At 37.0% G+C, this 72089-nt stretch overlaps 1 long non-coding RNA gene across 2 annotated transcripts; it reads right to left on the bottom strand.

Moving 5' to 3' along the window:
• Positions 1 to 34187: 34187 nt before the first annotated feature.
• Positions 34188 to 47475, bottom strand: LOC114012015 (uncharacterized). Of its 2 annotated transcripts, none has more exons than XR_008748232.1 (3): positions 47362 to 47475; positions 44126 to 44280; positions 34188 to 35679 (listed from the first exon to the last, which is right to left on the bottom strand). It is a non-coding gene; the product is annotated as an uncharacterized LOC114012015 (long non-coding RNA). The 2 variants fall into 2 exon arrangements; XR_003554191.2 differs by lacking the exon at positions 34188 to 35679 and adding an exon at positions 41746 to 41934.
• Positions 47476 to 72089: the final 24614 nt, after the last annotated feature.

Below are 72089 nucleotides of genomic sequence, written 5' to 3'. Positions count from 1 at the left end.
ATGGTCAGGAATTAGGGCTTCTTCCCCCAAAAGGTGGTAGGATCAATAGCCTATCTACACCAATGCACGCAGCATGGGCAACAAACAGGAGGAGCTGGAAGCCATTGTGCAGCAGGAAAACTATGACAGTTGCCATCATGGAAATATGGTGAGATGACTTGCAAAACTGGAGTGCTGCAATGGATGGCTGTAAACTCTTCACAAGGGATAGGCAGGGAAGGAGAGGCAGTGACAATAGAGATCAGTATTTATTATGGCTGAGAATCAGAGGGAAGGCCAATAAGCCATGTCTTGGTGGGAGTCTGTCATACACCACACAGCCAGTATGAAGAGTCAGACGAAATATTATATAATGCCAGAAGTCTCACAATCACTAGCTATTACTCTCTTGGGGGACTTCAATTCACCATATGTCTGCTGGAAATACAATACAGCGAAGAGGAAACAGCCTAGGAAGTTCCTGGAGCATGTTAACTTTCTCACACAGCTGGTGAGGAGCCAACTAGGGAAGGTGCCTGGCTGGGCCTGTTGTTTGCTGACAGAGAAGTACTTGTGAGTGATGTGATGGTTGTAGGCTGTCTTGGGCATAGTGATCATGAAATGACAGTGTTTTCAATTCTTGGAGAAGTAAGGAGCGGTGTCAGCGGAACTGCTACCTTGGACTTCCAGAGGGCAGACTTTGGCCTGTTTAGGAGCCTGGCTGATAGACACCCTTGGGAGGTGGCTCTGAAGGTCAAAGGAGTCCAGGAAGGCTGGACACTCTTCAAGAAGGAATTATTAAGGGCACAGGAGCAGGCGGTCCCCATGTGCCGGAAGACAAGTTGGCAGGGAAGACCAGTCTCGCTGAACAGAGCATGTCTAAAGAAGGGTATTGAAGGTTAAGAAGGATCTAGAGCACAAGTCTTGTGAGGAGCAGCTGAGGGAACTGGGGTTGTTTAGACTAGAGAAAAGGAGGCTCAGGGGAGACCTTACTGCTCTCTACAACTGCCTGAAGAGAGGTTGTAGCAAGATGGTTGTCAGTCTCTTCTCCGAAGTAACAAGTGATAGGATAAGAGGAAATGTCCTCAAGTCGTGCCAGGGGAAATTTAGATTGGATGTTAGGAAAAATTTGTTCCCAAAAGGGGTTGTCAAGCAGTGGAACAGGTTCTTCAGGGAAGTGGTGGAGTCACCATACCTGGAAGTATTTCAGAGGCATGTAGATGTGTCACTTAGGGACATGGTTTAGTGGTGGACTTGACAGTGCTAGGTTAACAGTTAGACTTGATGATCTTAAAAGTATTTTCTATGATTCTGTGATTCTAGAAGAAAATTATCACAGGCATTCCACAGAAACAGCAAACTGGACAGCAGTAACTCTAAAAATTACTTTTTCCATACCTGTGCAGTATGAAGAAATCAACTCATTATTGAGGCATGCATGCAAAAAAGCATCAGGTCTTGAGGCAGGAAAATAAAAGCACTTTGGTGTGTGATCTAAATGTGACTATTTTTAGAAAATTGCATATGATTCTGAGCAAAGCATTACAAAGAAGATATTAACAGGCATACAGGAGAGTGCTCAAAGAAAAGATGCAAATATTTTTAAGTGAGTGAAGTTGTAATTATGCCTGTATGGTAATTTTTATTGAACTATAGAATTTATTCTGGTTTTACACATTTATATGGTCATTTATGTTAGAGGATACAATAAATATATGAAAACATAGACATATAAAGATCTAGACTATTTAAGATAAAGAACAAATAAGTAAAAGTACAACAAAAAGCACATTTTAGATGACATTATTTTAATTTAAAGTTATTATATCCAGACAGGAAATCTATAAAAATGTGGTTAAAGCCCTCTTTCTGTCCTACAGTTTCCTTTGACTATTTGCAGAGTATTAATAAAATATATATATAAAAAATGATGTTACACATGCAATTAATTTTATATACAATTATATTTTTCATGTTATAAATTGCCAGAGAGGCATGTTTTACTTTATATCAGATTTATTATGCATTTCTTGTGATGTTTGAAAAATGACTTAAATTTATTACAGCTTCCTTCTAAGTATTTAAAAATATTTAGGAAGATCAATTTGGATTGCTTCATCATGTAGATTTATAAGGACAGAATAAAAAAAATTATAAAAGCCAAGCTAGGTTAAACATCTGAAAGAAAAAACTACCAAAACATCCTAGCATTTCAATAAGTGACTCTCTTACATGGGATTTATTTGAACGTTTCCATCTTTTGAAACACATAAATCAAAAATGAATAGCATGTTATGAATATCCCAATGTGATAAGTCATAAATTGCCAGGGAGATAGACGGCATTATTCAATAGTTTTTTTTTCCTGTATCTAATTTGTAAAATTGATGTTATTATCAATATAGTCTGAGCAAGTGGGGTTAGGGGATGTTAGAACCATATGTGATCTATCACCGCCACTCCCCTGCAGCCTGGTGAAGTGCTTTGCTGAAACAGGTCTTAATGCTTGCAGCCTTGTTAACCTGCAGGGTAAGAGCCCTGAGAGGATCAAGATCATTTCTGAACTCAGCCAACAGCTGAATTTTTAAAAAGTGACTGCCAGACAGAGAGATTTGAAATTGTGGATTTGTTTCGATAATATTTTAACTGACAATCATTTTTCCTAAGCTACGACTCTATACTCTTAATTTCTCTGAATAGACTACTTTTAGTAGCTCTGTCAGTATGACACTCCTTTTTTATATACAAAAGCAAAACACAGTGAAGGAAGACCAAGTGCTGTCTGAAGTTAAGTTTTTCATAGCCATGTGAAAATGCAGATTTGTCTTCATTAAATACTATAATTCAGAGGTTTTTATTATAATAAGTTTATGATTTTTTTAAATGATAAATGGTTTCTTTATTTTTCTTTTCCTTAGAAGAAATCCTGGAATAAAAAGTGTTATGATTGATGGACAGACTGAAACTTGCTATTTTAAATCTATAGCCAAGAAACAGGTCAAAATAAAAATACAAGTACACTGGCAGCCTGGCTTCACAACAGACATTACTGATGGCACCTCTCTGACTCATATAACATTTATGATCATAGTTTATGGGAGGTTAGCCATTTGTGGGAACTCAATGATAATAAAATTATTTAGCAGTTTTATAGCTCACTGTTTTCAGAGCAGTGTGGTGATGTTAAATAAAGATGCCCAAAAATTCTTTTTGCAGTAGATGATTAGACTGTATTATTTCCATTGTATAGACACAAAGATCAGATGAGGTGCCCAAGACAGAAATAATGGTAGAGACAGAGGCAGGATTAGGAGACAAGACTAAAAGTGTGGATTTACTTAGCCATGAAGTTTCTCATTTCATAATGTTTGCTTATGAGACCTTTACCATTGTTCCTAAACCCAGATGAGTATTTTAAGAACAAAACTGAAGTAAAAGTTATTCATATGTGTTCTGCTTAATATAGGGAGAGACTTCAAAGTCTTAATAATCGCATCTTTCTACGTCTAATTTCAATAGTGGGGTATAATTCAACAGAATCACTTTAAGTGGTCTTCAGAGTGGCTGACAGCTTCAGCCCCTGTATGGAGCATTTCCAATCAAATGCAGCATTAGTTCATTAAAATTTGCTGTCATTTATGTTGTGCAAAACACAGAAGCAGCTTGTCTTTGTAGAAGTGTAATTGTGATATGCATTAGAAACACGACAACAAATCTATTTCTTTGAAATTAAATATCTATGGAAGATATAAGCCACAGAAGGTGATTTTTAATTCAAGTCATTAATATGCCATCAGTTATTAAGGAGGAAAGGAGGTTTACTCTGTGTTTTAAATCACCTCAGAGTTTGGGGGTATGCATTATTCTTATATTGTTTTAAGAACTGGAACTTGCTGCTTTTGTCCACAGGTCACACACTGTCATTTCCAAGCTGATACCAAGTAAGACGTAGAAAGAGATGGCAACACACTGCACAGTTTGCAGCTGAATTACCTTGTCGTCATATAAGCTTTGCTTTAACACTAAGGAAACAATTTAGGGAGAGTGAAACAGAGCTTCAAAGAGTTCTTAGAAACCCCAGCAAAGCTATTTGTACCGAGTTCTCCAACAACCGCGCTTTGCAAGTTCTTCTGTAGATGGTTGGCCTGTTTCCTCATCACTGATACAGATCAAGCCTTTTCCTGTCTCTGTAGATTGTTTGTTCTCAGATGTCTTCTTTCAATAGCACTAAAATAAATTGCATGTATGACATTTATATCTCTCCTACTGATTTAATCTCCCTGTTACTCTCTTTGAATAGAACCGAGAAGGGGAAAGGTGCCCTCAAATTAATGTGTTTTCCAGTGCTCCTTTTTATAATGTTTATTTGGCCATAAACTTTGTATTATGAATGATTTTTTTTTTTTTTTTTTTAATTTGACGATGATGACAATGTATTTTTTACTTTTTGGCCTAATTTTTGCAGTGAATTTACTGCTCATTAAAATTGCTGAGTTAGTCACTTAGAGACTGAATTACACTAATTCACTCACAGGCTCCAGCAAGCTGTAGTGTAGAACAAAATATTCAAGTCATTAATAATCCCCCATCCCCTTCTCCATCCTCTTTGATTAAGCGATTCCTCTCAGAAGATAATACAGACTGAGGTTATCCAGTGTTTCTGCAGGTGTCATGACTGTGGAAACCATCCATAGTGGGAGCTGCCTGAAAGGGAAACTCCACCGGCATGAGGCTGAGCAGGAAGACAGGGAAGAGGGGGATACATGGTACGGTCCTGTCACCAAAAAGTACTTTACACATGGCCCTGGACTGTTCTGTATCTCCTAGTGTCTATCAACTTACTCCATGGAAATGAGGGGATAGGAGAAAGAGAAGGAAGGGCAAGAGACAGGTAAACGAACTGACTGAGCCTAGGATGCCTAGGAAGGCTTTAGATGTACAGCTGAGTTAGCATTAAGGTATACTGTGATATAGTAAATGTGTCCCCCACAGGCTTTCCTCTCAGCAGTGCTGTATCTGTGCATGGCGGCTGATGATTTAAAACAGATGGTCCCCTCTGCCTGGGGAGATTGTCCTTGTCTGGTACTGCACCAACCCCTGAAGATGCAGCAAGACTGTCAGCAGGAGGAGTGACTGGGAAGGCACATGGGTGGCTATGAGCCATGCCCCAGTGGACGTGCTATACCCCAGACAGTTTGTACTTCTGTGGTCACCGCCAAAGGCATATCCTTTGAGCTGGTTCTTTGCAGTTATACAATTTTATTAGCCTTTCCTTTCTATAAGGGAGATGGAAGGATGTAGAAGAAATTCAAATATAATCTGCTTCAGTGTTTGCACATACTGTAGCTGGCTGAAGAAACAAAAGGAAAAAAAGAATTAAAATATATTACCTGATAATAGAAAGTGTCTTGTGGTAATCAAACACTTTATTCACAGTAGTATATTAAGATTACAGGGTGAATCCTCTTTGTCAGATGTAGAAAAACACTGAGGAGTTCCCTCTTTTAACTGCAAAAATTGTTCAGTTGTTAACAGAGAACTGTTAATGAATAATAAATCAAGGTCCATGCTTACTTATATATCCAAAGTATGCTTCTGTTTAAGAGAATATCTTTCATCAAAACTGTTTTTTAATGAGAAAAGTCCCTCAAAGGTTTAATGTAGAATACTACATTAAAATGTACTTGCACACAGCAAAGTATTAATAATGCATAAACTGTATTTTACAGTTTCATGATAATTATTATAGGTGCATGTTTTTAACTTAGATTTCAGTTTTTCATATACTTAGCCCCATTTTAAATATAGATGTCAAAATATGATTAAGAGAGGCATTTTTTCCCCAAACATTTTCATGCTGAGCACAGCAGTTAAAGTAATTGCTTCTCTCTCCGAGAAGAAACATGTGGGTTCTTAAATTCTAAAGTAATAGACACCTTCTCTGGACTGAAATAATATGGCTTTCCCTAGGAGGGAAAATTGCTGTGCCATGGAGAAGGTTAATCTCCTCTGAAAGCTGTTCCAGTTTGGAATTCCAATGATTTTCATGGACAAAATTATCCTTGAGAAGCAATATAGCATGGGGAAGAGAGGACAGTATGCAGAATGATGCCCTTCACCTTTTAGCAATCGCCCTATCAGTAATTCTGCTGTAGTTTGCAGCTTCCCTGTTCAGGTATTATTGAGTATGGAAAGATTTATATAGATGTTGATGGTGGATGTTTGGGATGCATGTAAGGGTCTGAGTACACATCCCAGATAAGGTTTTGGCTTGCTAAGTTACCTCTGTGCCAACACGATATCACAAACAGCTCGTGAGCTGTGTGGGGTTTCAGTGTCAGCATTGGAACAACTGTATTACGGTCAAGTCTGCGGACAGGTAGTTTGGCAAGATTCAGAGATAACCGCACAGGGTAGGCATGCTGCTAAACATGTGCACAGTTCTCCAGAGCTAATAAAAAGTATAACATAGGGTTAACCTAAATTAGTCCACATCCCGGGTGTCTTAAATGAGGATGTAGGCAGAAACATGATCCCATTTGGAACCCTCAACTCCAACCGTTCAGGAGGAGATACATGTCTATGTATTTATTTTTTTTATTCAGCAACCGAACAGCGAACACTTTTTTATTTGGAAATGTTACTGAAAGAAATAAAAATTAAGTGACAGCCCCAGTTTACTTGGTGATTAGAAAAGTTGCTCAGCAAAATATGCAGGTGAAACTTGCTCCTTTGCCTGAGACTGTGCTAAACTACATCTGCTTTAAGGAGGAGCATACCCATGAGAGTCTACGATACCCAGGGTATTTTCAGCCTCTTTTTTTGTTAAAGATGTGCCACTGCATAAGATGAAATTGTACATCTGTTGGATGAAAACAGGAGCAACATTAGGACAGGACAGAGCCATTTGGCCTTACAGTCATAATACTTACTGTAAGATTCTTTGTCTTGATCTTTTTTACTAGGTCTGTATCAGTACATTATTCAAACCAGAGGAAGAAGTGAATACCATTATTACTGGATAAAAGAGGGAACCTAGGGGGCCTGAGAGCTAGAGGCTACTCCATTTCCTTGCTCTGAGTAACCAACAGAGTGTTGGGTAGTCCCCTTTTGGGAGTTGCAAGAGGGCTTATAGTGCCTCAGACAGAATGACACTCTTCTGCACTAACTCGATGGCTTCTGGACTAGAACACAGAAGTCATACATCAGCATCTCTTAAATATGTTGGGGGAATGCAGACTTCTCTGAACAAAACCCACAAGAACTTACAGTAGAACTTTAGCAATTGGAATGAATGACAAAGAAGTAGTATATATCGGAGAATGTAAATGGAAAACAAAATGGATACCACATTCAGTGTAAGCTATATGACAGCTATATTTATCTAAAAGCCTTCTTTTAGAAAGCCTAACAAAATAAATGAAACTGTCTGGAATGCACCTGCAAAAATAGTACCTGCAGGACAGTAAAGGAGTGAGGAGACAAAAAATTTAAAAGCCCAGTATTGCAGTGTAATTATTTACTTATTTGTGGTTTGGGGAATCTTGTTTATGCTCGATTACCTGTTTGCATCATTATGCAGACACTGTTTTGTTGCCTGTTTTGACACATTTTGGTTGTAACATTTTTAGTTACTTTAGAGGAGTTCAGTAAATTAAGTGCTCTTTAATATGGGAATGTAGCTCATATATTTATTGTGTTTTAAAAAACAGAGCAATTTGTGGCATATGTTTGTATCACTATAAAAGAATTGAGCAAAGCAAGATTAATGCAAATGAGGCATTATTGTGCTCAGAGGCATCTACTACTAACAATGTTCTGTGTAATGAAGAATGAATGTTGTGCATGATTAAACTAGTCATATACAAACAATAGCTCAAAGGAACAAATGAACAAATTTTAGAATGTGATTTTCTTCTACCACACTCTCCCATTCCCCCCCAGTAAAGACAGAAAGAACACGAGGAAATGAAGAGAAGAGCAGGTCCAAACAGAACCAAGACTATGCACTTCACTGCTAAAAGCAGACCTGTTCAAGGTGAAAATGTCCCCAGAACTGGGCTTCTATGAAGTTTAGGGATGACTTGGAGCTGGTGTACCAATTCAGCCTAATAACCATTAAGCAAACAGAGACCTGCCACCAAAATCTGAAGTATTCTTCCCAGTTTTCGTGTTTCACATTTTGTTGTGTAAACCAAAGCTGGTTTCTATATGCTCCCCTTATAATAAATAGAGAAAAAAGCACTTCCAGAAGGCAGATCGCCTCAATGATCTTAGGTGCTCTATGGAAGTGCCTCTTTATCTCTGCAAACTGTAGGAGAATTTGACAATTACCTTAGACTGGAATGACTAGCCTTTTGCTATTTGAATGAGGTGAGATTAATCCCTTGGGTTTTGATACCAAGTGAAATCTGCTATATAAATGACTGAACAGATAATGTCTGGTCTTGTAATGACCTCAGTATGTACTGGTTCTTCTGTGAATAAGGATTGGATTAAATTGGACATGTAAGGAGTAGGGCCAAGACAGCATCTCGGTGTTGGTCTCAAATTTCTGGATTATTCAGTTCTAGGAATTTAAATGCCAGAGCTTCCAACTGTTGGTCTATATCCCAGATAGTGAGTGTTAAAGCAATTTTCCCCATTCTGACAGCCTTGTAAAATTATATCTAAATGCTAAAACTGTATATAAATTCCAGTGGCGTCAGTACCATTTAAATATTGCACTTCAATGGTCTTGTGAACAAAAATATTTACCAAATTAAGATTTATTTGGATTAGGGTTTAAAAATTCTATTTTAATTTTGTGAGTTGAAAGATTAAGGATTTCATGATTTTTCTTCTGTATTTTAAGTATTGCTCATTTTCACTTCATTTGTTCCCAGAAGTAGAATCAATTGTTCAATTACATTTAGGAAATTTTACTTAGAGCAACACTAATGTTAATGATTTGTTTCTTCTACATGTATGGAAAAAAAATATTCTTCTGACTTTCTGCAGCAACCTGGACTCTGGCTATTCAATAAGCTTTTCCCTTATTCACTGGATATAAAAAGCTGTGATGCTTTCTTTTGCTCAAAGTCTGTGAGTGGGAACCCTGCCCTAAAGTCCTTCTCTGATTTTACCAAAGAGATTCAAGGCAGACAGACACTTCTGGACATCTTAAAGATAAAATGAACCAAGTTTGAGCTCCGACACTATTCTGTTTATAGAGGAGCTGCCCTCTATTTATTGCATGGGTTGTTTATATTAATGCCTTAGTTTGATTTAGGAGTTCATCCGAGAAACAAATCTCTCAGTTGTTCCAATTTTTCTGTACTTTTGCTGTCATTGTAGAGAGGTACTGGAGTGCATGAGCTGGATGCCTTTCTGATGAAACTAAATCTAAAGACACATGCCAGGAGCACATGCAGAATCCTACAGCCTTTAATGGGCATTCAGACTGCAGCTAATCCTAAGTACCCTCCTCTCCCCCCTGCCCCAAAACACGTCCAGAATGCACATTGACTCCTCAGCACTGTTTCTCTACAGGGTTTCACTAGAGGTCTTCTCTATGCACTGCACAGCCTGCTTCGGCAGACATAGCTTCAGTCATTTCATGTTTCTTCCCTTGCTTACCTTTTAATGGTACTAATGAATTTTGAAAGACTCATGTTTCTTAGTCAAAAATATTTAGCTTTGTTTTGTTAATGTTACAGACTGATTTTTATGTTCCCTCCTCTCCACACCTTATTTCTTAATTCTCTTATCACTTAGCCATCATTAAATTCAAAGAAAAGAACATAATTCTCTATGATTATAATCCAAACATGCATTGGCAATTCTTTCAGTAAAAATATTCTGTATCTTCTCTTCCATTTGATATGACATGGATAGTGTTAAAAAACATCCCACTTTGCACTGCCTTTAGATAGTTACATATGAATAAATTATGTTCAAAACACTCTGATAACAGGACTTAATCTAATCAAAGCCCAGAGCAGTTAAAAAATCTCCATCTGTACTCCATATTATTTTCCATATGTATTGCAGCATATAGACTACTATTAGTGTATATAAGGACATATATTATTATTGTTGTTCTAATTCTGAAGGTTAAACCTAAAATATTATGGGAAACTGGATTTTTTTATGATGTTATCTTTGACACAAAATTCTTTCTGCTTCATACGTACTTATTATTTACCTCATCATTACTGTACAAAATTACACAAATATTTATTCTGGTTTAGTTTTTCTATACCCACACACAACTCTGGTATTTGATTTCCATCAGTGTTCAAGGAAATAAATGCTTTTTCACTTATAGGAAAGCTTATTTAAAATTCAGACACTAGATACACTGTTCTAAGAAGCCAATGAAGTTTTTCATGCACTCGATATATAATGAAATAATGACCTAAACAATGCGTTGAGTACATCCTTTTCTTTTCAGATGTGTGCAGACAGGAATCTTAATTTTCAGTCAATAAAACATAATGGTCTGATGCTGATTCCAGCTCTAAAGGAGCTTTGTTGTTCCAAAAATGTCCTTATCCAACTGGCTGGCTGCTTCTCCATGAGAAATGCGGAGATCCAATTGTATTTCAAGGACTGCCCATACTATCTTTCACTCAGGTTTAGCTCAAGGGGAAAAATCTGGGAACTGTTTGAAGACTGGCTCTGAATGGTAAGAAGGCACGTTATGTGGGAAGGTCTGTATTATAAGGAAGTGGATAGAGATATAAAGAATGGCATATACATTAAATTTTAAAGTATGAGTGGTAAACGGAACAGCAAGGTTGTAGTCTAGCACTTTTGACGCATAGGTGGAGGAAATGTTTTTGTGTTTAAGTCATTTTGGAAACCAGGTTGTGTCACCTGAATATTAACAAACTGTGCACTCTGGGGCTGGCAGATATAGCCCAGGTTCTCCACTGAGTGTTTTAAGCAGAGTGCTTTAGTCTAGTCAAAACATATATTTGTATTCATTAACTCCACAGAGGATTAAAGATTAATCATATCAGCATTAGAAACTGTGGAGATAGTTGATAATGGTGTTTTAGTTATTTCTTTTAAAAACATTTTGTTTACAGTTGAACATGAGCCCATGTTCATATCTAAACAACCTCTGTAATTGAAATATTCCTAGAATTAATATGGAAATTTAATGGTCTTAACAGTGCTAGCAGGAAAGAGAACTCTATTAATTTGGCTTTAATTAAAGATTACAAATAGTTCTCTGTGTTCAACATGATGAGTTCTCTTCAGAGGATATGACATTCTGAAGATAAAATAAACTAATAGACCTCTTACAGCACTTTCAGCAAGACAACAGAATGAAAATTTTCAGCATCAGAATCCATACACGCAAATCCTAAGGGTAGAATGCACTGGCAGTTATTGACCTTTGAAAAATCTGATACAGCAAATGTTTTCCATGCAATAGTGCACCCAGGAGACACAGAGTAAACGTGTTGAAACATGAACTATGATTTCAAATTTACTACTACAAAAGAAAGGAAAATCTTTAGGCCAGATCCTTCCTTGATGGAAGAAGTTTCAGTTGTATTCATTCGGTTTGACTGAATTCAGTTATGCTGGTTTCTAGCAGTCTTTGTCCATACACATTGGAATTCCAGCCATATGACTGTCTCTATTAGATGTCATTGTGGACTGTTTTATTACCAGCATTTTGTTGAAGGCAAGCAGAAGACCAGGAAAATGCCCATGTCTTCCTTTCAGATACTACCAGATGATTTCCCTATATCATTATTTCTCTGCTAGTAAACCTGTTGTTTGGAGTTAGAGGTAGCACCATCATTGTCATCTCTCCTAATGTCTAGCCAATGTTAGCTGAAGCTCAGTCAGGTGATGCTGGCAGAAGTGAAGACATATTTTTGAGAACTTCCTTCCTTCATTTACTATTTATGATTCCCACTTTCAAGCTGATTGAAGTTTTGAAATCTGTATGAAGACCCTGAGCTTATTTGCATGCTTAGTTAGCCATTGCAGACAGAAAATCAACAAAAAATATTTTCTTTTTGTCACTAGTCAGAAGTAGCAATAGAGATTAGTGTACTAATACACTCTGTGCACAATAACATGTTCTTTCTCTTGAACTGATCAGTCTGCTGTTTTCTGTGCTGTCAGAATTAGAAAGAGCGTTCAGCTTTACCTCTTACTGCAACAATGTCCTACCCAAGCCTGACAAGGAATTTGCTGCATCAGATTATTTACTGTAAGATAAAGATAGCATATCATAATAGATTTGTCTTACATGCAAAGATATTCAGAGTGAAGGAAATCCTCATTTTTAGGGAAAGACAAAACAAAACCAAACCCACTTTCTGCTTAGTTTTTCTTTAGATCAAATGAATCCTAATTTTAGTAGAATTACTGGGCATTAATTACATGCCATCTACTGCCTCTGATTTATGGTTCCCCCCCCCCCCCCCCCCTTTTTTATGTTTTATATTGTCTGTCTGTCTTGAAAAGTAAAGAGCAAAGCAGTATAAAAAAACTGTGGCTTCATTTTGTTCTGTGTGATACAAGATTTTTTAATATATTTTTTTTTGGTGGAGTGTGCGTCTTTGATTTGTACTTTTGAATGCTAGGATCTACTACAGCCCCAGGTTTTTCAAGAAGCACAGAATCTCACAGACTTTGACCTGAAGGAAAGGAATGGGTTTGTCTGTATCAGGAAGTTGTTGTGCTTTAAAGAAGCATTAGTGAGAGGGAGGAATTATATGAGCATACATTATCTTAATATTAATAGAGTAGCTTCTACACTAGAACCTTTATTGTCATGAAGTCTTACCCTAAATGGAATAATTGCACCAATTCTGTATTTAACTGCAAACTGGACACTCTGCAAAGCCTCCTTCTACAAAACCACTTCTCTTTTAATGAAGAAAATTTAAACGCTTGACATACTTGAAGCACAATTAGCTTCCCTGAAGTTATTAAACCTGATAATTGGATTAAATCACTTTATCAAATCAAGTAGTAGATTGTTTCGACACTAACAGTGCTTTCCGGGCCAGTGTAGGAGCAGTAAAATGGCACAGCATCCCTTATAAACATGGAGATTAACAACAAAGTATCCAAAGTAAAAGCATAAAAACTCTACACATGAAAGAAAGAGCCAAAATTTTGCTTGTAGAGCTAAAACCAGACTGAGAGGGAAGAGAGAGAATAATACCAAAAACATATGAAGTTAGGCTCACTGTTCTTCAGATCTTCTGGGTTGTAGAAGTCATTCAAAATTTGTAACTGAAATCTAGCATAAACCCCTGCTTTAATAAGCAGATATTAATGAAAGTAAAAACATATAAAGTTTTGTTTATTTGCTTGTTCTAAGCTTGATTAGACTTACTTTCTTCCATGGTGTGTAGCATTTTCTTAATTTTAGTGTTAGAATTAGCCTTATAAAAAAAACAAACCCAACAAACAAAAAACCAAAAAACCCCTACCAAAACCACCAAGGCACTGGATTTCCTTTGCTAAAACCGCTGTACACTGATGTAGCTAGGTTTAGAGTGTTGTTTTAACCCTTCTCTGATCATCTAAAGACAAAGAAACTAATTTCTCACCTTGTTTTCTCTTCTACAGGGATATAAATTAAAATATGTAATATAAAAGAAAATATACATTTATGCTGCAGCAGGCGCTCTGCTTTTCTACTATGGAAGGAAACATTCCTACATATGGAGCTCAACAGTTTGTGCTGTGATGTGGTCATGCGTATGTGCCTGTACGCATACACAGAGACACAGAACTAAAAAAAAAATACAATTAAATAATAAAGATACAGAAAAGAAATAAGATAAAAAATCTTATGGATACTATCATGTGTGAGAAGATATTGAACAAACTGGGACTTTCCAGCTTTGAAAATAAATTACTTAAAGGGTAACACAAGAGGGATCTATAACACAATGGATTCAGTGGAGCAGGTTGTAATGAGTTTGCATGGTGGGTTTTGGTAATGGGGACTGCAGGAGTGGTTTCTGTGAGAAGCTGCCAGAAGTGTCCCCTGTGTCCAATGGAGCCAATGCCAGCCAGCTCCAAGACAGACCCACCAGTGGCCAAGGCTGTGGTATCAGTGATAGTGGTAATGCCTCTGTGATAAAATATTTAAGAAGGGGGTAAAAAAATGCTGCAGAACAGCAGCTGGAAGAGAGTGGGAATATGTGAGAGCAACAACTCTGCAGATGCCAAGGTCAGTGACAAAGGAGGAGGAGGAGGTGCTTCAGGCACCAGAGGAGACATTTCCCTGCAGTCCATGGTGAAGGCCATGGTGAGGCAGGCTGTCCTCCTGCAGCCCGTGGAGGTTAATGGTGGAGCAGATATCCACCTGCAGCCTGTGGAGGACCCCATGCTGGTGCATGTGGATGTGCCTAAAGGAGGCTGTGACCCTGTAGGGGACCCACACTGGAGCAGTCTTCCTGAAGGACTGCACCCTGTGGGAAAGACACATGGAAAGGACCCACGCTGGAGCAGTTTGTGAAGAACTGTAGCCTATGGGAAGGACCCACACTAGAGAAGTTCATAGAGGACTGTCTCCCACGGGAGGAACCCCCTCTGAAGCAGGGGAAGAGTGTGAGGAGCCTCCCTCTGAGGCGGAAGGGGTGGCAGAGACAGCTGACCAAACCCCCATTCCCCGACCCCCTGTGCTGCTGTGGGGGAGGAGGCAGAGAAAAATGGGGGTGAAGTTGAGCTTGAGAAGAAGGGAGAAGTGGGGAAAAGATGTTTTAACTCTTGGGTTTATTTCTCATTATCTTACTCCAATTTTATTAGTAATACATTAAATTAGTTTTTCCCCGAGTTGAACCTGTTTTCCCCTGCTGGTAACTGGTGAATGATCCCTCTCTGTCCCTACCTCAACAGATGAGCCTTTCATCATATTTTTCTCCCTCTGTCCAGCTGAGGAGAGTGATAGAGTGGCTTTGGTGGTCACCTAGTGTCCAGCAAAGGTCAGCCCACCACACAGGTGAATAGGGATGGAACAATCAATGTTTGTCATAAGAGGCAAAGAAGAACACAATGAAATTGTAAGGTACCACTCTAGAACAAATTAGGCATACAGTGCATATACATTGCAGAATGCGCTGCCACAGGATGCTGCAGAATGTGTTCAGGAAGGAACTGCACAGCTTCATGAAAGACAAGTTGGATGCAGCCTCTTGCTTCAGAAGTCAGATTTCAGATTTCAGAAAGCTGAGAACATATATCCAGTAAATAACTTCTTGTGCTCTCTCCTTAAACATTGACTATCACCACTGTCAGAAATAACCCATTGGCACAGGTGGAGGACCTTTGTTAAACTAAATAAATAAATAAATAAATAAATAAATAAATAAATAAACTAAAAAAACAAAGCAAAACAAAACAAAAAAAAAAAACCCAAAAACCACCAAAACCAAAAAACAACCAGAAAAGAAAATGTATGAAAGATTTAGGGAACACACACGCTATACCTAATCTAACAAATTAAATAGTGCCTGGGACTATTTTCCAATGTTTTGTGCCAACCAGCACAAAGCAGCATAGGTCTGTTGTATTAAACTCTCAGCATAAAAAGACAGTGGCCAAATCCAAACTGTTTATTCAGAAATGTTCCTGGTTGGTGTTAAATCCCAAACAATGTCCAGGAATTGTGTTGCACAGTACCACTTGGCTGAGGCCAGAAGCATGCCACGTACTGTTCAAACAATTTAATGGCGGGTATAATTGTATGCTATTATCTAAGAATTGTTTAATATCCTGCTATAGACATAACCTTCTTGTACTCTACATACGCCACTAAAAAGACAGCAGAGATAAATATAGCAGGAAGGTGAATTCCATTCTTCATTAATGTACAACAGTTCATTTATATTTTTAGTATAATCCTAGTACAAAGAAGAGAACTGTTGATAGAACTAAAAATAATTGCTGAAGATTTTATATCTTTTCTAAACATTCCTTTCCCATGCTTTCTCACATTTAGCACTAAGCTCTGTTACGAACAGTAAAGCAACAGAAAGCAGAGCAAGATCTTTAACAGTGTTGGTTTAAATCCAATTAATATTTTCACAGAGTGGTCAGGGTTGGAAGGGACCTCTGGAGATCATCTCGGCCAACCCCCTGCTAAAGCAGCTTCACCCAGGGCAGGTGGCACAGAGTCACATCCAGGTGGGTTTTGAACGTCTCCAGGGAAGGAGACTCCCCAGCCTCTCTGGGCAGCCTGTTCCAGGGCTCTGTCACCAACAAGGTAAAGAAGTTTTTCCTCACATTCAGGTGGAAATTTCTGTGCTGCAGTTGGTGCCTGCTGCCCCTAGTCCTGTTGCTGGGCACTGCTGAAAAAAGCCTGGCCCTGTCCTCTTGACACTTGCCCTTAAGATATTCATAGACACTAACAAGACCCCCTCCCAGTCTTCTCTCCTCCAGGCTCAACAGCCCCAGCTCTCTCAGACTTCCCTCATAAATTAGCAATGACAATAACTTCCTCCTGAAGTCAGCAATGACAGTGCACAAACTTGTGTTGCACAAAAGCATAAGTGCTAAAATTATATAGATAAAGCACAACATATTTAATTCCATGGTTACCAAGATTTTTGGGCTTTTCCAAACAATGTGCTCCAAAACTAAATCTTGGGACAGTAATGTTACCCCAGATAAACCCTGGACAAGGCAAATCATAGCATGAGAATCACCCTCAGGGCACCGCATATTTATCATACCCACTGAAACATGGAATAACAAAATAAAACCTAACCCAATTACATGAAAATGAAATAAAGTTTCAGTTTTAAAAATTTGCTTTGGCCTTCTCTTTGTATCCTTATCAATCCACTAATCTAAAAGTGGCTGGTTCTACACAGACCAAATTACTCTAATTGCACAATTACAGCATTAAGACTATTCCATTTACCCAGCAAATTGATTGGTTAAACATACCTAAGTACTTTATTATAATATAGAATTTCATAAGGAAATAAAACCAATGTTGATGTTCAGGCCTGTTGAGAAGAAAATGCAGGGCCAGGGTTTTAGCTAATGCAGATTGGTAAGGATCCTCTGATTTAAACGGGCTTCATCGATACACACTGGCTGAAGCATACAGCCATACTTAGCAGTATATTTTGCCTGATACTTCTTCTTCAGTATAAGCACACTTCATCTACTCATGACGTTTGTGTTACTGTGTCTAAAATGGACTAATTTCTAAATGCATACTGCTTACAGGAAAGGTTTTATACGTATGGCTGTCAATTTGCGCAACCCTATTGAAATTACAACTAAATCATTCCAGTTAGCAAACTATTAAAGATTTAGTTGCTTTGTCATGAAGTTAACAAGAATAGATTAAAATGTAAACCTCAAACTTGCAAAACATTTAAACAATCATATTGACATTAGTGCAGGATAAAGTTAATCTTGGCAGTAGATGAATGATGCTTTAATAGTATGTGTCTTTCCAGATTCAGTAAATGTTGCAGAACGATACCAAGCAATGTGTTTTGCAGTCAGATCATTAATATATTTGCTCTGTATTTTTGAGAGGAGGAGGAGGGCCATATTAGCTCATGTTTCTTCTGTGTCTTGGACTGCAAATTAATCCTCTGATTTTAGGGTTGCTGTTTCTTTACTACTAAAACTCTGTATAAAGAATAATGTTGCTTAAGTAGGGAAAATAGAATTAATTTTGTTCTTTGTAGTGTAGTGAACCAAAATTCAGGAAGACTCTAATGTGAGATCTCTCTTGTGACATTATTGCAATATTGGTTGATATTGTGGTGGTTATTATTCCATGACATTGATAGTCTTCATAATTAATCCTATAATGGGAATTAAATTACCTTAAAACAGTTGGGTAGTTTTAGATGTCTTAGGGTACTGTGGCTCTTGAAAGGCATCTATCTTATGCAGGTTCCATGTCATATTTGCAGGCCCTATACAGAAGTACAGATATAAAAATATCTGAAATAGTACTAGATGACCATGTTGACATGGTCGACTATCATCTATAATGTAAATTATAACCCAATATAAATGTTGTGAGGACTTAAAAAGATTAGAATTCCATACTTGGCCATCTAAAGTGGCAAGTGTTTGAGGAATTTTATTTGCCTTCAAAGAAAGTAACAATGTCATTATGTAAACCTAGCTTTAGGACCTCGATATAAAGGCATCCTATGGTTTTGTTTTGTTTTGAAATAACAGATGTTATATACAAAGTTCAGGAAATAAGTAAAGCATAAATAATTTTCGAAATGAAAATTCATCTATTTCTCAAAATGGAAGTAGCATTACTATAAAATATGTTTATAAAGACTATGAGATTTCCAGGCCAGCACTGGGAAATTAAACACTGCCAAAAAAAACCCAAGTCAGCCTGGACCCAAAGTTACCACAGAGTGTCATGCAGTACTGTAACATTATCTTTTGCTTTCATTAAAAACCTATTTTGATACATCAAAGACATTTCTATAGCAAGAAAGACAAAGAATTCTGAGGATTAGTCATTATGCGTGGAATTCAGTTAAACCCCAAGACTCCAAATCTTCAGGTGTTGTGAGGGAGACGGGTGTCAAAGCTTCCCCTACAGCCTGTGGAAACCTAATCAAAACAGTCAGTGAAACCTGGAGTGGGTTCACGGATGGCACACAAGAAATTTTATTCAATTGCCCACAACCAAGAGGTGGATTATGTACCCAGGAGCATCTGTAATCATGGCAACTGAGTTCTATCCTTCTTGTGCTACATTCCGTTACAATTTATGGAGACCTTGTCAGTGGAGCCTGAGAAGGGATTTATCTCCTGCTATTGTAAACATCCAAGACTGGGCTCAGTTACCTACACAAAAAGATCTTGTGCTATTTGAGAAATAGCTTATGCAGCCATCCAAGATGTCCATACAAAACTGACTCATAGGAAATTAGTGCCTTTCTGGTGCAACAATTAGAGGCCTTTTTTGGACCCTTTCTGTTCATCTCAAAGACGGTGAAGGTTTATGGTTAAGTAACTGAATTACATCTTACATGTTGAAATTCAGGTGAGATGAATTACTCTGCTGATGCTTTCAGCTCTTTCTCCTTCAAGTATAGAGAAGTAAGATGGGGTTCAATTGCTAAAACATATGCATCTAGCACCATTTTAATGATCTTGTGCATCATCACATATTTACTGAGCACCCACATAGGGCTGGCTGTTATAGCACAATAACTGCAGGAGATCCATATCCTCTGGAACAAGAATAAAAATTCAAGTCAGTTACACTAGGATATTTCAAACACTATTATATGCCCCTGTTTAAGCAACTGAATCCTATCTGCATGTCTGTAGACATCCAAGCCTAGGTGTCAAATTCTCAGACTGAATTCCATCCTGTCCTGTGTACTGTTCTTCACAACAATAGTGCAACAGCATCAAAAAGTGAGTAAAGTTGTTTATGGCTGATAAAGTAACAGTTACAACTACTTGTGCACTTGTTAATGGTCTTTGATATAAGCGCAGGAGAACAACTTCCAAAAACTATGAAATCCTTGACCAAACCCTGAAACCTATGACACTAAGAACTCATCTCAACAAAGATTAAGCAAAATGTCATGACTGTGCCAAGACTTTATTTTTCTAATTTCTGCTTTCACAGAATCACAGAGTGGTCAGGGTTGGAAGGGACCTCTGGAGATCATCTAGTCCAACCCCCTGCTAAAGCAGCTTCACCTAGGGCAGGTGGCACAGAGTCACATCCAGGTGGGTTTTGAACGTCTCCAGGGAAGGAGACTCCCCAGCCTCTCTGGGCAGCCTGTTCCAGGGCTCTGTCACCATCAAGGTAAAGAAGTTTTTCCTCACATTCAGGTGGAAATTTCTGTGCTGCTGTTTGTGACCGTTGCCCCTTGTCTTATCACTGGGCACCACTGAAAAGAGCCTGGCCCCGTCCTCTTGACACTCGCCCTTAAGGTATTTGTAGAAATTGATCAGATCCCCTCCCAGTCTTCTCCAGGCTCAACAACCCCAGCTCTCTCAGACTTCCCTCACAAGGGAGATGCTCCAGTCCCCTGGTCATCCTTGTAGCCCTCTGCTGAACCCTCTCCAGTAGTTCCTTGTCTCTCTTGAACTGGGGAGCCCAGGGCTGGACACAGCTCTCCAGATGTGGCCTCACCAGGGCAGAGCAGAGGGCGAGGATCACCTCCCTCGACCTGCTGGCCACGCTCCTCCTAAAGCACCCCAGGATGATCCCATTTGCCTTCTTGGCCACCAGGACACACTGCTGGCTCGTGGGCAGCTTGCTGTCCCCCAGAACTCCCAGGTGCTTCTCCTCAGAGCTGCCTTGCAGCAGGTCAGCTCCCAGCCTGTACTGGTGCATGGGGCTGTTCCTCCCCAGGTGCAGGACCCTACGCTTCCTTTTATTGGTCTTCATTAGGTTCCTTTCCATGCTTAAACCATGAACTGTGATAGGTTGTTGAGTTTACACAGTGATTGTATAGGACTATTCTGAAAGATATTATTTGAAAAAATATTTACCTACTCAGCACCACAGTTTCAATATTTATATAAGAGTAACTGTACCAAATGTTTAATGTACACCTAATGTATAATAACAGCTTTATCCTACTTGTCTAAACTTCTCTAAGTGTTTAAGGTAGATCTTGTTTTAGGCACCTGGAGAGTGATCAAGCTTACCTTAATGCAAACATTCTAGGCAGGATTCAGTTACTTACAAGGAACACGCATATTTAATATATAAAATGCATACTATCAATAAAAATTTCAGGAGTAGTCTTTGATAAAAGATTGTAGTCAAGATTTTAGGAAGAAGATCATGACTTTGAGGAAGTAGGGCAGCAAATTTCACAAATTCCTTGAGCTGTCTTTTGATATGTATCCTTCTTCCTGCCTTATCACACATACGTAGAGAAGCATTGTCTACTGGCCTGTGCCGGTTTATATCATAATATCCCAGGTCTCTTGACGTCTGGGACATGAAGCTGCAAAGAGGTTACATTTTCTTTATTCCTTTTTCTCATCTACTCTGGAAATGGATATTTTCTCTGTATGTACATGTCTGTAGTGGGTTACTTTGGCTGGATGCCAGGTACTCACCAAACCACTCTATCACTCCCCTCCTCAGAAGATCAGGGAGGGAGAAAATCAGGTGGGAAAAAAACCTTGTGGGTCAACATAAAGGCAGTTTAATGAATCAATAGCAAAAGTCACTTGATGTGGAAGGGCAGGAAAACAAAAGATGTTATTCTGTATTTCCCATCAGCAGGCGATGCCTGGCCACTTCCTGGGTAGTGGGGCTACAGTACGTGTAGCAGTCGCTCCAGGAGACAAATGTCATAAATAAAAAATGCCCCCCTTCCTCCTTTCTCTTAGTGTTATATCTGAGCAGATGTCATATGGTATGGAATATCCCTTTGGCCACTTTGGGTCAGCTGTCCTGGCTATGTCCCCTCCCAAGGTCTTGCCCACCCCAGCCTGCTGGTGAGGGGGCAATGCTGGAGACACAGCCCTGATGCCGCGCCAGCGCCGCTCAGCAGCAGCCAAAGCACCGGCGTGTTCTCACCGCCTTTCCAGCTACCAGTACAAGCGCAGCACTGTGGGGGCTGCTATGGGGCTCAGCCAGGCCCAATACAACATCATAAGCCACCATCTATATATGCACATGGTGGTAGACAACGTCCAGTCCAAGTCCCATCTAGCTTTTAGTAAGAGATTAAAGAAGAGGTTCAGCTGCACACCGACAGCAGTGGAGCACTCAGGGGTTGGATTCTGACTCTGCACTTTATCAACACTAAACTTTTTAACAGCCTCATTAGCTTCATGGAGAGTAATGCGCTCACAGGGTTTGCAGGACAAGGCTGATGACTAGCAAACATGTTCAATGAATAATTAGAGACAGGAATAAACATTAACAATCAAACTTGCATTTCTGCTTTTTAACACACAAAGATTGAAAGAATTAGAATTTAAAGAGTTAATATGACCTATCACAGAGATAGATACAACTGCTGATTTGGGATTCTGATATGATTAATTACAGTGTAATTTTAAAAAATAGTATATTTATATAAAAGATATTGTTTAATATATCATTCTATATACAATAATACACTCAGTATATTATAAATTCACTTGTGTGTTGTTTAAAACAATAAAATCAGGATTACTTATGGTTGCTTGGAAAGCATATCCAGGTAAATATATTTTATTGAAAGAAAACCTCGATTTGTGAAGGAAAATTATTAAGCATCAATTTATCTTCTCTGGTTAATTATTTTTCCTGACCTATTTTATATTTTTAATCAATTATTCTATTTAATTCATAAGCTTCAATACATTCAAGTTTATTAAAAATTTTCCTTAACTCAATGTTTACATTAATTTTACTTACTTTAAATCAAGTAGAGGTGAGAGGTGCTACTTCCTGGATATGAATTAGATTAATTTCTAGGTCCTTGATAGAGAAATCTAAAGTTTAGGCTTGTTTCCTATCCTACTTTCCCCATAGGTCTTACAGGAAGAAAGTATGCATCAGACTTAAATAACATATTTTTAATCAAAATGAGAAGTTTGGGATTCTCCAGGTTTCTTTTCAGAACTTACCCTTATAGTCTCATATCAGACAAAACTCAGTGAACCTTCTAGCCTCACAGACATCAAAGCTGAACCTCTCGTTTAGTCCTATATTGGACAAGATTTCATCCAAAGGCTGAGAGATTGGAAACATATGGATAGGAATATTTATTTCTGAAATTTTAACTAATTAGTATGGATTTGTCCCAAGGCTTGACATGAGTTAAATTTAGCATAAGTATGAGAAAAAAATTTATGGCAGTATAGAATATATGCAACACAAAGAGAGATACTAACATCACACAGGGAAAGAAAAAATGACTATTTAGTGTGCTAAACTAAAAATGGTGGGAGAGAAAGGAATTACTTGATTCTTATCACTTGGAAGAGCTTTCTAAGAGATTTCTTTCTCATTCCCCCCACCCCGCCACCGAAGTCTCTTGTGCCTGTTTTCCATTTTTTTCTCTCCTGATAATGTACAGATACGTACTGTAGGAGCGTATAGATCTGAAGTGAGTAATTTGAAGTGCTTTTAAAAAGAATGAAAAAAAAAAAAAAAGATAAAATGAATAGTTCTATTCCCCCTCCTGCATTTTACTTCCTAAAGAATTTTCCTGCAAATTAAACAATGTATGGACTGCTGAGCAGGCAGTATAACAACTGTGTTTTAGTGAATAACAGCAGGAAAAATTCTGAAAAAATGTGTTTGCACTCAAACAGCAGTTTTCTTCAATAGAATGAGAAACCTTTTTGACGTCTGACTCTAACAATCTCTGATGCTTCTGTTTGATGAATTAAGTTATCCATGCTTTTGTCACCTGAAAGTTAGATGATTGTTTTTTCTTACTTAGGGAAACAATTAAACAATGCAGAATACAATTGTTTCAAATTCTATGGAATAAAAAGAGCTGTATCCAATGGCAATTTATCTTATTCTAAAATAAATTCGTAGTTTGCTAAAGACGAATCCTCCTCTGGAGGTGACTTGCTGCCTCTCTGTTGACTACAAAATATATATAGTAAAGAAACTTGATAGATGCTTGAGGTTATAAATGAACCCCATCATCACATATTACAATTTTTAGTTCAATGCCTTCTGTTTCTTTCTATATAAATACGATGAGATTAGACTTAGAAGTTTATCCCTAAATATCTAAAATCAAGGAAGATTAGTTCTTTCTAAATATAGACATTTTTAGCAATATGGTTTTATCTGTGAAGTTTCAAATGACGTAGGACATCCTTCCTCTCAACATTGCCTGATTACATTATTTAAATAACTGAGGTTAATATTGCAGTCAAAATGCAAAAGGATTGGACTATCTAAAGTACTTTCAAAGTGAGTCCCTCAGCTTTGAAAATGGGTAGCCTATTTTAAACAGCATAGGTCTGCTGAAATTCAAGATATACTGCAAATTCAGTCTGTTGGTTATTGCACTTAGTAAGGACATGACTGTTTAGCGACGCTTACTTTTACAAGTCTATTGTACAGCAGTTGTACTATCTTGTTTGATGTTTGTTACCCCTTCTTTGACTTCCATTGCAGTATCTCTCGGAGTGCCCAGGGCTACTGATGTGTGCCTTTATATGTGTGCTAATTTAATGAAAAGAAACAAAATTAAAAAAAAAAATCAAAATGTTAATTTTCAGCTTCAGTGCTCTGATTTTCATCAAAGCCAAATTTCATCTGAAAATGAATAAGTACATAATTGGACTGTGAGGTGCAGTTGGTTAGGGAAGTTTGTCAGTTTAGTTCCTCCTCATTACTTTCTGCAACAGGGATCCAGAATGCAGTGTTGGAAAAGTTTCATTTAATATATTGTTCAACAGATAATGCTGAGAAAGCTCTTTTAATCTTTGTTATGCATTTTATAAGGATTTCCTTACTTAGTCCAGGTGAGCACATAGGCACAAATTTAACTATAGACATAAAGGTCCTTTTAAATCCATTGAAAGCACAGTTATTTTTTGCCACACATAGTTTCAAACTATCTTCATATTTACATCTGTGTCTCACAGGGGTTATAAAAAGAAAATTTCTGGACAAGAAGAGGTGAGTAAATATTTTTGCTCTGACAAAACCATCAAATTCTCTTTGCTACTTCCCCTTCTAGAAATAAATTCTGGCAGACTACTAGCTATTTACTTCCAAATTAATTCATGGAACTATATAAAGGTATTTCCTCATTTCTTTTTTAGGTGGTCTTCTCCTTTCTACTAATTGGCCATTTGGTCTAAACTCTAGAAATTTAGATTTATTATTTATATTATTCTGTTTTTATAATGGATGACATTTCTGTGCAGTTTCTACTCGATAAGTTTACTATAAAATACAATTTATATAATTGTGGTTTTTTCTTATTTTATATTATTTATCCACGACTAGGAAGAAAATATTGTATAGCTAAATAAATATCTTCTAAGAAAAATAGCATTCCTGGATTGTCCTTTGTTTGAATTTCACATTTCTATCTTGCCAATTTAGCAACATTGCATTTCTAGTCCCCTCGCACAAATTTCAGGACATCACAAAGATCACATTGTCTGTCTGGGACCTGAAATTCCTTCTTCTTCTATGTCTAAGCAGAACAGAATGGAGAAGAAGAAGTACCATGAAGTGAAGAAAATCACACTGGAGAAGTTTAAAAAATTTGCTGTATCACCAAACAAATTCAGAAAGGATGCGGTTCCCTACAGTGCGTCAGGAACTTGTAGATCTGATTTAAATTCTTTGAAAGATTTTTGCTGAGAATTTCAGGTAAAATCTACATGAACTCATTGCAACTTCCTGAAACAGAAATCTGTAGAACAAACCTGCAGAATAACTTTGTTCATTCTTTTACTGATGTTATGTTAAAAATACTATGGTCAATTTATTTATCTTGGGTTTAATATTCCAAACGCCAGGACTATTATGAATGGAGCACATCTAGGTTACAGTTTACTTCCTCTTGATGCAGACTTCTACAACTAGAGGAGATTATTCTTATGATTAAAGTTTTGAAAAACAAAAACAAAGCAAAAAAGTCTAAATTGTGCACCTCAGCACATCAGCAAAAGAGAAGCATACTGTAGGAACTAGACGAGAGGCAATTCAGAAACATCAGCCTGAGAAAAATTAGTTTCAGGAAAGCATGAAGGAAGTTAAAAGCCAAATCCCTGTGAAAAATCTGTCATTCACAAGCTGAAAAATAGTACCTTCTTCTCTCTCTCTTTTTTTTTTTTTTTTTTTTTAAAAAAGGCCTTAGAATAACAGACTTGTAAGCTCAACAAAAGGAGAGGCAAAAGGAATTTGACTTATCAAGCTAACGGGTGGACTGTGGACCAAGACGGATTACTGAAGCTGTAATCAGCACAGTTTACCCCCAGTTTAGCCTCAGGAGCTGCTGAGAAGAAAGAAAAAGATATAAAAAATGATATGAACTCATCAGAAGTTACGTAGATTTAGCTCAAGTCTTCAAGTTCTTATCAGAAGGGAGACATGTCTGAAAGTTACCTGCAAGTTTTAAGGGCATCACAGAAGACACCTCAGAACTTCATAATCACTTTATTAAACTTGACTTGAGACAGATGTTATCATTTATTTTGTAAGAAGCTGGATGTGGGTTTAGGACTCCAGGCATGAACAAAAAACTTGGTCCTCCATTTTGATTAGAACAGTTTGCATAACAGCATTATTGGACAGTGATGGAATTTTATTTCAAAGTCAATTTGTAGCGAAGACATAATAGCTGCATATTGCTGTAAAGGGAAACAGAATTAGTAGTACAAAAATATAAAATAACTGTTCTTTGAGATCCATTTACTTAAGGAAAACAACATTTTTAGCACAATCAAACACTGTGACAGCTTACCTCAAGAAGTTGTGGAGTGTCTGTTCTTGGAGATAGGCAAAATCCAACTGCACAAGATCTTGGGCAACCTGCACAATTTTGGTTGAGCAGGGGATGTTGGGACTAGATTATCTCCAAAGGCCCTTTCCCACTTCAAACGTTCTTCTAAATCTTATCTTCTAAAGTCTCTTAAGTACTTTTCTCCTTTGGGATTACAACTAAAATGAGTAGGTTAATGATAGAGTTTATTTTTCCCCTTGCTTTAGATATGCAGATTATAGTCCCTGAAACACATGGAAGAGCTTCAGTGGGAAGAATAAATTTTAAAAAAATAATACTGGAAGATCCATTCCGGAGTATGCTGTAGCCAGAGCATTAATATATACTACAGAAGGATCAGAACTGGTTCATGCAAGTCCAGAACTCCAGGCAAGTCAGATGTGGGTACTTGCACACAGGTCTCCCACATTCCATTTAGATATAGGGGATTGGAAATATTGTCTCCTGGTGTGTAATACGGAATCATAGAATCACAGAACAGTTAAAACAGGAAGGGATCTCTTGAAATTATGCAGCCCAACTACGCTGCTCAACCAAAAACCTAGGACCACGTCCCACTGGATTTTGAAAGTCTCCAGGGATGGGGACTCCACAGCGTCTCTGGGAAAACTGTGCTGGTGTTTGACCACCCTCACAGTAAAAAGTGGTTTCTTGTGTTTGGAATTTCCTGAGTTTTATTTTTTGCCCATTTCATCCTGTCCTGTCAATAGGCACTGCTGAGAAGAGTATGGATATCTTCTTCATTTCTTCCTTTCAGCTACTAATACACGCTAAGATCTCCTTGATCCTTCTCCAGAATGAGCAGTTCCAGCATTGTCGGCCTCTCCCATTCAGAAAGGTTCTCCAGTTGGAAGATGCAGGTCATAAAGTGACTGCTGAAAATCCTTTCTGAATCTAGACCAGGTTGGGTGGAATAAGTATTTTAAAAATCCATTTGGATTTAGGCATCAAACTGTCTCAGAACTTGGTGGGCGTGTAGTGGAACAAGATAACTTCGGAATTCCTCAGCAGCCACTGGACAAAAATCTTAGTGCCTTAAATTTGGGATTTAACCACCTTAAAAAAGCCATCCTTTATGTCTTTTTGTAATCACAGCCCAGAAGTAACCACTGTTGTTTGAAAATTGTATTCAGAATCTTTAATCTCTCTGTTAAATATACACAGATCTTCAGTATCATACTGCATTACTAATCCCTCTAAAATAATTATGTATCATTTACCACATTATTTCACACCTCTAAATATGATTAATTTTTTTATGTCATCAGCCATTATTTTACAAAGAGAAAAAAATTACCTTAAAGAAAATTGGTATCAGTAGATATAAGACAATAAATACAAATGCCAGTCCATTTCTGATCAGCATGAAACCCTGATAACAGCATGCAAACTCTAGTATTGATTTCACAAACGTGGCTATTGAAGATGGGACTGGCAGAGCATGTGTCAAAAGTATGTAAATGAATTGATGTTTAATCTACCTATGCCTAAGAAAAACAATCATCTCCTACAGAAGGATTGCTTTTATGTAAGTATTGTTAGCTGATGAAATCCCAGCACTCTAACAAGGATTTATAATTTGATAAAAATTGCTGGTGACTGGATCTGCATTTTCTTCAAACTGCTGCCCTGCTTCTTGCTAAGTGCACTGCTGACATGTTTGATATTGGACTTGAACTTGAAAATTACTATCCCAGTAGATGTTTATTAGATTTAGCTGGCTGAAGTAAACCTAGACACAGTGCCTGCAGTACAATGTAAAAACAGATCTTATTTATGTGTGCCGGGAAATGTTGCACATTTCTTCCTGGAAAAAAGGGAAAATCAGAAATAACAAGAACAAAAACACCCACAGAGCAAGGTATTATCCATGCTATTAGAGGACCGGAAAAAATTGACCTATGTTAGACTAATGTAATGTCATCTCTGAAAACATTACAATACTGTGTAATGCAATTTATTTTTATATAATCAGTTTAATACACATTATTGGGAAAAAGCTTGACAGAAAGCAGCATTTATAAATTCAATACATGCCATGAGCTGTAGCAGAAGAATCTCAGTATGGAGGTCTAATTTTTCATGTGAAAATATTGCATACATTTTAGTAGGAACTCAATGCATATGGTTCATTTGAAATTATTTTAAAGAAAACCTTTGAAGTTAATGGAAGTAGTAATTTTTCATGGAAGAGACTCCCAGAAATATTTAAAATCTGATAATATATGCTCATACCTAGAGAATCAATACTTCTATAATATAAAATATAATACTCTGAAAAATACTGCAAATTTTTTTTTCTTTTTTTTTTTTTTCTCTACAGATGACTGGAATGCTATAATCTTAGCAAGCATGCAACTATTTTTTTGTTTGCTAAGACTTCTGTTCTGTTAGACATGTAATGATGTGCCTATACCTACTAAAGTCAATTGGGAAATACATGTGGTAGTGACCTGCGCTTACTGGCACTGAATGTCTCATTTGACTCACTGAGTGTCTGTAGGAATCTTTCTGCTGAGGTTCTGCATGATTTCTGTCATCCTACCATCTGCTTTTGTTCTGCGGTTCTTTGCTGTCTCTGTTCGGTAACATTGAGCTAGTAGAAGTAGAGCACATCTCAGAAGTATTCAATGTTGAATTCCAAGTGATGTTTGACAGCGTTATATATCATTTAGTGTCAACTGTTGTACAAATATCACAGGATTTGTCTGGATGAAGAAGAAGGCATGATAAATACAAAAAAGGAAAAAGAGGCAAAGAAGCATGAAAAGGCAACAAAAACAGTAAGGAAAAGAAGAATGTGTATCTAAAGTGAACAGAGGCGGTCCTAAATGAATTGTCATGCATATGAAGAAAAGGAGGAGAATGCAGAGCATGGCACAGCAAGCACAAGACTCATACCCAAAAGAAATCAACCCAGGGAAAATAGTTATGTGAAAACAGTTAATGTGTTTCTGGCAGGTAAATGAAAAGAAACAGAACACAATGCTGAACCATACTAACCCTCTAAGCTCACTGTCGTACAAAGACAGCTTTCTGCTTTGTTACCGTCTTCTCTGCCTCCTTTTCTCTTCCTTCCCCTCAAACATGGCTGTAGAAAAAATACTGCTACATGAATGTCAGTGGTTTGCCTTTCAAATGTTTTAATGAGATGACATATGGGAATTCTAAAACCAGTGATACTGGCGATTATCAGCTCACTAATATGGCTGACTGGGTTGGACTATGGGCAAAATTGTCCAAAAAGGAGAAATTCTCCCAAAAGAATTCACATCTCTAAAGTATTTCACTATATTTAATGATTATCCTGAAAACATAGGCTCAGCTTCTCCTTAATTAACAAGAAATCATGACTTTATTGGTATCCCAGTTTCAGTATGAAAACTGCCTGGACACTAGGGACTTTCTCTGTATGCTCAGAAACATTTTAGTGCAGATAATATTGACAATTTGAACCCCACTTTACGCCCAACCTTGACTGAGACCTAGGAAGTACACAATCCCTGCGTAAGTTTCCCATCATGGAACCTGTTCCAGTAATTATTGTCAAAATACAGCTCTTAGAGCAGAACGTATTCAAAAAGCAGGGACAGCAGGCTTTCAACTTCCTGATGCAATATTCCCACACTTGGAAGACTCGTGGAGGAGGATGTTTATCTTCAGATTTCTCCTTTCACTTAGTATTGAAAACCTACCTTTCATAACCTAACAAAAGGTTAAACACCACACTTGGAGGAAGGACTCAGAGTTTTTAATATGAGGTGGAGTTGGAATAAAATTAATTATAAGGGTGTTCAGCAAGCACTGCAGAGAAAAGTGTTTCAAGAAACACCTGTCTGTAGCATTTCAAACAGGTTTTCACACGTGTCCTAGTCTGCTTAAGCTATACCTTACTCAGCTTGCTGACTTCTAGGGTTTCTTTTCTGATATACTTGATTTTGTCCCAGCACCACTGTGGAAGCTTAACACAGGATGCTGCTTCTTGTGTCAGACACCATCCCAGTTATACACTCATTATTAATTTTTAAAGGGATTAAGTTCCTTTCTAATTTATATCTGAATTCCAAACAGAAAAGTAATTTAGATGAAATTTTTGTTCTTTTATGTACTGAAACTCTAAATTTCTGCTGATTGCAAATCTTCAAAACAGAAATCCTTAATAGTATCATTATTGGTCAGTATTGGAAATGTTGACTTTCATGCTTTTAAACAATATTACTTGCATTTTTCACTGTTTTTAATGGAAGAAATATAATTCTACACTTTCGGAAAATAACTTATGTTGTCCTCATTATGCACTTCATTACATTATCTGATGTCCTCTAGGAGGATTTCTTGGTATTTCCTAACCAACCACTAAGGTCTCAAGTGCATGTGAGTTTTTATTTGGCAGAGGTTTCATGCTCTTTCTGAGGCTGAGATTTTTTTGTTGAGTAGTTGTTTTTCTTTTCCTTTATGTGTTTTTAATTTAACTTAGTTATAAAAATTTTATTATGATTGTTCATGACAGAGGAATGAGCACATTTCAGTTTCTTTTTACTCCTTATTGCTTATTCCTATTTTTTTCATATAAAAAACATATAACCCACTATCTGTAGTTTTCAGTAAGCTGCCTTAATTAGATTTAAAGCATGTATTTCAATATGTTATTGACAACAAAGCTTCTACTCCATCACTGTCAATGAGACCAAAAGAATTCAAGAGTAAATCAACAATATGGTAATTCTGCAAAGCTCTGAATATTTTAGTTTGTTGGGAACTTCCCAAGAAAGATTGGAGCACTTTGTATTTCATGCTAAAAATCAGGGCCCTGCAGTTCTGGGATTTTTTCACAGATTTTAGAGAGATCTGACTAGGCCGCAGGCAATCACTATTTACTATGACTACTTCTAGTTAGTAAGGAAAAAAGTTAAAGGGAAAGTGGTTTAGAGCCTTGTTACTATGTATGTAACACTGGCTGGGAAAAAAAAAAAAAAGTGTTGCTCGTTTATCCAAGAGTTTTCTGTTTAAAAAAAAAAAAAAAAGTGATCAAATAATTTCATAATCGAGACGAAAGCCTGAAAAAATATGGTTAAAAGAGAATCAGGGAAACTAAAAACAGCAATAAGTGTCTAACTTCTGGCTACAGAAGACATACATTTTTTGTTTACATATTTTAGGTAAATATTTCACTGAGCCTTAGATATCCTGAAGATATCCCTCTCCTAATAGGTTTAAGAATTCTTGTGCATTTAAAATAAATGCATTTATGTTTTTTAAGAAAGGTAAACCTTTCCAATATATCTTATCATAGTTGTTTTTTTTTTTTTCTTATCACCCACTGTAACTGAACTTTAATCAGCACAGTACCCATGGTAATTAAAACACTAGATTCAGTTTTACATACATTGGTTGATACTACATGTGCCAAATTTTACAAGAAATGTGTTGGGGCAGAGTGATGTCTGAATGGTATTTCCAAGAAAATGCAAGTTTTCTGCTGATGTGTGTTTTTTTCCATCTTACTCAGTTGACAGTCCTGGAAAGACACTAAGAATTAGAGTATTTTGAAACATCAGTTTCATTTTAATTTGAAATAGCTATTCTAATAAATTTTCTCTCAATAATCAAAGTTTCTGATCTCGTGAGTGAAGAGGACAACCAGATTTTTTTAAAAAAAATAATTGGTTTGTTTTCTTTTTAGCACAAAAAAAATTAGGCAGTTTCATAAATCTTCACACTCTCCTGAGTTCACCTGGACTTGCTGGATATGTCTGGTGAATTCCTGTGAGCCACGGTTTTATCCAGACATTCTGGCAGGTATCTGAAACCTTCCTTTCTTGTGGGATGGCTAGGCAGAGAAATCACTATACTCTGTGATTGCTAAACCAGTAGATGTTTGGCTTTGGTTTTGCAGCTCAGAGCAAAATTCGGTTCTGCATTAACCACAGGTTTACTGTCTGGGGAGAACAGTGAATTGGAAAGGCCCAATGAGAGCCACACTCAGCCTCACCTCAGAAATAGTAACAAAAAGCTGTCACCCATTCAGAGGGCTAGAGTTAATTTTCCATGCAAATCCATGCAGAACTGAAATCCTACGCTGCAAAGTCACCACAATGCAATTCCCTTATTCAGTGCAATTTACATGTGCTTTATATTTGGCTGAGTGCTCACCAGTACAGTGTGTTCTGTTTGCTTGCATGGGAACAGGGGAAAGAGTAACGGCTACTGGGTGAGGAGGGAGCTACACCCCAGCCACGGCCTCGTGTCAGCCTTGGCCCTCTGTTTTAACGGAGACACTCTGCTGCTCTTCTCACCTGGTCCTTACACAGACAGCAGCTGTATCTGACCCTACAGTTGATGTCAGCTTTCCTTATTCTACTGTAAAGTATCTTGAAATAAAGGAAAGTGGTTTTTGCCTAGTTGATCCACACGCATAGAAATAATTATATCGGAAAATCTCTTAAAAATACAGTTTTACAGAAGGTGCTTGAGTTCATTCTGAATGAAATGATTCAGCATGTCTTTCCAGCTGTTCATCCTGTGAAAACATGGATAAATCTTATTCCATAAAATATGGCCTTTTTTCTTCATTTTCTCTCCTGTTTACAAAAATTTCAAGTGAGCATGCAACACTTAGATAACAAACAAGGAATACTCCTTTGTATTATAACATATCTTGAAGTATCCTAAACTCACAATCAAATGAGTATTTATTTTTGTGAAAAAGTACCCTTTCTATCACATTTCTAAAACCAACAGTGAACGAGGGTCAGAAGGATAATAGTAGCAATAATAATAACATTGTATATGCTGTTAAAATTCACATTTTCACAGGACAAATCTGCTATCATAAGCACAGCCTCATAAGATCTAGAAAGGGCATAAGGTTTAAAAGATTTTTATTTGGACCCAAAGGCTCAAAAGTGAGTTACATCATGAATTTGTGCCTGCCCTTCTCAGTGCACGTGGCTGAATCGGGAGTCCAGGGCGGCTGTGAACGGGCTAAATCACCCCGTTTTCTGCCGTTGGTCTCAGAAGCAGAACATCTGTTACGCTGCCTCACAGGATGGTCACAGTGCTCCGATCTGGCCAGCAGGGTGTTTCTGCTGCAGGTTTGCACTGTGTCTGGCAATCTGTGACTTGTGCTTAATGCAGGCTTTAATATAAACACTGAGTCTTTAACAAGACTATAAACTTCTCAAATAACAACCAAAAAACCCCACCACAACCTTTTATAGTTTGCTAAAATTGCATATTTTGAAGGAAAGCATAGGTATAGATTTATGTCTCCCTGACTTCTGTTTTTTAGAATATGGTATCTCAGAATATTTTATACATGGATTGAAGTACCATGAACAAAAAAAAAAATTAAATAAAATGCACCAAAATAAAATCCTTACAAAAACAAACAAAACAAAAAAAGCCAAAACACACCCCCCGTCCAAAAAAAAAAAAAAACAAACCAAAAAAAACCCAACCCAACACCAAAAAAACCCCACTTTAGGAGCTATAAGAAACAAAATTCTTTTCATGTAAGATGCTCATATGTTTTACTGCAAAGTTTGGTGATCCACAAATGACAGGCAAATGGCTTAGTGCCATATAGAAATTATTCTACTGTACCTTCAAGGAAGAAAATAAAACCTTTTGTTTGCTACTAATAATGAGAAATAAAAAATATGTAGAAATAAGAGAATTTGTCTATAACCTTTCATATAGTTTAATTTATGACAAAAGAATCAAATGCTTTTATTTTCCAAGATTAATCTGCACAGTGAATCTTAATAAAGCAAAAACTTCATGTATTGAAAACAATATATAAATTTTTTCTAGTTTGAAAATAAACCAGTTAATTCTTTGCTGTAAACAATATATTTTCCCTGAATATAGCAGAATTACAAAAAATTTGTGATCATTGTTCTGCGATGCACACTTGTAAGGAGAATAATCCACTGTTGGCCTGATTATCTTCAGGGCATCAATGAAACTGAAATAGGACTATCTGAAGAAAGAAAAATTACACTACAATCAAATGGTTTGAACTTTGACAATGTATCATCATTTGCAACCAGTACCCCTAAGATTAATTTTGGAGGACATCCCTCTGACTACCGAGTTAATAGGAAACTAAAATGAATATTTGCTTGAAGTTAATTGCTTGCCTCGTGTATTGCATAATGCAGTAAAGTGCACTACAGGCGTGTTCGTATTTGGCCTTAAAACTGTGTAACAAAAGTTTTCAATTATTTTATCCTCATCCACAAAAGCAATTTCAGAACTATGAGAAATATTTCATTTTATCAGTGTTGAAATGCTGAGGCATATCTCCAAAGGGGTTATCATCCCACACATTGAAATTATTCTGTTTTCTATATAAAGTTAGTTTTGTACACTAGGAAATTGTCATTTTGAAAGTCTTTAAGTATGGTGAAAGTCTCTCCACTGCCAAGTTCACCAGATTTAAAAAATAATAATCCTTTGAATAATCAAATTTTGACATATTATAGATGTCTTCTTATTAATGGATCAGTTCAGAGTAAGTTGCAAATTAATGTCATATGTACATGAACTGATTTTTTAAAAATATTGGAATACAGGAAAACTGAAAAATACCTTTTAAAACAATAAATGGAAGTATATGATAATGTAATGATACGTGCAAGGAGAACAATAATAATAAAGTGAGCAAAAAATATACAATATGCTAACATACTTTTTTCTCAAGGCAGAAAGCAAAGCCATTTTCCCTGTGTTTTGTACAACATGCAATGAAAGGTGATAAAGCCTAGACCTATTTATTTCAGAGAGGCTTTGCAGCTTTCTGAGCTTTCAGTTTCACATATACAATACTTTCTAAATACTATTCTTCTGCAACTTATTCATTTTTAAGATTAAATTTAAAAATTAAACTTAAAGGAGAATATTGAAAGAAATCGGTGTTAGCAAGGAAATTTGTAATTTAGCTTAAATTAAAATTTGTGTGGATCAAAATAAATTTTACTTCATCATGAAACAAGAATAAAAAATGATCAACTAATTGCTTTAGAAACCTTAATAGAAAACAAGTAATGTCATTGTAAAGCACAAAGATAAGGCATGACATGAGCTTCAGTAAGCAGGACTATTTTATCAGGTATCAAAAATAAACACAAAGACCCCTCTTATAGTTTCAATGATAGCTTAACAAATATCATCAGAACTTTGCACTTAAAATTCACAGTGAATTTCCAGGGAAAAGTGCCATAATTCCAGTCACTATAGACAGATACTGCTGGCTCTGAAAAAAAATAAATATATATATATATTTGTTTCATTTTTCAGGAAATCATTTGACTCTTGAATGCTTTTTCCTACACACAAATTCATTCTAAGCTTTAGACAACCTCAAGTAAAATGTTAAAATTAATGACAACCACAACAACTGTGATAAATTGGAGATTTACTAGGGAGATTAAAAGGGCTTTTTACCATCCTTTTAACAATATCCAACGCAGCAGGCACTCCCAAAGGAGGTAATATATCCAGGGTCACACAATTTCCTTCCACCTCTCCGTTTATTCTGGGCTTAGTTCTGTATTGGGTATGGTCCTAAACCCACATAAAAGTTGACCTGTATCGAGTAATTTTAGACAGAATCTTATGTAGAGAAAGCTTAACCACGTTCTTTACCCAAACAATTGTGTGGGGAGCAGGGGAAGGGGGGATTTCTCTAACATTAAATGTTAGATGAAAAATGCATTAAATGTGTGTGTGTGTGCGTGCGTGTGTGTGTGTGCACGTGTGTTATTGATAAAGTATTTGGTGAGGTTCAGAAATCATTAAAATGATTCTGTGTGGGACACATATGGAAAATGCTGCAGCAGAGTAGGTATTTCATGAGTTCCAGCTGACCTCCATGTTAGGCAAAGACCAACACTTCTAGTATCGGAGATGTTGAAAGAGAAACACCTCCACTGCATAAAGGATCTCACATAAGGTTGAGAAGAAGGCGATTTGATTAAAAATACCAAAAAGCAGATAGTTCAATACAAAGACTGACCAGTACTACGCATATGCCACAGTGAGAGTGGAATAAATGTGAAAAGATGGACTGCTTGCAATACCTTAAACGGTGCTAACCATGGGCAAGGTCTCCATTGAGAACTTTGTGCTCTCGTTGAGCTCAGGAGCAAAACTTTTTTCCAATGGTGCTTTTAATCATGACAGTAAATTAGCTTCTTTTCTTGAGTGAATTTGATGACTTACAGGTAATGACGAAGCCCTATACCGTATCTATAAGATACTTTGAACTTCAAACCCTTAGACATCTTCCGGACACACAAGAAAGATGCATACAACTATGAAGGAACAATGAGAGCATAAATATGACAATCACACATTTTTTCATATATATGTAATGTGCATATTTGTGAGTATATAATATATATGTGTCTGTAAACACATATCTTGTGTGTGTGTATATATATATATATACACACACATTCTTTTTCAAGCACACATACAAAACCTTTCGTACTCTTTCTCACCTTCCCTTCCTTTAGCTTTGCTTAGATGGTTAAGTATTTTTATTGCATATTACTTTATATTTTCAATTTACTACTTCTCCATATATTCCCATCCTTCATTTTCAAATGTAAATTCAGTGACTTTTTAAAAAAGTGCACTATGTCTTGTAACTGCCTGCGATTCTTAAACTGCTTGGTTAACTGAGAACCATCTTTCCTTTTCTATTATCATAATGGCTTCTGAAGGTTTATTAGAACTTTAAGAACTTGTGTTATCTATTTTCCATATTATCAAAGTAAAAACATTAGTTTTTCTTTCTTTGGAGAAAGCAACACAATGAGAAAGTGACAATGAGATTCTCTGATAAAACCCCACTGAATGTACGAGGCATCCTGTGTATATGTTGTGTATCAGGGATATGATGAGGTAAAATCTTCTTAGACTATTTACAAATGTAATTGGATTGTTAAAGAAAAACGGAGCTAAGCTCTAATAAAAAAAAAAAAAAAAAGTGTGCAAAGCTTCTCTTTCACAACGTGTTTTTAACTATATTTTAGTATCATCTACAGGTTTAATATGTTTTTTAACATATTCAGAAACTAGACTTAATCTTATAATCCATTTATTTTTCAGGTGGTACAAGTGGTATTAATCAGAATAGAGGATCACCTCTGACTGGTTAATCCTAATTAAAGCTGAGCAAGAGATTTCTTTGTGAAGTTTTCTGATGAATTCAGTACTAGGCTGAACTTTCCTGATGTGTGTTATTCCCACTGCATGGACAAAGATGGTTACAGTGTCACCGAGGTTTTGGACCAGTTTGAATGGCACTTATGCAATGGACTGAGCTAAACTGGGAACAGCACAGCAGGACGATGTAGAGTTTCCAGGGGAATATAGTTAGCAGAAAACATTATCATTAGCCTCTACTTGACAGGGTAAACTAAAATTCCTGTCCTACCCCCTGCCTTTCACTACTTATATGGACATGTTAAACAACTGAGATGTTTTAATCTTCTTGCATGACAAAGATAAATCCAAAAACCTCAGAAGTAGAAAAAAGCTAGGTTGAATTTGCAGTTCTGGCTGGTATTACTCCTGAGACGGACAGAAGCCCAAAGGGCGGTTTAAATGTAAACTAGTTTATGGCTTCTTTACTGACCTAGAGCAGGACAGAGAAGCTGAAAGGAATGGCACAACTCAACCAATGACAGTGACATGCCTAGTGCATTTATCTTTGTCCTGTCCATGGTAGAGGGTAGGCTCCACCATAGGAGGTGGAGACACATCATGGTAGATTTATCTGCCATGTTGCTGCTTCCTGCTAACTGTTGTCCAGATACCACCAACCTACAGTGATAAATTCCTACCTCATTGCATTGCTCGGGTGGGGCTCACAGACCACCACTGCAATATTCGAGGAAATCAGTGCTGAAAGCGCTCTCAGCCCAGTCTCAGTAATCTACTAGCAAGACTACTCTGTAATCAACCAGCAAAACAAGCAAATGAACAAAATCCCCAATAAATAAACAAACCAAAAATCGAAGAATGGGTATCTGAACTTTAGGGTTTTTTAAAAGGGAAGTTTCTGCAGGGTTTAAAACTGTAAATTACGGGTGATCCTTTAGATTTATGTTCACAGCCCAGTAAAATGAGACGTTTAAATATTTTCCTCTACTGGCCAATAAATGTTAGGAATAAAATGTGAATTCTGTTCAGCACTAGTTACCTTTTTTCTGAGAAATGGTTCATTATCCTCACTAGGAATATTGTGCAATTATCCAAATATCATAAAAATTTAATCTGATAGTCATAAATGTCTTAGCTCAAAAAAGAGGGCTGATCTGAAAAATACTGCTCCTTTTGCATTGGAAAAAAACAGGTAGTTATAACTCGACAAGATAGAGTTGTGTCTCAAAACAGGTTTTTAGAGCATTCTTTTCAGTAAAACATGTCTGTTTCTGTTGAAACCTCAAAATGTCAAGTGTCACTTGTTTTTAAGCATTTTTAAAATAAAACAATAAATAATTAATGCTGAAAATGAAAATAGAATTGTTTCTTTAATTTAACTTTGTTGTGTACAGGTTTCCAAAATAAGTTTTCCACTTGGTGAAATTCTTAACTGCTTTTACAGGAGAAAGTCTTTTCCCTTTAAGTATGTGGCAAAGGCTGCAGGAAACCTAGCTTCTTATTGAGTCTAGCTCCTCACCGAGCACAAATGAACTTAGACCATTTGATATGAGAATAAAGGTAATGGAGACTTCCAAATTTGGAAGATCTATTTAGATATTTATGGCTGGCTGAAATTCATAGGAATTAGACGAATACGTATCCTTCAGCACTTGATACATTAGTCAGTAAGTTAGAGCATGCTGTGGCCGTTACAGTGATCTGGTCAACAACTCAGGTGTTCATAGGGTAGGGCTGCAAGTGGCCATTGAATGAGAAGCTGCTATTTCCAACTACTTTATCTGATTTTCATGTAGTCCCTTTTCCCAGTTTCAGCTAAATCTGTAACAGCTACAGCAATAATTACTTATACACAGCTTTACCAGTGGAGTGGGAGGAAGAGGACTGAGTCCTTTGTGATGGATTGGAGAGCACTAAGCAGTCTCTTCTCCATAAGCATAATGACTAGTTAGGGTCTTTTGAGCTGAACTGAAATCACTAATTTATATGCTTGCTTTCGGTGTCTTTATCCTTCTGTGGTGGGTTGACCCTGGCTGGATGCCACATGCCCACCATGGCTGCTCTATCACTCCCTGCCCTCAGCTGGACAGGGGAGAGGAAATACAACAAAAGGTTCATGGGTCAAGATAAGGACAGGGAGATCACTCACCAGTTACCATCATGGGCAAAGCAGACTTGACTTGGGGAAATCAGTTTGATTTATTGCTAATCAAATCAGAATAGGAGAATGAGAAATAAAACCAAATTTTGAAGACACCTTCACCCTACCCCTCTCTTTTTCCCCAGCTCAACTTCAATCCCAAATTCTCTACCTCCTCCTCCTCTCCAGCAGTGCAGGGGAATGGGGAATGAGAGTTTTGATCAGTTTATTACATGTTGTCTCTGCTGCCCGTTCCTCCTCAGGGGGAGGGCTCCTTACACTCTTCCTCTGCTGCAGTGCGGGTCCCTCCTACGGGACACAATCCTCCATGAGCTTCTCCAATGTGAGTCCCTCCCACGGGCTACAGCTCTTCAGGAACTGCTCCAGTGTGGGTCCCTTCCACGGGGTGCAGTCCTTCAGGAGCAGACTGCTCCAACGTGGGTCCCCACAGGGCCACAAGCCCTGCCAGCAAACCCGCTCCAGCATGGGGTCCTCCCTTCATGGGGCCACAGGTCCTGCCAGGACCTGCACCAGTGTGGGCTTCCCACTGAGTCACAGCCTCCTTCGGGCATCCACTGCTCTCCTGTAGGTTTCTCCATTGGCTGCAGGTGAAGATCTGCTCCACTATTAAGCTTCTCGCAGAAGCCACTCCTGTGGCCTCCCCCCCCTCCCCCACCCCCACCTAAAACCTTGCCACACAAATCCAATACACCTTCTAACTTTAAAGAAAAAGATTAATATATTTGTTCAATGGCAGAGTATTAGGTCCAAACCTTTTGCAACACATACTTATGCTAAATGTCAAGACTTATTTTTAGTTCAGCTTTGTAAGCATTAAAAGAAAACAACTGCAGCAGGTGCCAGTTAAGAAGTAGAATCTGAATCAAATAAAAATAAATTATTTAAAACTCTTAATACATTCCTTCATCCAGGAAATATATATCCAAACAAATTATATGGCTATTTCAATCAGAAATAAATACAGGGGTGGGTGTGTGGGTGTGTGTGAGAAAAGAGACAGTTCTGCAGTATTTATTTTCTTTTGTAAGTGTTTGACTTGTAACAAATAGGGGGTAAATCCCCCAACCTGAACTTTTCTGTGAATAACTTCTATTTACATTTCTGTTAATTCCCTTCTTCATTCAACCAGAAAAGAATAACATAATCTCCTGCTAAGTTTATTGTGGAAAATCACATAGCATCAAAAAAACCAATAATAATTTAAGTCAAAGATTTTTTGAAGGTGGGATTGGACCCCTGTGTTTCCCTTAGCTAAACATCTGAGAATGAAAAAGACAACTGTCAAGATGTCTCCTGGCTTGTGTTACAAGAAACTAAATCCATTTACTCACTAGTGTGATGTCCTGCTAGCAGGAAGCAAGCATGCACTAATTAAATGCTTCAATTCTTTATTTAAATGCTTACACTGCATCTCCAAAGAGAACAGTGTCCAGTGCCAATTGTTCTTGAGGAAATTACTTGGATTTTTAAGCTTTGGTTGTAACAGAAGTGTATGGGTTGTTAGCAAATTAGTAGTTATGGTTACAGTAAGTGGAAAACAGAAGCAATTATGGCTACAAATTACTTCAAAAGTATGAAAAACAAGATGAGCTACTATGTTACTAATAGCAACTGGACTAAACTAAAGCTGTCAACAACAAAACCAAGACTAACAAGCAAATGATTTAGTACCAAAGGAGGAAGTTTTACAGGAAGATGTAATATTTCCGGGTGCCAGTTGAAGCTCATATTCTGTGAACACCAGCTGGGTTTGTACTCCATGAGAATTGCTTGCCATGATTTGTGGTTTACTATTTCTAATCCTTAAGTTTTAATTGCATTAATAATTGTGACATGGAAGATTACTTCTGTTTCACACCAGCATGCCTAAGTGAGGTCAGTAAGCTTTAAGAACATTGTAAATGAAGAAAAAGCATGGCACTTTTTTTTTGAGGAAAAAGCTTCTTTCTTTTTTTTTTTTTCTTCTCCCCCTCCCCATGAATGTATTGAGTTTTAAAAATAATGTATTTGCAGAATTTACTTTGATCACATGTTAACTTGTTATGCTTACATTTTCTAAATAGCTATTTGGTTTACTTTACTTTTTTTCTCTGGTACCAAGAGATTCATAAAGCTTGAGATAGGTTCCTTCAGTCAGAGAAAATGATAGACTTCTCTAATGAGGGGTGTCTGACGCTGGGGATAAAGAAGAGAAGAATGTACCAATCATGCAGCAGAAAGCGTATCAACTGAAAATATTTACTGTTCCTATTAAAAATGAATTAACAAAAACAGGTGGTCTTTTAATTGAAGCCTTTATCACTCTTTGCTCAATTTCATTTAAATGCAAATTTTAAATCCTTTCTCTAAGCCAGTAGAAAGTTGAAACTGAACATGAACACTGGTTTACTAATGATGCAATTATGTGGCAAACCGTGAGGCTTAATATGAGATACAACATATACTGGAAATATTAAGACAGCCAGTGAGGGTCCTCTTCTTTGAGTATATACATTTGTAAGTTGTCATATTCATCCTTAATACAGTACACTTTACTTGGTTTTGGTAAGATAGTTATTTCAATTTAACCCTAAGTATAGTGCCTTGTATTTATTTTGGGCTGTATATCTTCCTTGTCCCATGGTGGGGTGGTGGTGGTGGTACTTTATACCCAGAAGATCCAAATCTTGTCATAACTGTAAAAATGAAGCTCATCTATACACAGGTCTGACATTCCAGACTCTGCTGAATTTCTAGGTAGGACACAGTAAGTCAAGGGCCTAGACTGGAAAACTGAAATCTTCAGCTGTTTGCTAAGTGATGGAGATTTATATGCAGGGTACCTCTTCTGAGTCATCTGATGGAAGTAATTTGTGCGTCATTCTGGAAGCTTCCAGCTTTCAGTTCTCCTCTCCCTCTCCCTCTCCCTCTCCTCTTCTTTCTCTTTCTCTCAAAGACCACTTGGTAGTTGGTATTTTTTATCTGCTTGCCAAAAACATTTTGTTGCCACATCCTAGCACATGTTTACCTTAAGCTGCCTTGACCTATGGAATGGATTTCATAACTGGTTTAGATTTTGTCTTTAAAATATTTTTAGTCTATACCAGGGTGAAATACATATTGCCAAAAGGGCTGCCACAAAGCAGCTGAGAGGATGGTGGCCTTATCCTGGCTGCTCCACATGGGTCAGGTGAAACATCTGGGATAAAGAGTGGACCTGCTCTTCCACCGAATATAATTTGAATAGATTATTTAGAATTTAAATAATAAAAAACAAACCAACCCCACACCAAAACCTAAATGACAACAAAAACCCAAAAGCACTCTCTGATGTCATGGAGATCTCTAAAAATATTGACTGGCTTCTTGGAGCTCATAGCACTACACAGAGGCTGCATGATGTGCTCAGTGCTTATTTGTGCCCCTTCCCTTTTTTTTTTTTTTTTTTTGTGTCATGTTAATTATATTAAATATATATAAATAAAAAAACACCAACAAAAGCAAAACAAAACAAAACCAAAAAAAACCCCAGCAAACAAACCAAAAATGCCACATTTAAATGGAGATACCAATACAAAAGAGACAAAACAAAAGTCACAGCTAGAGAAATAAAAGGATTTGTAACTTAGAGAAAAAGAAACAGTAAGAGATATATTTTTTTTTTCTCTCTCTCTGTAAGATTTATCCCTCCTAGGATATTAGAGAATATTTCTTCTGAGTTTGCCACTTCTGTACTGCACTTTCATAGTAAAAGAAATAAGAACAAACATTTTAGGAAGGGGTCATATAGACCTTCAGTGATTCAGTTATCATGGCTTTAGTGTGGCTGTTTCAGACTACGAACAGGTATATTTTTCATTTGTCAGGAAAAGAACCAGTAGCAGGCCCTATGAAAACTCTCAGAACTGTATAAAAAGCAAATTTTACAGCTTCCAGGTTCCAAAGTTCAGGTCAGAGGTGTGGTTGCATGCAATTTATTTTGCATATGAAAGAAATAGTCTTGTGACTTTCCATATTAATGGTCCTCTTTCATTATAATATTAAATACACTGGGAAGGTTGATACGTCGCACAGGATAATGTAAGTTGACATATACAAAGGAAACATAAGAAAGCTTAGCTCCTGATACTGCTATTTTGCTTCTGGGTATCTCTGAAATGCTGAATATATTTTTCATTTCATCTTAGCTTAATGCAGGCATCAGCTGTTTGCAGAGGGAAAAGCAGACTTAAAAAATATCCAGGCATCATTCAGCCAAACATTTGACTCCAAGAGTTTTCCAGTAATTGGTAAACTATTGAGATTCCTCTGACACCTGCACAAACTATTGCTTGATGCATACTGCTAACGGCTGTCTCCATAGAAGCCCCTTTAATTTATTACTAACCTGTTTTTTCCTTAACAAAGTCAAGGGCATGGTATTTGGGTTTTCACTCCCTGCTTTCCCTGGTAGCAGGAGGGGTCCTTTCCAGGCTGGAGGGACGGACTGGGGAACGGGGAATCTGCAACAGCTGATTCAGCTGCTTCTTCCTGAATAAGAAGCTAATCCAATTGACACACAGTAAAGTAAACACATAGTGACATATTTGTAGACAAACTGTCATGCCTTTGATTATCCCCCCCCAAAAAAAAAAATTCTGAATTGCAAGCATGGAATTTGAAAAGTCTGCCTGCTTTTCAAACCTCAGAAGCTGGTCCATTACTGCGAGACCCCACCATTAGGGGGGAAAGTTAATTTCAGTGTCATGCAGTACATTTCCTTGCATCTCCTGGTAAGTCTCTCTTGCACACTACACTGAAGAAATATGCAAATGTTCTTTTCACGCTATAGATGTTTAGCATGGCCTGTGTTTTATAAATTGTAAATGTCTGTTTTCTTTTCGTTTTCTGTTACATACTTGAATGATGCTTTGCAAAGCAAGTTGACTTTGCCCTGTCTTACAATGGCTTTTTTTGATGCAAATAGAACATATTTGAAAATATTTATTTTAGTTTGGCATGTACAAAATAGTTTGGATTTTGAAAAGCAGAATTGGTTTAATATTGTTCTCAGTGACCACTGAACTCATGCAGTGCAATGAAATCAGGACTGCGCCTGCCTTGCAAGGAGCCTCACAACGGCAGTGTCACTATTGCAGGGGCTGGGTATCCACCCCTTTGAACCTTTTACAGCAAAGAAAAAATAGACTGTTTAAACAGAGTGATGTACTTATCTGTCAAACTGTATCACATATCCTTCTAGGGTGAACTCTTTCTTTCTGAACAGAAGCAAAGAAGCGTGTTATCCTGCCCTGCCATTACATACTTGTAAAGGACAAAGAACGAGGTCTCCTTTAAGTGCATTTACTAAAGATTCCTCTAGACTGAAAATCCTTTTAACTACTGTGCTGTTAAGAATAGGGCCAAGCAAACACTTGATGCCTTCAAGTTCATTAGCCCAGCTACAGGATTTGGTGCGAGGATGAATTTCCCTCAGCACTGCATAAATAAAATTTCCAGAGCTGTTCACATTGCATGTGAATCCTCCTTAGGTGAGTTCCTTTTCCCCTGTTTTCTTGGGTTTAGGTGAGAGTCTTTGTGGAGGGTTTTGGGGTTTTTGAGCTCATGATTTTAGAGTCAGATCATTAAACATATTTAGTGACCGCAATAATTCCTGCTTAATCTTCAGCTACCTCTAAAGTACTTGATAGTATTTAGAGGAAGGAATTTTTAGATAGTAGCTAAGCAAGGCCCTGTTTGAGCTAATTATGATTGATGAGCAGAGGATGGCCTGGGAGTTACCTGTTAAAAGTGGCCAGAGATGAGTAAGCATCTCTGAAATTATACATGATCTCCTTCTCCTAGGTTCTTGAACTATGGAACGTTAAACTGAAGTTAAGCTTCTATTCAAAGTTCCATGTCAAGGCAAGGCATGCCTTTTACTCCTTTTTCTTCTAGAAAAGACAAAAGCACAAAATCAACAAAAATCTGAAGAGAAAGGGAATAGTTAGCAGCTTGGTAAGTTACTTACCAGTGCTGTAAGAAACATAAATCACCTATGTGGTGTTGAATGCAGAGAAACGATATAAGTTAATTTTCCATATCCTTCAAGAACATCCCTATTACCAGACTGCCTTGAGTAAGCTAAAGGAGGAATTTTTTGATCCCGAGTATTTTATATTTGACTGTTCTCACCGTGGTCTGTTGGCTTACTTTGGTACAAATCTGCCTCTAAATCTTTTGGAGCTACTCATCATACATAAGTAAGTTTTACTTACTGGAGGAGAGAGAAATATGCTGCATTTCCTGGTAACCACTCAGAAAATATACACATCCAAGTCTGTCCTGCTATGTAATCTCTCAGGGTTTGGTGCTTTTTTGTTTGTGTGGTTTTTTCTTTATTCTGGGCATGCTCTGAAGATAAAGGATCACACTTTTTTAATAAGAAAGCTTTTTTTTCTGGCAGAGTTTGAAACTGTCAGGAATCGTAACTTGAACAAGAGCTTAAAGAAACTAATTAACTCCTGACAGGATCCAGCTTCAGCACCTTGTGTGTGCAGGGACTTACAGAGTTAAGCAGCAAAGAATGGGTTTTGAGGATGGCACTTGTGGCTAAATGGGAACTGAAAACGAGGATAAAGATAGAGGCTTTTCCAGAATGTTTTAAGAAGCAGAGTGAAAAGTTTGAAGTACTTTTGGGAAAAAAAAAATTGCACAGAATTTAAGTTAAATATGAATATATCTACTTTTGAACTTGTAAGCATTCCCTGCTAGATGTTACCAGTTCAAGTTCCGTTCAATGAAGCCGTTGTACAGCAGCAGCAGAACCTGTGTGGCAACTCCATGTTACAGCACTCCTCATTTATTTATTTATTTTTCTTACAAATTAACATGCTCTTGTACTGTATCAGAGTACTTAATGAGTTCAGTTGCCTGGAAAACTTACCTTTGAAAAGAGTATTGAAGACTGAAGCAAACTGTATCTATGATATTAGTTACTAAGAACATTCTTGTGCTTCAGAATTCTTTTTTTTTTTAAGCATGCTAATGTTTACTGTTCCTTTGAAAAGGAGTTTTGCTTAGCTAAGCAATGTACTGTGACACTAAGTCTCTAACATAGCTTTCCATCTTGTCATCTTTCATTTCATCCCTTGTTAATTAGCTCAGTCATCAAGAATGCTAACATTTTCTTCATGATTAATTTTGAAAACTATATTGCATCTCATTTGTTTTACTCTTTCCTTGATTCTTTGCAGCATTTATAGCAGACAGTACTTCAAAGTGCAATGTAAAAGATCTTGGAGCAGCAGCTAGTAAATTAAACATTTAAAAAGCTATCATTGTTGTACCTTTATAAAGTTTTTAGTTTCTTTAGAGCATTTTTACATTTTATTAAATGGGGTAGTATAACACGCCTCTTTAATTTTTTGCTTTAGATTAGCTTTAATAAAAGCTACAAAGAGAAACAGCAATGAAGTTTCTTGCAGATAGCCTGGAATAAGTTGTCTTTCTGGTTCCAGCCAGAACACAAAATGGCAGGAGTGTTTTGCAGTCAGCAGGCTTGTAGCAATGCAAAAGCTCAAAAAAAAGAGTACACTGAAAGCAAAACCACATTTACATAAAGTCTGCTATTCATACAGCTACCTTAGACAGTGGCTGGCTCCATGAAATACTTCCTAGTATCCAGTCTGACTTCACCTTTGCCTTGCCTTACATAGGCTTGTTTCCACCTGCAGAAAGAATATCGCTACAGCAGTTTTTCCCCACTCTGCTTTCACTTTACACAAAAGGAGGTGACTGTAAAAAAAAAAAAAAAAAAAAAAAAGGAAGTGGCTGTAAAGGAGCAAGTAATCAACTTGCATACACACACGTGTGTGCGCTTGCGCACACGCACATACGCAGAAAAACTGCCAAGACCCCGTCTGGATGCCACAGTCCCGCAAAAGGAACATGATGACAGCTCAGTACCAGGCTGCCCCCACGCAGGGGTCTCAGACAGGACATACAGTCTACATCCAGTTACAAGTGAATTTTGGAGAGCAATAAACAGAGACAGAGCATAGCTAGGACTCTGCTGTTAACACCTCTTGCAAAAGTGGGGCTGCACAGGAACATTAAAGGCAGGAGATGACCTTCATTTTTCACCATAGCGGTGTCATTACCAGAAATGTGTTCCCACAGACATAATCACTAGCAGCCTGGGAATCCTTCTTAGGGTGAGATCGGCAGCTGAAATGCTGTAGTTGCAGATTTTTTTCTCTAAATATCATTGTTTCTGTCTTGCTGATAGGGAACATGAAGGTCTTGCTGAAGGTCATGGAGAGTCTGGGACAGAGGAAGAACAGCAAGTACTACCGAGTCTCTTCAGCCTAGTCCCAGATACTTACACTTATCAGACGTATGTACGTTGTGAAGCATAACATGCTAATATCTATAATTATATAAAAAAATCCTATTTCATTTGACCTTATTTTTAATTAATTTTTATTTATATTTTTTATTAATAATAATTATTTTCTTCTGGTGGTATTTGAATGCCAGTATTTATGTTATTTCAGTTTTTCTTTACATATTTAACACTAGTAGAAAATAATTTTTATGGCTCTGATTTTGTCACCTTTAGAATGTCTTTCCATTGTAACACAATAAAGAAATACTATGTTTGACCATACAGATTACTTACAAAATTTTTAACTAAATATTTCATTCAGATTTTATTCTGTCTGTCTTTATTTCTTACTGTTTGGGGTAATGCATGAAACAGAGGGGATGTACAGAAGTGGTAGTTAGAATTGTCTTGGTTTCTCCTGAAAAAAAAACCACACCAAAACCAAACCAAAAAAACCCCCAAACCAACACAGCTTAAATTACTGAAATTCTGAGAAGGGCAAAAGGAAGTGTAAATGACAGTTGTCTTCAACCCTCCCTACCCCCCCCTCCCCTGCCCCCCCCGCCCCCAAAATCCCTGCTGTTATTTTTCTATTTTGTTTTAAAAGCAACAATTAACACTTATTTCTGCTTTGCTTTATTTCTGGTTTTGTATTTTATAAATAAAATAATTTATAAAATTCTTATTTTAATTTGGTTTATTATTATTTCTTTAATACATTTACTCTTTGTGAAATTTATTGCCTTGGAAACCCTGGAGGCAAGAAAGAACACTTCCAAAACTGCCAAAGAATCCTCAGAGCACAGCTAAAAGTTAGTGGATCTTTTTTTACTTAGGAAACTTTGATCATTAGAAAATAAGTAAATAAACAAATAGCACCCTCACAGCCTTCTGAGAATGGTGTTTTCAAGTATTAACTCACCAAGTACTTAATTTTATGAAGTTCTGGGAGATCATTTATGAAAGATTGTATTAGCTGACAAATAATTTACAAGTGGTCTATGCCCAAGCACCAAATCTACCCACAGATAAAATGTAAAACTTAGGCTTGGAATGTAAGAAAAAAGGAAAAATAAAAATAAAATCTGATAGCAAATATGGGAGAGAAAGGAAAAGAGAGAGAGGGGACAAAAAAGAGAGAAAGGAGGTGGGAGGAGAACACTGTATAAGAAAATAGATGATCAAATTTCCAGAAGATACTTTACAAAAGTAAAGCTGAAGGGAAGAAATTATTATGCTACACAAAGGTTCTAGTGATTTAAATTGTGAACTTTCTAAAAGTTTAGTGAAAAAGACCTTTTGAGAGTCTCTCATCTATTACAACATCGTTTTGCAAAGCATTTCTTGCTGACTACAAAATGAAAGAATGTGAAGGTCTGATATTTAATAGCCTGGAGCAGCTACAATCCACAGAGCCACAAAGGTATAAGGCTGACACTGTACAGAAACGTGTTTCTAATGAACATTCTTGATATGTTCCAGGAAAACAACTGAATATTTATCCAGACCATCAGTTATTTTTATGTCAGACAACAAGAGCCTAACGCTACAGTCCTTGATCAAGAATGGAATAAAATGACTAAATTTCAAAGTCAAGATTATCTTTCATTATCCATCACACACTATATGACTAACATACCATTTCAGTAAGAAGCGTCTTAGGATTTTTGCTTAATATAACCTTGTTTTCCTTGCTCGTGACAGCCAGCAAACAGGGCAGAACACACAAGTTCCATACTAGCCTGGCCCATCCCCTGTGTGAGAGCATAACTGACACCTAAGAGAAACCTAAGAATTGTGTCTATTTGAACTTCAAGGAAGTTTATAGCCAAAATCACTGGAAATTTTTTTGCAGTGTAATTATTTCTTCCTTCCTCCTCATTTTTTCCTGAAAGATTATTTTCTAAACAGGTTTTACATCTGCTGTCTTCAGTGTTTTTATTCTTTCAGTGCTCTCTTTTCCATAGTTAGGAAATTATCCTAAAAGGATAAGATCCAAATGATGTGAAGTCAGACTAACAGAAGGCACTAGCAGTTTCCACAAATATCTGGAAAGTAAACTCTGTCAGCATATATCAGGTTGTAAATTTACACACATACACATACTCAAACACCATTCTCATGTACATAACATTAAATAAACATTGGTGGAAGATGGCAGAAAGGAAAACAGTACTAGAAAAATTAACTGTAGAGTCACTCCTGCTAACTAGCTATAGCTTTGTAAATTTGTGGAATGCAGAAAAAAAAATAAATCAGTCAAGATGTAGCTCCAGAAACTGCAAATAATTTCCAAAGCAAATAATATGTACAATAGTACCATGCAGTAAATTGGGAGCAGCTGCTGATACTGACATTACAGATGGTAACAAAGTGTATAATTTATGTTTTCTGTAACAGTAAGTGGCAAGGCCATTTAGACACAGTTTCATAATTTTTTATTTCCTACCCCCCGACCCATCCCCTCCGATCTCATTATTGTGGACGTATTCAAAGACTGTTTTAACATTGATCCGTTTTTATTATGAATTTGTTAGCATAGTATCTGCCTCTTGGATTTTTTTATGGTTTCTCTAGGAAGGCGATTGTCTCAGTAGATCATCTACTTTTTGACTTTATAGAAATGTGGAAGCAGTCAAGCACTCTGTAGTCTAGATAAAGCCTCCTTGAAGAAGAGGAAATACATGGTGAAAGACGAGGAGGTTACCTTCTCTAACATTAGAAGATACAGTTGAGCATTTATCTACAGCCAATAAATCAAGGTTACTCTTGTGCATAAAACGTATCGAATGGAGACACAAAAAGTTATAAAAACCCCAGTTATTTACTTACATTTTCTAGATAAAAAACCCCAAACAACAGCTACTGTAATCCCATTCCCCATCTTCCTCCCAACAACAAATAAAACTTCCTCCCCCCTAAAAAATCAACAAAAAATTGAGTTAATGTGAAGACCTGTCTTTGCAGAGAGATTTTACGGGTACTGGACACACTGAGTGGGTTTTATCTCATCTGCCTTTAAGCCACTGGAAGGCTCAGCCACGTAAGCTCAACTCATCATCTAAACTGTCTCTGTAATTTATAGAATCATTTCAGCTGGAAAAGACCTTTAAGGTCATCAAGTCCAACTGTTAACTCCAGACTACCAAGTCTACCACTAAACCATGTCTCTGAGCACCACATCTAAACATTTTCTGAACACTTCCAGGGATGGTGATTTTACCATTTCCCTGGGCAACCTGGCCCAATGCCTGATAACCCTTTTGGGGAAGAAATATTTTCTAACATCCAATCTAAACCTCCCCTGGCACAACTTGAGGTCATTACCTCTAGTTCTATCATTTGTACTTGGGAAAAGAGACTGAGACCCACCTTGCCACAACCTCCTTTCAGGTAGTTGTAGAGAGCAAAAATTCTGTGGGACGAGATAAGCCTTTCCAAAGGGGGATCGATCCAACTCACTTGTACACCTATCTGGAGATGAAGTAGTTTGCTAGCTAGATGAATAACTCTCTGCAGGATTCCCTCTTTCCATTGACTACAGAGCAAGTCTGTTTGAAAAGCTGTGGCTAGGCCCTTGATGCTTGGGAACCACAGTTAGGCAACATTGATCCTTAGACCTCACAGACCTGACTGCAGTGTAGAAGATGGAGAACAAAATGTTTGCTCAGTGACTGTAAGAAATAACTCTTTAGGTTTGTGCTAAGAACTGACACAAATTTTCACCCTTTGAAAGAGTTCTGCATAGCAAACACTAAAGACTAAAGAAAAAAAATAATATTCATGTCTTTCTCTTTAGGCTAAACCTGTGGCTGCAGTTCCAATCTTCTACTGAAATGCCATAAGTCAAGGTGGTCCTTGGAGCTCCTGGTGGCCATCTGTTTTATCACATACTCCTCTTTCAATGCCAGATTTTCAAAAGAACCACATAATCTCTGTGGCTTCTAAATCTCCTAGCAGTGTAAACCTCTCAAGGATAAGCACTTTAATTTGTGCCCTGAACACTGGCAGAAGATTTAAATGCTTGACAGTGCAGTGGCAGCTGATGACCGACTCAGATCTTAACATCTGCAAATATTAACAAAATTAAGGATTTTTTACCACTCGTACCTCTAGGACCTAGTCTACCTATGCATAATGAGGAGGAAAAGTACCTTTTATGACTAAGTTTTGTGGTTAGAACATCACCCTTCCTTTACTGGATTTGATCTGTGGGCACCCACAGCCTTAAGCATGCTGGGCTCCTATACTCCGAAGTGAGCCTTTGTCACTGTCTCCTGCTTGTGTTATTCTTCTCGATATGCATATTCATTAGAACATGTAGTGGGCTGACAATCCAGCAGCTTTCTATGACTTAATCAGCTGGTAAGGAAATCTTTCCTCTGCCTTCTCCCTGCCCGCCCCTCCCCCCCCCCCCCCCCCCCCAAGTGAATATTGCTGTTTCTTTTATTCAAATTGAAACAGGTTTAACCAAGACTCACTCTATTAGGGTACTTTATCATTAAGGTTAGAGACTTGGAGAGGGATTCATCTATCCTAACTCAGCCAACTAAAAGCTTCATCTCTAAGACTGAAGTACTCACCCTAGGCTGACTTTATAATCCATAAAGAAATAGACACATCCAGAGATATCTCTTAGAATAGCTGTCTGGGATAATCAGCAGAAGCTCCTATCCTCTTACTAGTAACTACAAAGGAAAGCTAGATAGATTAGTTTAGATTTGAATGTTTCACTTTCAAATATCTAATTAGGCAAGATGGAATTCACACTGGGACTGAACCCTAGCCTGTCAGCAGAGGGATTTGGACCTCAGTCCTTTGCAGAATAAAAGGAACTTTTTTGAACCAGAAAGCTTTGCTTGAGAAGAGCCCCTTTTCTCCGTCAGTTTGAACTTCTTGTAGAGCCTAATTCCAGAAGAGGGCTCGGGGCTGTTTACTCCAGATGGAGAGGGGTGTCTCCCATTACCTTGGAGGCAAACTTTTAGCCCTCGTTGAACTCTAGCCACACCACACTTTTAAAAATATTTGACAGTTAAAATAAAGCAATACCTTATCAGTTAGGTGGGCAATGTGAAGGACACCTCCAGGAATCTAATACTTGTCAGTGTCTAAGTTACAATTGAAAAAACCTTCTTGCTTCAGTGGTGGTTAGTCTTAAATTTCTGTACTGGGGGAAAAAAGTGGGGTCTAATTCAGCTTATATTAAACCAAGCACCTGGCAGCCAAGTACAGTGTTAACTGTGACCTTTATGATACAAGCTCATGTTTTACATTGATTCGGTGAACCCAAGATGTCATTTGAAGGGAAACCTTTTATATGGAGTTCATTGCTAAGCATTAATCTTTTTAAAAACACACTAAGAATATATCGGCACTGCTCTATATTACAACGGAGTAAGAGTGCTGATGGCTGAAGGGAATATTACAATAGATTTGCTTCAGACTCAGAATAAACAATGTAGGAATGTCTCAGTTGCACTCAGTTTCATCACTGCTGGCTTATATTGCTGCCTGGTATATGTATATTTGAATGCATTTATTCACAGAAACGTATGTACATGTGCACATACACAAAGAGTGAGGGTTTAGATTGCCATAGTGTTATTTCCACAAAAAACAGAGGCAAATAAATAACTTCTTAGGTGAACGGAAGTCTTGGCAATGTAATTTTTTTCATTCCAATGAATGGAAAGGTGTTTATAAGCCTTTACCAATGAAGGTGACAGATATCTTCAAATTTTCCTACTGACTGTAATGGGAACAGATGCAGAAGCAAAGTTCTTGCTGTAGGTGAATTCCTTTCCATATGCAAGGCCTTGTATTGCCATTCACCTCACTTCATTGCTATATCTCACTCAGACTACTGCCACCCTCTATTTTCTCTAAGACCTTGCTACAAACTCATTTATAAATGTCCTTATTACTCTTTTACTACTCTTTTCCCTACTAATGACATCATAAATCCCTACAAACTCTCATGATTACTCTAACTTTTCTCACATTTCACACAGAAAACAGGGGTATTGCCTACATACAAATTTTTATTTAACAAAAAATTATCACAGATATGTTGCCTTAAGTTAGGGCATCAGGAGATGTTACTGTGGATGAAGAACAGTTTGATTTCTGCAGAAACTCTATTATAAGCTCAATTTAATTATGAAAGGGGGAACAAAGTATTTACTTTGCTCATTTTAAGAGTGAATGAGTAAGAGTGTATGTATGTGTGAATGTTGAGGAGTGCAAACCAAACAAAACAGGAAAAATAGACAACATTTCAATAAGGAAATTTTATAAAATATCTTCTTAAATACTGACAAGTATCTCACAAATTGAAAATAATCTGAAAATTCCTATTTTCTATTAATCTTAAAAATTAAACTGTGGAATAGATTTAACCTTGCCTCAAGTATCCCTCTCACTGTATCCATAACAAGATACAATATTCTGGTTCTTCCTCAAAGAAATCCACTACACATAGGCAAACTCAAATCTACTGTCATTTTTCAGTTTTAAATTAATATTCGCTGATTAGGTTTTAGGGAGTAGCTCACAAAAAGACTCTCAGAAAGTCAGGTTCACATCAAACAGAAATGTTCCTATTGCCAAACTGTTGATATTTTCATTTATTTCCTGACATTTAAAATCCCATCATCCAAGTGCTGAGCGTATGGTAATACTCATTGCATACATCACACAACAGAAAAAACATGTCTGTTGCCACAGCTGAGAAGACTGATTTTTAGAAAATTGAGCCAGTGGTGTATTATCGTTTCAAACAAGGACAAGTTGTCGAGCTTTCTTTGCCTGAGAGGCAGGCATACATTAACTCAAGGCTGCTAACAGAATAGTGACAAAAGAGGCACAATGCTCTTTCTGATTCCCTGCTTCCTCCTCCTGAGACTCAGGCTCATTTGGAGCACTGATGCTTACCAGATTCTACAAAAAACACAGCAGCTGTTGTCAAGAGAGAAATCACCATTTGCAACAAAAACAAAAAAATCAATTAAACAAGCACTTTAAAAGAGAACTGAAAAGTGCTCCACACTTTGTAGTCTATGATATATATTTTTTTCTAGTTATAAACATACTTAAAAAAGCCCCCAATACCAAAACCAACAAACCTTTCTAGAGCTACAGCATCTCAGGGGGATTTAGGTCGAAACTTGAAAGCAGATTAGCTACTTTTTGTTGGCTTTGATAGAAATCTTTTGTCTGTCTGCACAGCCATGGCTTTTACTAATAATACAGGGATGGGAGTAATTTCTAGCATGCTTGGCTCTTGGGTCCCAAACAGAACGGAATTTTTCCCTTGGTTTGTATCTCTGGGAAGGTAAAGGTTAGTGCTTGATGTCTGATTTACTTTCAGCTATTTCAAAGCCTATGAAAAGTATTAAGAGGCAAGAGATTCAATCTATCTAGCTGGAAGTTTAAAAGGGAGAAACTGTGGGGCTTATTCTCCATTTTGTTTCTATTGTTGTGTTACCATTAAAAAAAAAAAAAAAGAATCAGGCCCCAATATCATAAAAGTCATTTGGAGGAGTTTTTGTGTTTACTTTTTTTTTTTTGAGTGTTTACTTTGGTTTTGAGAATCATGCTTTTACAGAGATTACATGACTTCCTTCTGACATAGTGCCTTAACTAGTGACCAAGTAAATATTCAGCATTTGCACGGTAATTTTCATTCCAAAGAATTCTAGACTATAGGCTGCTGAAACAAAGTATAACCTCCTCAGACAAGATAAAGAGGCTTTATTTATAGATACATATACTGTACATTTGTTTAGTCTCTTTCAAAAAATGCCTAAAGTTCTTTTCCCAGGCAAATCATTGAGTTTTATTCATATTGCTGCAACATCTAGAAAGCAGGGCATCGTCCTGCTATGAACATAAAAAAAGATTTCCTATGCCCCAAATAATAATCTTAGAAGACTAAATTGTGGCGCTGTTTTTTGTTTGAGTGTGGATTTGTTTTACTATTTTATTTTTTATTTTTTTTTTGTAAAATGCAAAATTATGACCCCAGAAAGCCTAAATATTTCAAGCTATAAAGCTAGAAAATTGAAATCATACCCTCTACACAATTAGAATGGAAGGAACAAAAATGCTATGGTATAAGCAGAAGCTGAAATAAAATATGGAAAAAAAATAGTCTGACCTAGGAATCTATAAAATAAACAAAGGAAATCTTAAGAAATAACTTCTCCTTAGATATTGGCGTTCTTAGCAAACTTCCCTTGCATTTGGCAGTGTATATATATATATATGTATATATACATGCACATGCATATGTAGATGTTCAGAATTTAGCATGTACAATAAACTTTAGTAAAGATTTCAGAAGTTCCATATTTCAATGAAAAATGCATGTGTTCTGATGGAAAAAACTACCTTGTCAAGTCAAGAAAATGTGAGGTGAAATAGAGCATTTATCTTTGTTTGCACTTAATGAAAAAGTTATTTCTCCACCTATTTCATGTTGGTAAATCCCCAACCAGAGGAAAAAGGGCAAGCTCTATAGAGTCAATTCACACAAGCAGAGGTACTGGATGCAGATTTCTTATCTACGGCAACTTCTGATTTGACAGTCCTTTTGTTTAGGTTGTATGTAGGAAGATAACATGCATTTATGATATTCTCATGAAGAAAGCAGCTGGTTGCATTCTCAATGCACTTGTTCCACTCTGAAGGCCAATTTCTGAAACACAGTATGCCAGCCTTTCTGAACAGTAGCGCGCAAAGCAGCTGACATTTGGCATTTCCATGTAAGACTCAGAAGAATGAACAGTTCTGTTTGCAGGCCTGTGAGAAGCTGTTCAGTTTTGGTTTGTCAAATTTAAGACAATATCTTGAAGCCTGAGTTTTATCTCATACTGATATAAATCAGTGGCAATGTCTTGATAACGGTGAGGTCAGTGACAGTTATGACATCAGCAGAGCCAGGATTTTTATCCCACAAGTGATAGTTTTGAGACTAATGGTGTTACACTTCCACAGAATTAGCAATAAAAGACAGAAGATCCTCTTTATCTTTAAATGTTATATTAAGAAATATCTGTGAGAATTATTTTCTTTAAACAATATGTTTTTTCTAAAGTTAAAACCTACCTCTGTAACACAATCTAATAGTTTAAAGAAAAACTACAGCTGAATGAGAGTGAAGAGGGAAACTTCATTTGCTTAAAAAGTGGCTACTTACATACAATACAAGATGTTCTAGAATTATGTTTACTTCCCATGACTCCATCAGTGACATATAAATTCAAAACATATTTTTGACACATAGCTTAAAAGACAGTTCTCTTCCTTCATAATTAGTCCTGCCTGTATCCTTTGAGCATCGTGGTAGCCGCAACAATACTATGACTTCAATTAATCAAAGTCTTGATTGAAAAATATTAATTTATTAACACAAATAAAAAAGCATGTAAAGCAAGAAAAATTAAAGCAAAATCATCCTTAGAATGTCTGCTACAATATAAACATGAAAGGTAAGTTCTATAAATGTAAGGGCGGGGGTGGGGTGGGTGGGAAATCTTTTAGTAAATATAATTCTACTTCCTTCCTTAAGTGAACTTCTGAAAAGAAAATAATTCTTAATTAAGAACTTGAAAGTTTTGCTGCAACGCACCATGAACAGTATGAAATGAACTAAACCCACAACAAATGGCATAGCTGACTGTATATTAACTTAAACCCTTAGGTATTGGCATATTTTACAAACAGACAATATATGTACATTTCACAACCATTATATTTCTGTTTGCTATGTTCTTTTCAGGAAATTATTGAAAGCATCTTTTGTTTACAGACTGTAGAATATTTTACATTTGGAGAAATATACTCACAAAAATGCTGAAGTAACCCATGACACAAATGGAATTGCTTTAGCAAAATGGAGGATAGATTTGAGATGTTGAGTATTGCACGTAAAAATATTTAGTTTCCAACATTTTTGGGTTTGTTTGGTTTTGTTTTTCTGAGCTAGAGATAAAATACCTAGTGTATGTATATCTTCCATCATAATCAGTCCATGAAAGTGTGAGTGATAAAAATTTAAAAGTTTTAAGTAAATCGTGTAACATCTTCTAACAGCAAATTTTAGACCATTAAAACAAAATAAAGTATTTTAGAGGTGACAGCTATTAAAAAAATATCATTTCTACAAACATTCAATACATGATAAAAGAATCTTAAAAATTCTCTACATATTTTTCACACATCAAATATTCCAAGATGTAGTAACACAGCACCTCAGAGTTTATTTCAGAATATCATAATTAAATTTAGCCAGTGGTTGTTATGTTTAAGTAAAAGGAATGAAATTTAACCCAGCTTCTGAGCATCAAGTAATTTCTTAGTTATATATGTTTTGCTTTCTCATCTTAAATTCAAATTTATATTTTGTGTTGCTATTGTTGGTAAGGCTTTTTGTGGTTAAAATATAGATTTCTAGATAACTACTGTTGGGTTTTTTACAAAATTAATATATTTTATATGCCATATTTTTCATTCTTTGTTAAAGCAGTAGTAATTTCACAAGCTATAAAGCAGTGGAAAATAAAGTTCAAACACAATTTTTGTAGCAATACATTAACTTAGAAAATTGTAATTGCCAAAGGTCTGTGAAACATGAATTTTGCTGACAGGTATCATGTTTACATTGTGGAGTTTTCACTCTCTATTTTTTTCTAAATATAGGACTGGAATATCATTTGAGATGCAGGAAAATTCATAAATAGGGTTCAGAAAGCATAGAATAAACAAACCATGTTTTGATATTTGCCACGTTTGTGTAATCTACTCCTATGCTGAAGACAGAATGGGCTGTAAAACCATTGCCAACATGCGAATCTGCAAGGCAACTCTTATTTGAAATGCCTGATATGTTCAGTTACGTTGTGCTGCATCACGATAGGATGACTAATCGTGTCATAAAAGTTAAATGAAATCATCTAGCCAGGAAGAAGAATGCATTTTAAGAGTCCAATATTTCAAATGAATTATCTGTTCTTTCATAGTGACTAATGTTTGAGTGAAAGACATATTTATTTTCTGGGAACCTAGAGCTTGATTCTGCTCCACTAAATTAAATGAAAATGCTGTTGGTTACCTTTCTGAGCACAGGATAGGAGTTGGGGTTTTTGGGGTTTTTTTTTTGTTAGGAAGACACTGATGTATGTGAATGTGTTTTAGAAAAAACTTGGTCTACTTGTGTATGATTTTCTTTTTACCTCTGACATACTGTACTACTTCAAAAGCCTTCAGGAACAGAAGCATATACTCTTCACTGCAGCACAGAGAACAAAAAAAGTATGACAGGGAGGGTGTGTGCTGTTACACAGATGAAGTAGCATGCTAGTTTACTTCTTTTACACAGTGATGATATTTGTATTGATAAAAATATTAAGCTTTTGTGTAAACAAAACACTGATGCTGTAACAAGTCTGGAAATTTAAGTAACTTGAGAATACAATTAATTCTGGTTATAGCCTATATGTGAGGCATTTTAACTTTTAATGTTTTTCTTAAGTTCCTGCTATAACAGTTCACCAGGAGCTAACTAAAGGAGCGTTCAAGTGATCTTTCTGTCCTGGAGAAAAACACCATGTGTCATTAAGCAAGCTGGATTTGCAGAATGGACAGCGTCCAAAACACCAGTCTGTAAAAACGAAAAAAAAGCCAGGATGCTCCACATCTTATCTTGGGAGAATTATTGACTCAGAGGCACCATGTGTGATGGCTGTCTACAGTAAGCGTGGTCAAGATTATCATTAGGCATGCCACACACCCAACACTAATTCCAGTGTCAGGAATTCAGCTCTAAAGCAGCTCTGCTGCAGCCAGTTTTTGGCATGACTTCAAAGCTAATATTCAAAGTCAGAAAGCTTAAAACCGTGCAAGCTTATTTAGATTCTTTAAATGGCCTGGCTTAGTAGATTTGTGGGCATTTGAAGCTTTGTAAATCACTGCAGACTGAAAAAATAAAAAATAAAAGTTATCTTTCCAGTTAGAGTTTTCAATGACGTGACATTGGATCCATTTCAAAGCTGTTTCTTCCTACTTATCATGCACTGTTCCTAAATCTCAAGAGTACTGGAGTTATGTGTATTTTAACTTTTTTGGCTTGTAGAATTGTTTTCTTGGTTTGGTGCTTTATGAAATCACAGGAGAGCTTTGGAAAACAAAAAGGAAACAAAAACCCTAACCTCCTCTTGGAATCCCACCTACATTAAGAAGTGACCGTTTTCTTATCTGCAATTCTTGTATATGAGTCACCAGTTTTTAAAGACACTATCTTGTGACTTGAGGGCTCTCATGAAAGAATGGGTCTTGTGTTACTTAAACTTTAAACAGATTTTACAATGAGAACAGCTGAAGACTCTACCTACATGAATACCAATCCTACCACTATTACATGCATCCCTTCATGTACTTACGTGTAATAGCCAAAATAAAATAGCAGCATACAGAACAATGCAAACAGAATATAATCTGTCATCACGTCTTGATGTAACATTATAACTTCCTCAGTACTTTAAAAATAGCTTGGAAATACTCTACTACAGGAAACCTTTCCCCCTCACAACAGACTAATTTTCCTTCAAAATTACCTTATTCCAAGAATGTAAGGGTATGATTTGGTCTGTGGGTTTTCAGAGATTTTCTGTACTGAAACAGGTGTTGGCTTGAAAATCAGTTATCATACATTGTTGCGGGTCAGCTGTAAGACCTATATATTACCCTTTCAGAAATGAAAATTTTGGTTTTGGACACCTACTATGATCTCAAAAAACCATTTTGATGTTAAATTTTAAATTAATGAAGTTATTTATAAAAGTATTGTTCTTACCTATGTTTTATATTTACTAATTTCAAGTATTTTCTTCTGGGCTCTAATATCATTTTAGTCTTAGGGTTTATGGTGAATCTGAGTTGGCTGAACTCTTAAATTGGAACTACTCATCTTTTCTTTAAAACAAGTTAACCAAAGTACACTGAAACTCTCCATTCTCAAAAAGCCAGCTATTTCCACAATTTAAACAGGGAAAGTGCAGATTCCCTGTATGAGATTGCTTACAAAATAAAACAACTCACAGCAAATTTATATCACGGCCACTGCATGTTTCCAGGAGCTAATGGGAGACCTTTCCTCCTGTTCTTGGCAGTCCAGCAACATAAAAGAACCGTGATTTGAACAAAATCTGGGACTGTCTTCCATCTCTGAAATCTTACTTCAGTAGTGCTGCAATAGGTCCCTGTTCCTTCAATATTAGACTCCTAGGACATGCTTAGGCTTCATCTTCCTTATTTGTTACCCTATCCTATACTCAGTTGCTCTCAGAGAAGGAGCATTCTCTCCCTCACTTGCAATCAGCCCCTTACTCCAACAATATGATAACATACTCACAACCTGCTTTCCACCCTTTTTGCCTTTCAGAAATAACAAAAACTAGTCTGTAATATATTTTAGAAATATATTCTTACTGTAGAATATATATTGCTTACTGTAACGTGTATACCTATTCCAGTCTCCTTGTAGTGTAAGTTATGAATGAACAAACCAAACAAGTTCTACCACCTCTGAATCAAAAGCAATGCTACCAATTCCCTCAATGAATTCTAATTACTTAATCTACATTCTGTGCACTGTCTGAAACTGAAGAAATAGGCTCAGTCATCTTCTGAAAGTTTACCAATCTCGGTAGGCCATGTATAAAATACACGAGTGTGGTAAACAACATCAGATCTCACTCAAATTGATCATAGAATCATAGAATCATTTAGGTTGGAAAAGACACTTTATACCGGGGGTCCTCAAACTTTTTAACCAAGGGGCCAGCGAGCGGATGAAATGGCAGGAGGTCATCTGCGGCTGCTTGGTTTCCCCCCCAACCCCCGGTGGGGGGGGGTGGGGGGTCCTGTAAATACCGGGGGCCGGATTGAGGACCCTGAGGGAGCGTATCCGGCCCACGGGCCGTAGTTTAAGACTATCACATCCAACCAAACCTAACACTGCCAAGTCTATCACTAAACCATGTTCCTAAGCACCACATCTACATGTCTGTTAAATACCTCCAGGGATGGTGACTCCACCACCTCCCTGGGCAGCCTGTTCCAATGCTTGACCACCCTTTTGGGGAAGAAATTTTCCCTATCATCCACTCTAAACCTCCCCTGGTGCAACTTAAGGCCATTTCCTCTCATCCTATCACTTGTTATCTGGAGAAGAGACTGGCACCCATCTTGCTATAACGTCCTTTCAGGTAATTGTAGAGAATGATAAATTCTCCCCTCAACCTCCTTTTCTCCAGACCAAATAATCTCAGTGCCCTCAGCTGCTCTTCAAAGGACTTATGCTCCAGACCCTCCACCAGCTTCGCTGCCGTTCCCTGGACATGCTCCAGCACCTCAATGTCTGTCTTGTGGTGAGGGGCCCAAACCTGCACCCAGGGTTCAAGGTGTGGCCTCACCAGTGCCCAGTACAGGGGGACAGTCACTGCCCTGGTCCTGCTGGCCACACTGTGTCTGACACAAGCCAGGATGCTGTCGGCCCCCTCGGCCACCTGGGCACACTGCTGGCTCATGTTCAGCCGGCTGTTGACCAGCACCCCCAGGTCCTTTCCCCCAGGCAGTTCCCAGCCACCCTTCCCCAGGCCTGTGGCGCTGTGTGGGGTTGGTGTGACCCAAGGGCAGGATCTGGCACTGAGCCCGGTTGGACCTCATACAGTTGGTCTTGGCCCATCGATCCAGCCTGTCCAGACCCCCCTGCAGAGCCTTCCTGCCCTCCAGCAGATCAGCTTTCCCCCCCAGCTTGGTGTTATCTGCAAACTTACTAAGGGTGCACTTGATCCCCTCATCCAGATAGATCATGGATAAAGATATTAAAAAAATAATACTAGTGCCAATGCTGAGCCCTAGGGAACATCATCTGTGACTGGCTGTCAGATGGAATTAACTCCATTCCACCACCACTCTTTGGGCTCAGCCATCCAGCGAGTTTTTTACCCAGCAAAAAAATCTGTCTCCATCATTCAGAGGGACAGAGAAAGAACACAGTACTCTCCAGATTTGCTACTTCTCTATCTGCCTGTTGAAGAAGAGAGTTCAGTGCTCCTCTGCTGCAGGCTGAAAAAGGTAAGCAGGATTGAGTTTCTGATTTCCGATATGAATGACAAGGACTCCTCAAGGCAGTATGTCTGCATTTACTATCCTAAGGATTCAGCTGTTGATTAATATTTCAAATCAGTTCTTTGGGTTTCAGGGCACACGGAATATGCCTTCTCAGCTGTCTGACAATAGGAATTAGAGAAGTTAAAATTATGACAGAATACTGATATCAGATAGTGTAAATGAGGGGAAATGAGGGAATGACATATCTTCCTAGATCTAAAAAGAAGGAATGAAGAAGGGCAGATCTGTTCTCAGGATACTTCCAGACTCTTTGAGGCTGACTACAGCGCCTTCATGATTGAACTGAGTTTTGGATCAAAGCCTCTAAAAGTCTTTAAGATTTCTCTCTTTTACCTAGCCATTTACAAAGGGGATTTCCTACCTAAACAGACTTCATCAAAGCCTTTCTTACCATTCCCATGCAGAAAACCTACAGGGAATTCCTAAAGTTTTCCTTTAAATGAGGGCTTTATTTGTGAGGCACTGCTGCGCTTGCTTTCTGAATTGCTCCCAGGGGTCTAACTACAGTTATGTGACTAGTTGTTCATCTCCTAACATTCCTGGGAGGGAAACACTTATTTACCTGGATTATATTTCAGTTATAATAGGAATGCTCACAAAATGCCATACCTTCATAATGTTCCAGCTATACTTCTGGTCTCCAAAGAAATATATAAGAATATTTATACTAACCTTTTCTTTCTCACTCTTTCCTTAACATCTTGGATTAATGTTACAATGTGCTTCAAGCAACCTTCATTGGTCCAAAACTGGATCCAGAAAAAATATGTTAAAAAAAAATATATATTCTTTTATCTTGTAGAATTGCTTAGCAAAAGTATTCTTTTCTCCAGTAGTTTAGTTTTAATGACTGCTTTATCTATTACAAAGATAACCAAAGCTGATTTATGCATAAAACATAATCTGAATTTGAATCTTGAAATTCATAATCTTCATTGAAAATGACATTAAAAGCTCATCAGTGCTTTACTTCTGCTCTCTGCATCAGTTTCTGGTTATAATTGATAAAGACAAGACATCTTGCAATGTTTTATTACAAAAGCCTTGCTTTCATGTCTTCCTATCAAGCTGACGCAAACAGAAATAGAATACCACTAGTTTATCTGTATCATTTGACCAGAATCACCAAAATAGATGCATCATTTGAGTAAACTATATCCTATCATTGCAATGAGCAATTGTATGCTTTTTTAATTTAAAATTGTAACTTTCAAAAGCTTACCCGTGAATCCCAAAATTGGTACTATCATCATTGTTGGATTTGAAGTTGAAACTATCAAAAATTAAGAAACAGAATTTATAAACTGTTCCCTGTAAAGGTTGGTTACTCAACACTTACAAGAAGAGACGTTATTTTTTCTTCAAATATTTTATCCATTCAGCAACTGACATTTGTTAGCTTTATACTTGTACTTCTACAAGAACAAGGAATTTTTCTGGTGCAAGAAAGAGAAAGGAGGGAATTTGACAGGAGAATCAAATTAATTCTTTAAAATACATGCAGTAAGAGTAAGAAGTTCAATTCCTTTCCTTCGTAGTCACTTTTCATCATTTTTTCTTCATGAAGAATTTTTAACGCAGTCATAAGGCAGAAAAAAAAGGGATTTTTTTTGACAACCAAAATGAAAATATTCTTTTAGAAACTAAACCAAATGAAAAGTCACTATTTTGTTTTATTTTCCCAGAAAAATCAATGACAGAATAAAAACGTACATTAACTTTTAAAAAGCAAATTAAGAACTTTCTTTGCTACACAAAATAAACAGAAACAATTGATAACAACAGTTGTCTTTAATAGATCTGCAGAGAAAGGAAGTGGGGAGAAGAGATTGAATCTTTCCGCTAGGAATGGGGGAATGCTACTTAACCACCCTGATCTAGAGATGAAGGAAAGGGGAGGGAGGAACCAGCAGTCTCAGAGGTAGCCATGGGTCTGTCAGCAGCAGCCTCTCAACACTCATCTCTCCTGGCCTGTCTATCATGACTTTCCTCACAGCTGCTGACTGAAGGCTCAGCTGGAGATGAAGGATGTGCAAGACTGATTCTGCCTCTCCAAAAGCTTCCAGTCCTTTGGAGGGAGTGAAAAAAAGTGGCAGAGACACAGGAACCACCAGCTCACATTGAATTCCTGAGTGCGTACAGAGCAATGTGCGGACCCAGTGTATCTGCTGAGAGCAGTAAGTATTGGGATGAGGTAGATGCCATGGTGGTGGTGGTGGTGAAATTTTAACATGAACTTTGCTGACACCTCTAAGCAAAGAAGGGAATCTAGAGGAGCCATAAACAGCTTGTTTCTCTTCCACCTCAACTTTGGTTAAAGCCCAGCTGTGGACTGGAGCCTGGATTAATTTCAAATTGCGATGACAAATTGGTTGCACATACACGTTTTGATGGGCTGTGGTCAAACTTTTCAAATGCTGGTGGAATTCATCTCAGGATAATCTGTATATCTAAAATTAATCATTTGACTCTAAACCGGTCAATTTGGGTTCTCTTTCTAATCAACAACAGTGACATATCCAGGAGGCAACTATACGTATCCTAAAATAGCTGTCTGCAATAAGCAAGATGCATTTTTCTATAAGTCTGTTTTACTCCACTGCTTGTAAGGGTGGTCGAGCATGAGTGGCCCAGGCTTAAATAGACCTTTAGATGTCTAAAGGTAGGTCAAATGAATCCTATACCCAATTTACACTCATATAATCACCCGACTATTTTTATGCCACAAAAATTAATTCAATAAATATAAAACTCTATTCATGTATAGCCAACGTTTTGGGGAATTATGGCTGCTCTGTGGTATTTCATCATATTTTTTCTCTTTTATAACATAGAAAAGGCTGAGGTTTCATTCTGCTTCCTGATAAATAAAACAGATAGTATCCCACATCTGAATGGAGAAAATCTTGGAAATCTCATTGATAGATGAAAATATCAGAAAAGTTATTTTCAAAGGTTGCCTTTATTATATTATATTAGCGTGACACCTTTTGAAGTCAAGATCCTGCCTTTGAGAAGGACCTAGTTTCTATTGTTTGCTTCATTTTACTTGCTTGCATTCTTTATTCCCATTATAGAAGTCACACCGTGTACATTCAAAGAACATAAACCCACCGCTACCTTCAGTCACGATAAAATCAAGCAGCTTCCTCAACAAGCCATCTAATAATAATGAAATACCATTCAGAATTTTATTATAAAGGAAAGAAAAATTATATCAAATGTTTCCTTTAAAATTGAAGACATGCCTAGGGAAAGCTTTCATCTTTGTGAAACCAGCCACTAACTTCTGCACTTGTAGAAGTCTCCCAGAACTGTCACAGGACAGAACTGGAAAAACATACACATCCAATATGGGCTGAGGGAGAGGCAAGATGAATGGGATGCTTGGTCTACATTTTTGTCCTCTCTGCAAACATAGATTACGCTGGAAGGACTTGTGGACAGTCTGTTGTTTTTCATCAAACTTGAAGCCCTGATATGTGGAAAGCCAGACCACCGGGAATTTCCTTTTCAGGGAAGGAAGTCAAGGCTTTTCCCGGGAACGGTAGCATCATATGACTTCTGGTAAAAGTCTGAGCTTTTCTGCATCTTTTTCCTACAGACAGGTGTGGATCTTTTTCATGAAGATGATCTATATTTAAGACTTCCGTTTAATTTTTTTAAAAAACATAGATCAGTTAACATGTAGTCTTGATTTGATCACCAAGTAAAAATAAACCAAACTATATTTATATCTATGTGTGTGTGTGTATCTGCACGAGAACACAGTTGTCTTATAACAACTGTATCAGAAGCACTTTAGTCTTGATTTTCACATCGTCATGGACAAATCACAACAGAACATTGTGTGTTTGTGTATGTGTGAATGCTCAAATGCACAAATTGATTCTAATATTTGTCCTGAGGCAACCTCTCATTATAAGTACACAATAAAAAAGAAAACCAGCAGCACAAAATATTTGAATGGTTAGGCCTTTTAAAAAGTTTGAGATATAAGGCTATGAAAGCAAATCAACCGACAATTTTTCTTTCAGCATAATTTGTTAGCTTGATCCACAGACAAGAGCTGACAGTGAATTTCTAACCAGTCTGATGGATACTAAGCAAAAGCTTAATGAATCCTTTCATACTCAAGTGCTAGAGTAGTGTGGATTTAAAATAAGATACAAGTAATTTTGTAACTCTGAAAAAAATTTAATTTCCTCTAAGAAAAATAGAACAATAAAAATACCCAATAGTACTATTTTAACTTCTTTTAACAACTAGATACATAGGTTTATATTATTAATGCATTTTAATGGACCGTTAGATCACATCTAATATTTTTGATAAAACATACTGAGTCCATGCTGCAGCATATTAAAATGAGTGACTACAGTAACCTATCTGCAGTAGTATTTGATAGGTAGAAAGGAGCTGTAAACTGGATAAATAAGTCTTGTTTCCAAGACCAAAAGGACACAAGCAGTAAAGATGTTTGTCATGTCAAAAGGAGAATAAAAAAATATAATTTTATATTTATTTATTTATTTAGTATCAGCAGTGGGAACGGTGAGGAGCTGAAAATCAAACAGGAAGTGTCAGTTGTGGGGTGGACTGAAGAAGTCAGGGCACCTCTTTGTTCAGAGAAACCAGGAGGTGAATGGGAAAAAGTGAGCTGTTTATTACAGTGATGAGTTCTAAGGAGCTAAGAATTTTGCCTTATTATAATTAATATTTCTTGGGTTTATAACAAAGGCAATTAAAACTGTGCACAACAGACTAAAGAAATAGAATTCTACATATAAGACTAAATATGTCAACTGATTAAATACCTTTTAGATAAACAAAATTAAAGCTAATGTAGATAATTTCTTGTCTAAGGAAAAGAGACAACTATGCAAAGACTTTTTAAATCCTTTTGTTCTGCCATTTCATGCTGAATACCCAGTTTCTCACTCCTTTGTCAAAAAAAAAAAAAAAAAGGTGAAAAAGAAAAAAACCAGTGCAAGTGTTTGCTAGAGACAACAGGGAAAAGTATCTTCTACATATAGGTGAGAAAAATGTTTGAATAATTAAATAAAAGTTTTGATCAGCGATTATGAAATATAGATGAGAAAATAATATTCTACCAGTTCATGCAAATTTACATTACACACAGAGGTAAAAGAGCTAAATGAATTTGTGTGGAGTATGTGTTTCTCTGTGCTTTTGATATACCTCAGGAAAGTTTATAGCATTCTTTTAAAACAGTATAGTGCAGAAGAACTTCTTCTGTGAAAGGCTCCAGAAAGCATTTCTAGCATGCATTGTATAATAGTAGTATTTTTTATTCTCTTTTATTTATGTGCATCTGGGTATATACAGTCAAACTGGTGATATAGTGCTTACCAGACTTCATTCACACTTATCCTAAACATGAATAACCTAAGTTCAAGTAATGAAAACTAAACACTGCAAAAAAGACACGCACAGCTCCTGAAGAGTTGCATAAGTTGCTAACTAAAACCCTCTATTTTGTTAGTGCCAGTATCTTCGTGTTTCTACTGTTTGACACAATGATGGATTATTTATTTACTGAACAGCACTGGTGGCCAGAAAATCTGATTTTCATGCATGAAATCCATGAAACCTCAGCCACTGAACAGCTTCTTTCACACGTGGCAAAGGTCACCTATCAAGGGATTTTCTCACGTTTTGTGTGATTGGTCATGCCTCATTTCCTTCAAGAAAATATGATTTCCCCAAAGTGCGTGCGTTTTAAGAGACTCTCAAAGACTGAGAAAGTTATTTCCTCTTTGTTTGTGATAAGCACAAAATATAGAGACTAACCTACAGGGAATGACAAACAACTGTTTGTAGCTGGAAACCAAATTTAATCCTATCATTAAGGAAAACCTCAGAACACACTAGGAACAAAAAGAGTGCAAAAATAGACACTTAACCTTGTCACTTAACCTTTCAGACTTGCAAATATTTAATGGAAATATTCAGTATATTTTGTTAGAGATTTCCCTGTACTGGGAAAGTATTACCTGTTCATACCAAGAACTTCTATTAAGCAATGGGAAGTCAAACCAAATGCAATGATATTGGATCTTTATGGAGGTTTCACTGCTCTTTAAAACTAAACAATTCTATTTCCATGTTCTTATCTGTTGGAAGAACCGAAAGAAAATTACAGCTCATGTTACCCCCTGTTGGTGCAGTACTTTTAGAAGGTGGCATTGCAACACATCTTTGTGCATTTTCTTCAGAACTATGACTGCCTCTTACTGTTGCATGCATGTGTAGTGTTTATCACAACGGAGCTCTGCTAACAGTTAGGGTCCTAGGATATCACATTAAGAGATACCTATATGAAAACAGAAATGTAGACAAATGCCTTGAAGTGTGATTTTGGTTTGTTTTGGTTTTGTTTTTTACTCATGTGGGCCATAGGCCTGTCTTTTGAGAGGCTGAGCTTTAGGATGCTTATGGATGTTGACTGAAAAATGGAGAAGCTTCTGCAAGATCTTTCAGATTTTCTGCAGTTTCTGACAAAAGTCTACACATTTGTAAGTGACAATCCATGCCTTTCATCTAAGGACTTTCCCCATTTTGTGACTTTTTTCTTAATTTTTATTTGAAAACCTTTGAAATTAATAACCTCCTGCACTGCCAGTACATTTCATTATATCATAGTAAGCCATCATAAAAAAAAATAAAAATCTTACTACTCTGTCTACAAGGCAGATATCTAACTATACTGCAAGAATGGCAACAATGTCTAACATGAAGAATATACAGAAACAGGACATAATGTCAAAATGAAAGCATCCTCAACTGAAAAAATGTAATCTGCTCAAAGAAAAATCCTGTGGCTTTGAACTTATGCTATCAAAACACAATTGTCTCCACATCAGAAAGAGGCAAAAAGAAAAAGAAAAAAAAAAAAAAAAGGAAAGAAAAAGTTTATGATTAATGAAGGTTTCAGGTTCTTTTAATAATGTAGGAATGTTTAAATACTGGCATAGTGTTATCTTTTTATGTATTAATGGTAATATGTATTGCTCATTTGGTTGCATCATTTACAAAGATTTATAATCTTCCCCATATCTTTGGCTTGCAGTGTTGATCGAGTCATTTGGCATCTTTTTGCCAGGAGGGCAGTGAGGAATTGTAACAGTTCAGGGGAAAAAAAAAAAAAGGTCAGAAATTATCAGTGAATAGAAAAGATTAAAATGCAGTGCTAGGAAAAGAAATGCTGCACATCAGCAACAACGAGAAGGCGATAGTTTAAGAATGTTTAAAGTAGATGTGATCAAAAATTTATAACAAAATACAAACTGACACACATTTATATGAGAGAGATCATTGTAGAAATTCTGTGCTAGCTAAAAAAGGGGAAAAAAGCTGCTATTAGCATAAGTCTGTAATCAGTACAGAAGGGAAAGGATAAATAATTACTATTGGAATTTAAAAAAAGGAAAGATTTAAGCTCCATGTCTGAAGAGAAAGGAATGAAGGAAATCTTATTAACATTTGGTATTGGAATATGGAATATTTTTGCATGGTAGGTCTTGAAAATTACAAAGCTTGAGATATTTAAAACAAATCTAGAAAATAAATGATTTAAACATACTGAAGAGCACTTCACAGTCAGGTAGAGAGATGGAGCTGAAAACCTCATACCTGTTTTCTGCATCTAACTGCTATGCCTCTCCAATAATACAAAATAGTCTGTGGCGCTTCATTCCACAGATCATAACAATCAAAATACAATGCTTACCAAGGAATTTTGTGTCTGCCCCTTTTTTTTCTGGGGCAGAACCCATATCAATATTAATGACATATCATCTTCTAGGTTGTCTACAGCCATGCCACTCTCATGATAAATGTGATCTGGTACTGTGTGCAGTGTTGCCAATACTGATGCTGTTGAAGGGGTGTGTGCCTCTCTGTCATGTTAATTTTGCCAGCTCGAACTTGGCTGCTGCTCCAGCTGCCACCGCTATTTATGGAAAGCAAGTTTGTGTTAATAAACCTCTCGCGTAGTTACAAATTGCCTGGAATAAGTAGGACTGTTACTGCTCTGATTTGTCTTGGGGAACTGGAAGGAATTTTACATGTAGATTGTCAGTGTAAAGACTGTTTTCTTTGTTCATTACTTCATTACTCTCCAGATAATATTACTCCTCTAAGCACAGGGTGTAATGGGATAAGGTTTGTATAAAATAACCAGGAATATCTAGCAAGGAGTCTTAGATTTTGTACAGAAATCCTTCCTTCCCCCCCCCCCCCCCCCCTCCCAACACACACTTTAATTGATCTACTGAAAACTAAAGTTAATCCCTGAAACAGGATGGTATGTCTTCATTTTGCAATAACCTTCTGTTAATTTGCATCCTATTTTATATTTAACTTCTCTTTCTAGATTGCAGACGATTAAGTTATTTGCAGATTTGTCCTGCCTTCCTTCTTTCATCCTTAAATATATTAAATATGGGGGGGGAAATATCTGAATTCTTACTTCACTTTATATTAAGGACACCCAGCATTTCAGAATTCCCATAGAAAACTTCAATAAAAATACTTTTCTTTTTTTCTTCTTCCATATTGTACTACAGTACATATAGCAGATATGCTGTTTTCCTGTAAGATAAAAAACTTTTTGTAAAAATAGTTGAAGAATATATAACCTGCTTTTAGTTTTATTTTTTAGGAATAAGTCCTTTTCCGTTTCATGACAACATAATATTTAATATTTAATGCAACATTTAGTTCAGACATAGATAACAGTTGCAACACTGTTTACCAATCAAAA

Source organism: Falco peregrinus, chromosome 7 (assembly GCF_023634155.1).
Source record: "Falco peregrinus isolate bFalPer1 chromosome 7, bFalPer1.pri, whole genome shotgun sequence".
NCBI classification, from domain to species: domain Eukaryota; kingdom Metazoa; phylum Chordata; class Aves; order Falconiformes; family Falconidae; genus Falco; species Falco peregrinus.
The sequence above is the reverse complement of the archived record's forward strand: the minus strand, read 5'-3'. Positions and strand labels throughout refer to the sequence as shown.